This window comes from Chlamydotis macqueenii, chromosome 29 (assembly GCF_036417535.1).
Source record: "Chlamydotis macqueenii isolate bChlMac1 chromosome 29, bChlMac1.mat, whole genome shotgun sequence".
Taxonomy (NCBI): Eukaryota; Metazoa; Chordata; class Aves; order Otidiformes; family Otididae; genus Chlamydotis; species Chlamydotis macqueenii.
Window position 1 is genome coordinate 905,794 of NC_141584.1, and position 69,905 is coordinate 975,698.

Here is a 69,905-nt window from a genome sequence, read left to right on the forward strand (position 1 = left end):
CACGTCTCTGCACAGCAAGAGCTGCAGGGGGAAGACAAGCGAGGTTGGGTGTTGTTCGTGCCAAGGGTGGCCTTCTCTAACCCATCCTCTGCCTCTCCAGCGTATATCCTTAACCCTACGTCCATCCCAAAAGGGCCTGAAGGGAGAGGGCCATGTGTTGGCCCTCATATGGAGACAAGGAGATGTTTCACCCTAGTCTTGTGTCACGAATTTGCCCAATCTTCTTTTGGAGATAGTGGAGAGAAATGGGAACCTTGTAAGGGCCATCTGGCCCATCTAAGATAGCAAAATCAGAATGGGAGGAGGTTTTTTTGGAGGTACCAGCCTCTGTTGAGTAAAAAGGCTTTCATGGCTGTTGATAGATAAGATAAAGTCTTACCCAAGAAGACAAGGAGAGATTTGACCACAGTTTCTTGGTTCCTCCAGATCCTAGTCCCAGCCCAGCTCACCACTAAGCCTTCATGCCAGGAAACCTCCACATGTGGAACAAACCCTGTGAGACCCAAGCTGCCCAAACCCAAAAACTGGAACCCCAGTATCGCTGCTCCCATCAGTGCAGCCCTGAGCCTTGCTTGGTTCTTGAAAGCTGCTCTCAGGTGCCCGTAACGGAGGTCTTACAGCCCATTGGTTGGGTTCTTCCTCCTCCTTGCCATGTTGCGATGCTTTCAGGGGCTGCTTGAGACTTGGGGCGATGAGGAAGGTGCAGCTCACAAGAACTTTGTGTTTGCTCCCAGGCCAGCAGCTGCAGAGACTAAGGTGGCGCTTGGTGGCACTGGAGCTTGAGGAGATGGCAACTGGGGCATCACCTCACCCACCACCCCATGCACCATCTCCATGAACACTGGTGTTTGGATCCCACAAGAAATCTGCCTTTCTGTGTCTCGCCATGCTTGAGATGGTGACCAACGTGCTGCTGTGATGGCTGGGGAGCACGTGGTCCCCTCACGGCTTATACGGGAAGCCTGGCAAGAGCAGCTCACATGGGGACATCTCTGAAACCTTCTAATATTACATGAGATGAGTGTTCAAGGACTCAATTGGGTTGCCCACATGTAGGTGTCTGGCCTTGTTTCAGATGCCCCAGGGTGTCTGAGATGTCTCACGGAGCAGGTCTTGTGTAGATCGCCCACAACTTGTGCCGTTCAGGGCAGGCTGGGTTGGCCCATGGGCCATGATATGAAGGGACCCCAACTCCACAAGGCAGATGCCCACCCACCCATGCACGAGCCAGACCCATTCCCACCCCAGCCCTGGTCCCTGCCCAGGTAACACTGGGCTCTACGCTCTGAGAATGAGGATGCCAACGGAGGGATGGTCCCCACCCATCCTTCTCCTCCCTTCCTTTCGTGCTGCCAGGGCCACGGTGAGCAACGCCACCGTTTCCAAAGCTCATTTCTTGCTGAGAAGCTGCAGCTTTCTTCCCTGTCTCCGCCGCGTCGATCCTAACCCTGCCTGCCCTCCCTTGCCCACTTTCACGTGCAGCGACGGGCTCAGACTAGCTCCTCACCCAGCAGCAGCTACCGCGGCTTTCTGAGTCACCCTGATGTTCCCGCGTGCCCCGGAGAAGATGGGATTGCAATCGCTCAGCTCGCTGCCTTCGCCGCCTGTTTGCATCACCAAGCTCCTCTTGGAGTGGTGAATTAAGCCCGTATATCCCAGCATAACTCCAGAACAGATCTCTTCCCTGCCCCACCTCCTGCTAATTCTGAAAGCTATTTTAAAATTGTGCTGGAGTCAAACCAATGCTCTGTGGAAAAAAAAGAAAACATTAAAAAAAAAAAGAAAAGAAAAAAAAAAGGAAAAAGAAGATAAAAAGAAAAAGAAAAACTAAGAGAAGAAAAAGAAAAAGAAAAAGAAAAAGAAAAAGAAAAAGAAAAAGAAAAAGAAAAAAAAAAAAGAAAAAAATTAAAAAAATTAAAAATTAAAAATTAAAAATTAAAAATTAAAAATTAAAAATTAAAAATGGAAGCCAGATCCTCTTTGCTCCTCCAATGCCAGACTGTTGCGCGTGTTCCCACCAGCTTCCTACACGGATGCATCAAAATGGGGGGCAAACCCCCCGCCTTCCATCAGCACGAAGTGCCACCTCCGCCCATGCCATCCCACATCCAACCGCAATCCTGCGACATCGACGTCTGAGCAGGTTCCACCTGGCTCCTGACACAGGCTGCGAGGAGAAGCGCGCACACGCAGAGGACAATCCACCTGCGCTATCTCGGGTACCGATCTCCGGTGATTCACCCTCTGCAGGTGCCTCTTCCTCGCCTTTGATTCTAACGGGAACCTTTGATATCTCAGCCTTTATCGCAGACAGGTCCTACCTGCGCGGCTGCTTTTGAGCACCTCATTCAACACCGGTCTGGAGGATAAATTGGGAAAAACGCCGAGAATGATTGGAAGCCTAATAAAACCTAACCCTGCTTGTGACTTTGCAAGGACTCTGGAGAAGAGGAAGCAGAAGGAGCAGCAAGAGCTGCTTCATGTAAAAATTTGCTGCAAAGGGAAGAGTGAGCTGTCTTCTCTGTCTGGTGGAGACAAGAGAAGAATCCATGAGTTTGAGCAACCTGTAGCAAGCCAAGTCCTAGCACTGCACCCATCCGGGCTATCGGGCTGTGGAGCAGCTCATGTGCCTTGAAGAGCCCAAAACAGAGGAGGAAGGGAAATTCCAGAGTCCCAGTCAGCAGTTGGACAAAAAAAAAAATTAGTTTTGGTGAGTTTTCCTGTGATTGCCCTACTTTGTAAGACTATATCGGCATAAATATTAATCAAAGCTGAACACTAAGCTCTCTATGAGGAGTACGTCACCTGAGGTGGTCTAGAATTGGGCTACCAAAGGAGGGCCTTGGAGGTCTGATAGTCAGAAATTCTTGTTCTTCTCCTCTCTAAAAAAAAAAAAAACATGGGGCGTTAGAGACACTTTCAGTTGAACACCTCCTGAGAATGACCCAATCTCAACTACACTCGGTGTTTTGCAACATGCACCACGTAAAATGGGTTGACCATGGCCTGCTGCATTAAATTGAGGAGTATAGAAAAGGTCCACCTGAAAAACTCTGACCGTTTCCCCAAAGGGCTCGGAAACAGATTAATTATGGACAGAGGTTGGCCAATGCTGTGGTGGAGAGGAGCTGAGATGTCCTGCATCCCAAGTTTGTGGATTCATGGCAAAGTCTCCCAACTCTCGCACTGTTCTTGGCCCAAAAGTGATGTAGTTGCAGGCCCAAGTGGTGCAGGGAACCATAGACTGTATGTATTAAATTTGCTCTCTCCCATAGGCTCTTCAAAAAAAAAAAAGAAAAAAGAAAACACCCAATCCCAGAAGGCAAAAGCCAGGGAGAAAGACCTTGGGTGGCAAAACCACATGTTTATAGCCCTTAGGCTTTGACAGATCGTTGGCTTTAGAGCCTTTCTAGCTCTGGAGAAGTAGGAGGCAGCCAGCTCCCAAAAATATGTCATTGCCAGCATTTTGAGAGACACATTTTTGGCAGGCCAGCTGATGAAGACAGGCCCTCTGTCACCGCAAAGTGCTTATTGGCTTGCCCACATGTTGACGACAGCTTTAAGGTTCCCATGTCTTCTTGGAGGCTTTTCTCAGGAGGAAGGATGCCGCGCCATGGGTGCACTGCAATTTGTGGGTGGAAATGCTCCCTCTGTGCAGGGAGGAATGTGTAAAACCTGAGCCCGCAACCACATTTGGTTATTGGCCATGGCAGGCAACCGCAGGCCAAGCTGCCGCCCAAGCCCTGAGCCTCTTGCACTGGTAGGATGGTTTCCTGTCATGTTTTGGTCTCCCTCAATGGAAATCCTTGACTTGACCACCTGGTGTCAGAGGAAGGCTGTGGAGAAGTTTGGGCTTTGTCAGGGGAAAGAGGAAACATCTCCAAGGCCTCCTAGAGTCCACACATCTTGGGTGACCCAAAGGAAGAGAGATACCTACCTGGAGGGTTGGCCTTTGCATCTTCCAAGAGCAGCCACATGTGTGGGAGCCATCTCAAGACCTAGGAGCACATCTGCTCCTTGGAGCAGCTGGGAGCAGGATGTGCTTCACGTACCACGCATGTCCCCTCGCACAGCTGTGTGGGCTGCCCGTGATGTGGCCAGCGTAGGGGTTATTTGGGCTTTGAACCACCACCGGTGAAGGAACAGAATAATGATTATTTAAATCCATCCTTGCTATGTCCAACATCTCAATTTGTCCTGTGTGGGACTTCTCTTCTGCATCCCAATCCTCATTTAGATGCTGCTTACAACCCATGAGATGCAACTCAAACCCAAACCACTGCAACCTGCTGCTTTGGCTCTGCCCCAAGCACTTTCCCTCCCCGTCTCTGAAATGATGCTGAAAAAGCTCCTGTGTAGCTCCCATCTGGTTGCAAAGGAAAAGAAAAATCATCTCCAGCGGTGGCTGCAGGTATCGCGTTTGCGAAGCGGGGAGGAAAATGATGCGGATGTGCGTGTAGGCAGCAGGAAAGGGTTTTGGACGTTAAAAGCCGTTACAGGTGGGTGATGCACCAGGCTGGGATAAAATAATGTGCGAAATGGAGGGAGAACGTTGACGAAAAAGGATGAGTGGGTAGGTAGATGGATGATGAAGCCCTGAGCAACTTTGCCTGACCCCGTGGCTGACCCTACTTCCGGCAGCAGCTTGGGCTAGGGACCTCCTGAGATCCCATCCAGCCCAAATTACCCCGTCACCCAACCGAAACGTCGCCTCGCACGCCATGCCGCACCATCCCACAGCACCGTGTAAATCCACGCGCGCTCCTGCCTCGCTTTGCAGGAGCTGCTGGTTGTGCAAGCGAAGAGGTTAGCAGCACGCGAGGCACTAAATAAAAAGTGCAAAGTCCTCGGCTGGTTCCCCCCTCAGGCATTTCGGAGCCGTCCCAAGCCCGGAGGCTTGAACTCATCCCGAGGAGAGCCTGGAACAGGTCCCTGCCTTGTGGTGGTGATTGGCTGAATCAGCTCCCGGCACTTCTTATCCTGACATGTCTTAATTGATACCTTGGGTCCAAGGTGTCATTAAAACGCTTGGATAATCGCTACGGGTACAGAAAGCCGGACTGTCAGTTTAGGGAGGGTGATTAATGTTCCCGAAATCCGGCGTGGGGTGTGGGAGGTGGGATGGGGGGGGAGCGGAGGGGGTTAGGGGGCTGGAGCCGCCCCAATGGGTCCCTACAGGGAAGGACCTAGGGTGGAGGGGGTCCCTGGGGGGTCGGTCCCAGCTCCTCCGGCTCGGCCGAGCTGTGCGCGCTTGCGTTGGCACTGGTAGGCTCGGCGGGTGATTACGACCTCTCATTTAATCTTTTTTTATTAGCATCAAACACTCGTAGTCTTGTAAGTACATGTGTTCTGCTATTGACGCGAAGGAGCCTTTGATGCTGATTTACGGCGGCGAGGTGCAGCCAATCTATAATTGTACCCTAAAAAAGGGGGATATTAAGGAATTAAAGGCATTTCTGCAGAGCCAAGCCATCCAATCCCCCTTTCCGACACTGTCCCACGACGCTTCGCCGTGTCTCTCCCAAGGAAGGGAGACTGGACCCACTGGGGTAGAAGCACCCTTGGGTGACGGGGACAAGGTGATTCTCCCAAAAATTTTATCCCTGCACCTGAAAAAACAATAAAAGCTCAGGAAAATATTGTTTGGCTATCCCCGGGAAGGGAAAAAAAACTAATTAAATCCCGTATTAAGAAATGGAGAAGGAGGCGGTTGGAGGAGACCCTTAATGCATCGTCTTGTGGTGTATTGCTCCTCCAGTTCCTCGTGCCACCGCGATGGGCTGGAGGCATCGGCAGTGCGAGAAGCAGGTCACCACTGCGGAGTTCCTTGGCGGAGGAGCTTCTGCCGCTGCGCGGGTGGTATATAGGCCGCGGGAAGCGGAGCAGATTTCGTCAAAGGCATTTATTTTCTTCTTAGCGCCAAGTTCAACTCCGTGGCAAGTAGGTCATCCCTGCTTTTCGTAACAGCGATTGCACTGGGAGCTGCTGGCTACCTCGGTTCTAGGAGGGTTTTTGGCAATACCTGTCGGCACCGCGGCCCTTTCCCCTGAGCTGCGGGGACTGGATCCGGTCCCTCACCGGCTGCCAGTGATGCGCGGGGATCGGGCGTCTTGTCCCCGCTGTTGTCCCGCTCTCAACCTACAACCTCGCCTGTGCCCATGCTCCCGGCCCTCGCTCCCGGTTCCCTCGCTGTAACCCGGGGTGTCATTGCCTGGGCCCGATCTTGGTGTCCTCAGCACCCATCGGAGTGCCCCCAGCAGACAGAGGTGCCTCCGGTGGGTGGTTCTGCCTGTCCTGAGATAGGCAGCACGGAGAAGATGATGCTGCACTCTGGGTGCTGGCAAGGCCCAGACGATGAGAAACGGGGTGCAGTGGGACATCTCGGGGTGCAGGGACAGAATTGTGCCACAGACTTGAGGTGGGGCTCACCAGGATCCCTTTTCGGGCTCTTTGGCGTTCCTCTCCCACACCAAAGCCCGTTTGCCTGCTGTACCTCACTCCAGGGCTCCCCGAGCCCTATCTGAGCAAGCCATGTGCTGTTTTAGAGATGGGGAAACTGAGGCACAGCGTGCCAATAGCACTAATTTGCATCAGGGCTCTGGGATGCCTTGCAGCGAGGCTGGGTGGAAAGAGCGCCCAATGATGCCAAATCAGACAGCCAGGTTCCCAGATCTTTCTGTCTCCTTTTTTTTTTTTTTTTCTGCTTTCCACCAGAATTTTTCCCCTTCATTTCTTCCGATGGGTCATTTACTGAGTCAGAGATCCCCCGAGCGATGAGCTCATGGAGCCACCGGCGCATGGCGGACCTGGGGACAGGGGGACGTGCCCCGGCCGATCCCATCGACCCCCTCATGTCCCGTTCGCACCGGGGACCTTGGCTGGGGCGCGGGGGGCACCCTTGCAGACGGACCCCGCGGGGCCCAGCCTCACCTGGAGGCGCCGAAGCCCCGGAGACCTCGCCGTCGCGCTTCCCACCCTCGGCTCGCTGCAGACGGCTTCAGCTGGCTGCGTCCACAGGCAGCAGATTTACAACCACCCCGTCGTCATTCACTGTCAAATTAACGGCTGAGTCAAAACAGGAGAAAGAGCCAGCATGCTTCCTTGCTCCTCTTTCCCTAAATATTCCCATTTTCCCCCTAATAAAAGCCTCCTGGAGCTGCCCCTCATCTCCTTGGCCTCAAACCAAAGCTTTTGGTGGCTGGAGCATCCCGTTCGGGACGGCCCATCCATGCAGAAACCCCCCTGCCTGGGCACACCAGATTTATACCGGCTCCAAAACATAAATGTCAAGTGATGGGGCTGCGTAAATTACTTTTAATAAGAATAATGCCGCGTCTCGCTGGCACGTTAATACATATATTACCCGTGCTGAGTGCAGAGGGCTCAGCAAGACGCTGAGCGTTTAATACACTTGTTCAAAATGCTCATTGGAGGGAAATCAGGGGCTCCCGCTGGCAACCCCCAACGCGCGCCATTCGAGCGTTGAGCGGTTAATGCTCTCTAGCTGGGCCGCAGCCACGCAACCCCGCCAGCGGCCTCGCCGCCGGCGCGAAACCTCCCCGTCGAACCCAAGACGCCAGCTCTCGGCCTCCCGACGGCCGATTTTCAGCCCGATGGCCACGGGCGCGCAGGGTGGGCGGAGGTTGAGAGCAGAGGGGATAAATGCAGAAAGTTGTCTGTGTCCCAAGGGCACTCAACCAGCTCAAAGCCACGCTCAGACCTTTGTTTCCCCAAAATCCAAGTGGGAAAGGTGCTCCAGCACTAATTCCCTTAACGACCCCCCTTAATCCTCCCCTATCTAAATATGGATAATTTCCAGGGCCCCTTTTACCACCCCCCTGTGTCTGCCCACTCTGAATGAAGGGCTTTTACACTCTCAAGACTCCTTTATATTTCGGAGAGCGTTTTTCTTGCCAGAGTCGCATGCGGGCTGTGAAGCGTGAGCTCTGCCGTCGCCTCATTGCATTCACGGGCTGGAGGGCTCGGGAAAAGATTGATTTACGATTCCCTAAAAGTGATTTATGCTCTTAGCAGAGCGGAGCGGCAGAGTCGCCCCCCGCCGCCACGCACGCACACCCCTTCTCCGTTGAAAGTTTTAAGATGAATTCACAAAAAAAAAAAAAAATTAGGGGCTTCCCCCCGCAGCCCTCCAACCGCCAGTGCTGCGACTATAATTACCCAACCTGTAATCAAGGTAATTTGCATCCAGCACGAGCCAGAGTTGCACATGCCCAGCAGAATTTTTCCAGCAATCCTGCAGAGCAGGGCGAAAATTTTTTTTGTGAGGAAAATCCTGCCACGTCATCGTATTCCTGGAGGTCTTGCGCAAGCACCCGGCGCTGGGGATGGCAGTGGGAGAGGGTGCGATCTGGCTGGATTTAAGTATTAACTTAAATTTAGGTGGTGCTGAGCCATCATTCCTAGACGTGAGATTTCTCCTCCAGCTGTGAATCCCTGTTTTGCCTGGATCTGCCTGCAAAAATCCCTACTGAACGCATTGCTGAGTCTCGGCTCCTTCCCTAAGGAAATTATCACTCGTGCTCTGTGTGTGTCCGTGTGAGTTGGTGTATAAATTCTCCCCTTTCTATGTCTTTTAGACCTGTTGGCCATATTAATATCAGTGCCGAGCTAAAGGTCTCAAAGGTAATTAAATTCCTGCAGTGTTGATGTAACCGGGTGAAGGCGAGGGACGGTATTTCTATCTCGGGGAGGTCTGGGTGAGCTCCACACCAGCGTAACCTTTGGAGCCTTCTTGCCAGTGAGAGACATTAATGCTGTCTGAAGCCCAGCAGAAACTTCACCCGGAGCCCGGATCCTGCTGGCGAATGGAAAATCCATTTTTTCAGGTTGTGCTCTAGCGTTAGCGAGGCTCTGCTCAAAAGGGCGAGCTCTGAACCACTGGCGACCGTGTTTCCTCCATCCCAGGACTTGTGAAGAGCTGCTGGCTCAGACAGCACCCAAACCCTGCAGATACCACATCCTGGGGAGCTTTCACCCAACCTCAACCCACCTTCAACGCAACAGTCCCCAAGGATGGCGTAGGAAGCCATGGTGTGCCATGACCCCTTTGGGCATCCTATGGCCATGAATACAAGCAGCAGACCCCCTCCATCCTCCCTTCCCCAGTAGTCCTCTCCCAGTGGGACCAGTAGCGGGATGGTGATGCGATGCTCGTGCCCGAGCAGTGCCGGAGCCTGGGCTGTGAGGAGCGAGCCACCGGCTCCCCCTCGGCTCATAAATCACCATCCGTCCCGTGGCCCGGCATTATCATTCATCTCGGAGTCCACACAAATCAACGCGGCTGATGGCTGCTGTCTGTGAAACACCGCTTTTTGCTGGATAACGTGGCATTAGGAGCTGGAGGGAGAGGCCATTTTTAAAAGCTGCCAGTAAAGTGTTTTACAGGATGGCCAGTAATTTATTTTAAATGAATAAGTTCCGTGGAGGAATGACAGGAGGAAAGTGAACGCGCTCGTTCCCGGCTTTCCTCAAATTGAGTTATTTTGCTGAACAATAATTGTTGGTTTCTCCTTCGAACTTTCTTTCTGTGCCATTATGGGCATCTCTGCATGTGCAGGGACGGGGTCAGCCTCTGAGATTTGCTGGGGATTTCAGTCTTGGGTGGTGAGCCATCAATGCGTGCAGCTTCCTTGAATCGGAAATGAAGATTTACACGGTGATTGGGCAGGGACTTTTGGTCAGAACTGGCTGGAGTGGAAGAACCCAAGTATCTGCCAAAGAGGAAAGAAGGCATAGCCCAGGGTTGGGCTCACCCAGGTCCCCGTGGTAGGACCAAAAGCATCTGTAGTTTTGCAGGATGAGTTTGGGACTTGCTGGAGTCAATGAGAGAACTTGCAGCCTGTTTCTGATCGGTCTTACATGGGATCCGGCTTGGCCACCACCAAAGTATGCCTATAGCTAAACCATCTCCTGCACTTGGTGCTTGGCCTCTCCGGGAAGGATCAGGGCTGGTTTTTTGGCCCTGTAAAGTTGCTGTGAAGCATTCTGGGAGATACGGGGTGGACTCAGGCTGAGCAACCAGAGTCTGCTCAGTCCCATCACGTTCACCGAGGAATCGGTGTGAAGGCGCGTTGCACCATCGCAGTCTCATCCTTGCTCCAGCTGCTGCCCAAAGGCCATGCCTGAAGCAGCCATGAGTGCTGCGAGCCCTCCAAAATAAAAAGAACTTCAGCGGGGCCGAGGTTTTTGAACAGAAATGTCAATGCCCAACGTCATTGCTGCCCCAAACTTTGCAGCATCGCTCGGGCCAGGTGACACCACGGGCTCTGCACTTCCCCCATCCCTCACACCGTGCCCCAGCGCTGATGCACATCAAGGCTCAGCTTGGCCCCATGTTGAGTTGAGCCTGGTCAAACCAGCCCAGCTCGGGAAAGCTGCAAGGCCGCATTCGTGACTCCTGGCCTGGTAATCCCTCCCAGAGTCAGCAGATCTGAGCGGAGGCCACCTGGGCACCTATTTCTGCCATTCACCCCATATTTAACCTGTCCACAACCAGTGCCATTGACTCCAAAGCGTGCAGCTGAGGTGTTAGACCCCCTCTCTCCTCCTCCTCTTTCCCAATGGGTGGAGTTACGGATGCAGAGGAAAGTTATTTCCATTTCAGATGCAATTTCTGCAGGATGCCTAACGCTGCCCGCTCGCGTCTGCGCTGGTCTTCCTGTTCGTTTGCCCAGGTTGACAGGAACTGCCAAAATCTACCAGGGGAGCTGGTGTCTTTTACTTGATGAATGGATGTAAGTGGAGAAAATAGGTATATTTTCCAGCTTTTATCAGACCACCAAAGCATTTCCCAGAAGAGGCACCCCTGGCCTCCATTAGCTCATCCCCAAGTACGATCCTCCAAGCTTATAAATTTTCCTAATGCAGAATCTCTGGGGATGAGGGATGAAATACGGCCCTGGCTGTTACAAAAAGGGAGGCGTGAAAATCTCTTGCTCACGGGGAGCGTTGACTCTCAAGTGCTGGGAGAGCAACTCAGACAGATTTCCAACGGGAAAGGCTTTCTGCTCAGACCAAGATAACCAAGCAGGCGACTTGGTCCCATCCCACCTCGTTGACCGTAACTTCAGGATAACAACCGCTGGGCTCTGGTGGAAGTGAGCCTTGAGGTGAGGAGTCGTCTCCTCGTTCATGGGTTTGGTTTGCTTTTACGAGGTTCAAAACAGCTCAGTGAATGCTTGAGAGCCATGTAATTCCCAGCAACCCCAAATCTACCTGTCAGACAGTGATAAAACCATCCTCTAAGCACACCGGTTCTTAGAAACCTTTTCAGCTGGAGTTGTCTGAGCGTTTTGCCAGGGAAATCACAGCCGTTATCTCCATTTTGTAGAACAAGGAATTGGAGCACCAGGAGGGGAAATGACGTGGTCAAGGTCACCGGCGAGCTGATGGCGGAGCCAGGAATGAGCAGGCAGCAGACAAGGTGCAACAAGATGGGTGAGGGCTCCCAACCCTTTCCACAGATCAACGGAGCGAGTGGAGCCAAAAACTCAAAGCTCTCCAGAAGCTATGGCTGCTTTCAGCCCAGAAAGCAAACGTCATGCTAGGTATAACTGCTCCAAATCTGGTCGCTCGAGAAAAGATGACGTGGGGTGAGAATGGACTAAAAGATGTGGGAATTAACCTGGATTTGGGTGAAAAGATGGGGCAATGCTAGAAAATGTGTCCAGCTCACTAGGTATGGTCCTCTCCTCTTGATACACGCCTTTGCCATGCCTGGGATTTGCAGTTTGTAGGGGAAAGTAAGGAGAGGGAAAAATCCCATGGATAAACCATTCCAGGGGCTGAGTGGGACAGGTTTTGCAGGAGTGCACAGCAGAGGACGTTCTTGAAGAGGGAGCTGAGCAAACAGAGAGATTGGTGGGTCATTCCTGATTTCTGGGTTTATGGAAGGCCGTGGATAAGGTAGCACACTTTGGAATGATCCTTATCCCTGGTGTCTGCAGCAAGGTGCACTGCCTTGGCAGTAAGAAACAAGGTGCGAGCGGGTATGGCTCATCCCCAGAGCTTAGTCATGGAGTTAAAGGGTGGTACCATCAGCACACAAACAGAAAACTCCCTGGTCGGAGTTTCATCCCGACATGATGACAGGGGCAGATCAGACTGGCTTTGCCTCCCCAAGGGTGTTGCATCTCCAGAAATCCCATTTACTGCCCTTCTCCGGGCCCTGGAGAGGGAAGGAGATATTGAATGTGCATAAAACATTGCAGCAGCAACCTCGTAGGAGAAAGCTGAGACCCGCGATTGCGATCAGGGCTCATTGTGCAAGGTGCTGTGCAGAGGGACCAAAGAGGAGCTGATCGTTCCAGAGAGATTCGTTATACCCAACTTCACAGCCCACACGAAGTCTTTGCCCTGAGCTGAACGTGCAGCAGCCCAAATCCTTTCCATGTCTTCAGAAATCCCAAATCCCAGACACTCTCTGCTCGGCTGGACCGGTGCCATCAGGTGCTGCAGAACTGGTTCGTGTGTGACCGGCTGGGCAGCTCCTGCCTCTCCGGGTGGATAAAGGGGTGAGTTTCCTTTGCCATCCCCTCAACCGACTCTAGTCACCCTAATCCATGGTGATGACGCCAAGTAATGTGCATTTTGCTGGGAGGAAGCACAGCGCTTTGATACCCAAGCTCCAAAATCCCAGGGTAAAACCATGATTCCCTGGTTCGGACAGCTTCGTTGGGGATGGTGGATTTTGCTCAGATCCCAAGATCTCTTGGGGGAATGAAGCTGTCCTCGATGGGGACACTTTGGGTACACATCCCTAGGAACAGCAGGTCTGACCCTTTTAGATGCTGAAGCCAAGTGTTCAAATGTCTTGGTGCCCACACATGCAAGACCCAAAGCCATCAAAGTCTTTTCCTTCCCCCTGTCCTTCTGTCTTATTTTTAGCTCTCCAGACAGAGAGCTCAAAAGAAAATCCCTTTGCAAACAGAAAGGTAAGCCTGGCTCGTCCTGGCAGAGGTTCCTTCAAGGTGGATTTGCTGCGCGTGGGTATGAGCAGCCACCAGCCGCCGTGAATCACCGGGTTGCAAATGCTGAGTAAAGGTCCACTCCCTGGAGCTAAGTGCTGTGATTCAGGGAGCGGGAGCGTGCAGGAGGCTGTGCCTGCCCTGGAGATTTTGAGGCATACAGCCTATTCCTTACAACCAACCCCTAGGTTTGGGTGAGATCTTCCAACTTGGTGGGCATGCATCCCATTGAATCCCAACCAAGTGGGGATTGAGGGTGGGCAGTGACCTCTGGTGTGGTGCAGCTGCTGAGGTCTCCAAGGACCAGGCACCTAATTCCAACTGAGGTGAGCTGGGGCCAGGGAGAGCCTGGAGGAATTGAGTGCTGAGATCCTGAAAGAACGAGGAACTCGGCCTGGGGGATCATTTCACAGGCTTGAGGATGTGAAAGAAAGAAGGGAAAGGGAAAGAAGGGGAGAGAAGGAGAAGAGAAGAGAAGAAAAGAGAAGAGAAGAGAAGAGAAGAGAAGAGAAGAGAAGAGAAGAGAAGAGAAGAGAAGAGAAGAGAAGAGAAGAGAAGAGAAGAGAAGAGAAGAGAAGAGAAGAGAAGAGAAGAGAAGAGAAGAGAAGAGAAGAGAAGAGAAGAGAAGAGAAGAGAAGAGAAGAGAAGAGAAGAGAAGAGAAGAGAAGGGAAAAGAGAAGGGAAAATGGGGAAAGGGGAAAGGGGAAAGGGAAGGAAAGGGAAGGAAAGACGAAGAGGAATACTTCCTTTGATGCTAGTAAATTGGATGCCCTGGAGGAAAAAATACCCATGAGCTCCCTCCTCAGTGTTTGTTTTTGAAAATACTGTTGCTAAACATGAACCATGGGCCAAACGCAAATGGGCGTAAATTGGCTCTGCCCCAAACGCTTCAAAGGAGCCAGGTTTGCCTTACACCACCAACACATTTGGCCCAAGGAAGACTTTTTTTTGGCAGTTGGAGCTTCCAGCCACGCCAGGGCTCAGCTTGCCCTGGCCCGAGCAAGATGCTCTGATGAAAGCTCCCCTCGTTTGGCTCCACAGCCCAGCATCATCCCGGGCACAAGCACTGGGTGAGCCGACAAACACGCCAGCGCTCTGGTTGGGCTTACTTGGCTCCTCACATGCGGCAGGCTGAGCACTTCATGTATGGAAATTAATAAATTAATTATCCAGAAGTTAGAATAATGTCCACAGATCCAAAATGTGCCATGGATGCGTGAAAGGGAGATCACGTTTGGTTTTGGGTGTGCAGGGGGAAAGCCAAGCATTTTTGTATGTCTATGTGCGCACAAGGGTTGACTCTTGGCTCAATAAAAAAAAAAAAGAAAAACCGCAGGAGAAATCCTTCTTTTGGCTACAGCACTAACCTAAAAGATCTACTTGTGTGTTGAAGAATAAACAGCTTTAAATTGTGGGATTATGGAGGGAATTTACCTTTTATTTCTGTAGCCACTCTCATCACTGCTCGTCCCAGCTCGTGTAAATCAGAGCCCCTGCGACGAGTTGGGACTTATCTGGGCAGGCTTTTCACCACTGACGAAACTCAGCAGGAGAAGTCAATAGGAAACGTGATGGAGAGATTTGCCCCCAGACCCATGTCTCCCATTTTCCACCTGCCTCCAGCCTCCCCAAGGAGCAGTTTTCAAAGGATCCTGCTGAAATTCCGTGCCCTGAAATACAGTGGGATTGGAGGAAAGGGAGGTGATATTTTCTGCCTTCTGTCTAAGCAATTTAGGGGCCAAAGAGTTAATCCCTTCTTGGCTTGGCACTTTTGAAGCTCCTGAGATGAACAGGCTCTTCTGAAACGGTTTCCCTGGTGATTTTCCAAGCTTTCGGAAATGGCATCCTGGGTTTGAAGTCCCTTGGCCATTTGCTTCCATTTTTCTCCCTACTGACTCGGAAAGTTTTGCTCTAGCAATGGAAATAAATAAGACAAAAATGTCCAAGAGAAGGGGAAAAAAATGCAGATTTGAGGGAGGGGAAAAAGGTCTGGGAGAGGAATATTTCCAGAGGCAGCAAGTCATGGGAAAAATCCTTTGTTTGACTGGAAAACAGATTTTTAACCATGCGAGACATGGCTGAGTGAGGAGGTTTCTTCAGCTTGGCCAACCGAAGGCATATTTAGTCGTGGGTGTGTGTGAGTGGGTTTTTTTTAAGCTTTTGTTAATCAGTTCACATAACCACAGCCAATCCCGTTACCCTCTGCGTTCGCATCCGGCCGAACCTCTCCAACGGCTCCCAGGGCATTTTCATCCTTTCAGCCATCCCTCCATCCCGCTTGCTTCTCTCTGCTGCTTCCAACCCTGGCACCCTGCTTTTCCAACTCTCCTCTCAGACTTTCTTTTCCTTTTTTTTTCCCCAAGAACAGTCCTGTTGACTGCAATATTTTGTTAATAATATGAGGTCGTCTCCAGCCACCAACTTTTAAGCATAACCCCAGTCTGAATCAAGAGGGAACTTTGTTTAAGCTCAGTAAAAGTACCATTTTCCTACTGAGAAGGCTATTTCTTAGAAGTGTGAGTTGTTTCTCTTCTTGTTGACATGTTTTATTTGTCGAATTTACGCCTGACAAATCTAGAAGGCAAAAAAATGAGCCTGAACATCTCGTAAGGGCGGCAATTTTTCATAAAGGGCTGTTGTGCGAGGAAGACATTTGAGGCAGAATAAATCTCCCCTTGCACAGGGAAGCGCATGGAGGGGGGAAAAAAAAAAAACAAACTACTCTATAAGGTAGCAAATTGTGAAGTTGTTTTTTAAAAAGCCCTCAAAAGTCCCCAAGCTGCAGCCGTTGTTTAGGAAATCAGGTTTTTTGGCTGCTGGGCAAGAAGAAAGGGGAAAAAAGAACAACAACAAAAAGTCAAGTGAAATCTTCCCACCAAGAAATAATTTATCCAAGATTTCATCTGCAGGCACATCCAAAAGCAATTACAGGCGCCTCATTACCATTATTTATTGAACCACCCCCTCTAGCTAGAGGAAAAGCAAAATACATAACTGAAATGAGAGGAAAAGACCTCTTATTAAAATAGTTAAAAGTCCATAAAAGCTGCCGGACAATGTAAAGGAAAACCAACAAAGAAACCGCACTGGAAAGCAAATGAAATCCTTGTGTAGTGCCTTGGAGGCAAGGGGGAACCAAGAGGGTCAAGCTCGGTTGCGTGTCCAGGAGGTCCTGGCTGCGTTCAGATGCCTTCAGACCTCCTCCTCCTCGCAGAGAGTGGGAGGAAGGGTTGGCTCTGCTTGTGCAGTGCCAGCTCCTCAGCTCCCAGACGAGAAAGACAAAATGTCCTGGAAACTTAATCTACAACCTGGAAAATACACTGGGAAAATATTCCAGAGAATAGATACAGGGTGCTATCGTAGGGCCAGGACATCGCCGTCCCCTTTCTCTGACCACGTACGTGTTGGAGGTGGTGGAGAATGTCAAGAGCATCCAAGGTTGACATTCGCATATAGTGCACACTGTGATGGATGGATGGATGGATGGCTGGATGGATGGATGGACAGATGGATGGATGGGTGAGTGGATGGACGGATGGATGGATGGATGGATGGATAGACAGATGGACAGATGGACGGACGGACAAGCAGCCCTAAGTGGCCCTTCCCTTTCTTTTCATTTCCATTGACAATTTTCTTTGGAGACTCTTGGATGTGTAAAGAACATCCAAGATTTAAAAAGACCAACGACTTTGCACTGAAGAGGAATTAAATATTTTCAGTAAAAATGAATGTTTATGCCAAAAATATCATCTAGGGATGAAACCCCTGTGTGCAATGACCCAGCTCATGGGGAATAGATGTGTGTATTCATTTCCGCATTGAATATCACCTCAACACTGGCCCCTGCAACCCAATGTCCTTGGAGGGCACGTCTTTCTGATGATCCTGGGAACAACAGGTCACCACAGGTGACCACCTATGAAACTGCAGAGAGGACCAGGTCTTTCAGAAGAAGCAGTATTTCTCACCCCGCATGTCCCACTATGGGAAAGGGAGCCCCTCCTCCTGTGTCTCTTCTCCCCGTGCCTCCTCCCCATCTCCTACTTCTAGCACACCTGTGCATTGAGAAGGAAAAAGAGGGTTTCCCAAAGACAACAAAACTCCCCAACACCTTTGAAGTCATTCTTAGAATGGATACATTTGTACAACAGATCTGGTCTTGGACATATTTGGTCCCCTCCTCCTATACATTGTCCTCCTCTGGGCCCTTCTCCCATAGCTTTAAGCATAAATCAAGTAATTTCTCCTCAAAATCAGTCATGGACTGGGCTACCTGGTGTTTCAGGCATGTCCCAATGGTCTCTGGAGCTGGAGATTGCAACCTCAACTGGAGTCGCACGTACCTAGGAAGGGAAATAAAGCCTCGTTTTTCACTAGAATTGCTCCACCTTGATGCAGACAATGCGTTTGAATAGTGTGATGGGGACATCAGAAGAGGAGAAAGGCCAGGAATGCAACGAGAACATGAAGAGACAGGCAGCGGGTGGGACACATCCATCTCCCAGGGACACTGGAACCAACGCTGCCTCGATCCGAAGAGGGAATGCACCCAGACATCATTTCCACACCCCAAAAAAAAATTCCCCCAGAGAGCTACAGAGACAAGCGCGTGTCACAGAGGTGACAAACTCAACTTGGCTTTGCATCAGCCTGAGCCCAGACAGGCACCAGCCCCGCCAGGGCAGAGTCACGTCTGGGTTAGAAGTTAGAATTTTGATATTATGAAAAATACCTGATAGCCAGGAAAGAGAGGAAAAAGTGATGTGAGAATGGAAGAAGTGAGATTGTGCTTTCTTTCCTCTTCTAAAAAAAAAAATAAAATAAATAAAAATAAAAACTCTTCTTCTACATTTTTATTTATAAGGGTGGAGGGGAAACAGGAAAGAGCAGTGCGCTTTGCTTAGGGAAAAAAAAAAAGGGGAATTGGGGCCGTACAAACCCTGCACGGGGAGAGGGGTGGAGAATCCGCAGCCTGGCGCGGAGAGGTGCCCGTGCGCGCCTGCGCAGGTCCGCCAATGCGCTATTTCCGCAGTCACGGAAGCCGAAGATGCGCGACTTTTGTGGCCCCCCCCAACAAAAAAAAAAAAAAGCGATTTTTAAATTTTTTTTTCTTCTTCTTCTTCTTGTTCCGGGGGAAAAAAAAAAAAATAAAATAAGGATGCTCGGCAGCAGGGGGTGCTCGGCGCTGCAGGTGCCGGGGGGGCAGAGCCACCGACCCCCGCCCCGCCGCCAGCTGAGCCTGGAAGCGCTCATCGCATTAGTCATAGGTCACCGGGAAGGCTCCGAGTTAAGACATGCACAGATCATCATGGAAATCTCTCCCCATTCCCACGGGAGCGAGCTGGCACCGAACCACCCGTGCAGGGCTGCTTTCCTGGGTTTTTATTATTATTATCTTTATTTTTTTCTCTTTTTTTTTTTTTCCTCCTAGGAAAGCCCCAAGCAGATCCATCATTCCCCGCCCCTCCTTGAAAATAGCCCATCGGTGGGTTTTTTAAGCACCCTCCTGCCTGGAGGGGTGAAAGGAAAGACCTGAGCACTTAAAGGGAAGAAAAAAAAAAAAAATAAAGCCCGAAGAGACGATTTCCTTCCTTAAATAAATTATTACCAGTTCAAAGACCGGCGCTGCGGTTTCGCGCCTGATAATGATCGAATTTTTTTCTATCAGTGCTTTGCTTTCCTAAATTAATAAGTATTTCAATTAAAGGGGGGGGGGCGGACTGAGTAGGAAGGCGTGTGTTCACGCAGGAGTACATGTTTCCAAGGTTGGATCCTAAATTGAAAATCCCGAAGGAAGAACGTACATAAATATACCCTGAAAAAAAAAAAAAAAAAAAAGAGTTGGTGCGTTTTGTGTCCTTACAGAAAACCGCAACTGTAAACCTCGAGGACCTTTTCAATAAACTATTTTTGCTCTTTTAAAAACAAGAGTTTCTTATTTTCGGTGCTTTTTCCCTTCAATACTTGCAATCTTTGCCCGTCAGGTAACTTATCTAGAAATTTAAAAGGCAGCTTTTTGGAAGGGAAAAGGGTGAAATTTGCTAAAAAATCGGGTATTTTAGGGCTTGTTCCCTTTTTTAGTATTATCTCTGAGAAAGTGATGTAACTGGTTTATGCAATTTTTTAACATCAAGCCTGCAGAAACGACCCGCACAGAGCACGGAATGGAAAAAAGCCTCCAGGACACGGCGTGGTCGGGCATCGGAGCTTGATGGCTTCCCATTTTTTGCCCATTTTCATCCATTTTTGTGCAAATCCTGAGCCCAAAGTAGCGTCAAACGCTGGTACCAGGGCGCTTATTTTTTCAGAGCATCAGTTCCCCAAGATATTCCGCATTTTGTCCCGCAGCTCGGGATTTAAAAAGCAAAACAAAACAAAATTTGATTTGGATTAAAAGGAAAAAAAAAAGTAAGGAAAAAAAGATAAAAAGAAAAAGAAATAAGAAGAGGAAAAATCTGCTAATTAACAACTCAGTTTAAAAATTGGAAGGAAAAACCTTGGGAGGGGGATGAGGCGTGGGGAGGGGACTGGAGCGGGCTCCCCGGCTTTGGGGGATGCTGTGAGGGAAAATCCAATAAAATGGAGCAGCAGAGGGATTTGGGGGAGCCCGATAGGGCAGGAAACATGGGGAAAAAATAGGCCTTTGCTAGGGGAAAAAAAAAAAAAAAAAGTCGCAAAAAAAACCCAAAAACCCAAGTTGAGAAAACTGGGATAAAATGAAGTGGGGAAGGTGCGTGGCGGTGCCTCCCCATAACTCATCATCTCTGGTCGGGTGGGAGGCGGATTTGCAGGGTTTAAGCCCAGACACATAATTATTTTAATTTTTTTTTTTTTTTAATGAGGAGGGGCGGTATGGGGGGAACAGCGCGAATCGTTGCTCAAGTCATCCGGGACTGCCCGGCCCCGTGTAATTATTCTCTGACAGTCGCTGTTTTCGTTTCTTTGGGCATTTCAGAGCGTCTGGGTTTCGGTGCCGGTTTAAAAGCGTCGCCCAGAGCGTCTCTCCCGTTAATTAAAGTGCAAAATCTACGCCAGACACCCAAGAGCACGGCTCCCCCCCTCCCTGTACCCCAAGTCCATTAGCACGCACACTGCTCAATTAATGTGTTCATTACACTTAATTAGAGCCAGGAGGATCTACCGAGCCTCCTGCCGACTCCCCGAAATCCTGGGGGTCCCTCTTGGTGCCTCTCAGCTTGCGGCTCCGCTCAAACCCCAAAGCAAGGAGAGGCCAAAAGTTGGCTGGACCCCACCATGGGGACATGGGATGGATGGTGCTGAGTCCCAGTAAGGGCAGGATCTGGCCCGGAGATGCACCAAATTTTGGCAAAAAGAGCCTCCTGGAAGAAATGCTGCTTTTCGTTGGCCAAGTCTGACCCGTCCCATTGCAGACACAGCTGGGTGATTATCCCATCAGGCATCTGTATGGACCACGTGTGTTTCTGCACATGTGTGTTTGCATGTGGAAATGTACATGCATGTGTATCTGTGGGCATATGCGAGTGTGTTGCAGAGGTGGGTGGATGGATGGACGGATACGCAGATGGATAGGAGGATGGACACACATACATGTTCCTATGGGGTTATTGCTAAAAAAAAAAAAAAAAAAGAAGATTTGGGGTTAGGCTGTGTCGGGTCTGGAAGTGGAGGGAGGTTGCCACCATGCAGCATGTCATGGTCCTGTACCAGGAGGGACCTGGGAGGGTGTGTCATGGTCAGGGCTCGATCCCAAACTGTCCCCTTGGTCTGCTCTTCCTGGAGGTGACACTTTCCTGGTGACATCTTGCCTGGTGTCTGCTGGGATTTCATCCAGGGCAAAGGCAGACAGCAGAGGAGAGGGGAAACACATTCTTCATCAGAAATGCACAGGTAGATGCAGCTGGATGCAGTGGAGAACTTTTTTTGGGGGGGGGGTGATCTCTGTATTCTGGTGTCCCAGAGAAAAATGGATCAACCAAGACAACACAGGCAGAAGGTGTCACTCAAGGCTAGTGCCAGGTGGTGACCAAGGGGACAACAAAAAGGGGGATTTGGGAGGCTCCCTGCATCCTGGATCAGCCCTGATGGACCCGTACCCCAAATACCACAAGGGGAGTACGGAAGACGCATGTCCCAGGCATGGAAAAGGCCAGATGTAGCAAGGCCCTGGATAACAGCTGCTCCTATTTTTTGGGGGAGAGTGGAGATGTCCCCATTGTTCCTCTGGGGTACAGGAGGGGACCTCCGTTGCTCTGACTGGTTGCTCGGTGGCTACTGTCACTTCTCCATCGTCTGGGGACCATGAGCAACCCCATGTTGTCCCCCACGGGGGACAGTGCGGACAGCTTCATTATCCCAGGGGAACAGGGTAGGCTGCTGAGACTTAAGCAAATTTGGGTCTAAAAGGGGACAAAGAGGACCATCTGTCCTCTTTGGGGTCAGGGCAGGAAGAGAAGAGACAAGAGCTCTCTTTAGGGACTGTTAACTCTGGAACCTACAGCCCGTCCCTGACGGTGGGAGAAACTGAGATGAGGGGACAGGGGCAGAGGGGAACCACAGCAACAAGAGATGCGGTTCCTGCTCAGCACTATCCGGGCAGAGGAGACCAAAAATGTGGGAGCTGGAAGAGGTTTCCAGGAGCAGGACAAGTTCTGTGGAGGCACAAGGCGCCCACAGTGGGGACTGGGGTTGGTGGATCTGAGGCTGGATGCGTGGGATGCACTGAGCACCCGCTGAGACTCTGGGGTGAAACTCTCCTCTCGGCTCTGTAACGACCCCTCCGCAGCCCCGTGATTTGCTGCTTCGCTCTGCAGATCCCTGGACAAAATTTGGCTCAGTATGGGCAAACAATAAAACAAATCACTGGGAAGCGATGGACAAGGAACAGCAAAAAACAACCGCTGTTGGGGAGAGAAGAACAGTTGCAATTACACAAAGCTGGAGTTTTGCCAGCAAAATTTTTCCTCTTGTTTCTCTTGGCTTCGCTTGATCTCAATTGCCTTTACAAAAAAAAAAAAAGATTGAAATCACAGATTCTCTTTCTCTTCTCCTCTTCTCTTCTCCTCTCTTCTCTTCTCTTCTCTTCTCTTCTCTTCTCTTCTCTTCTCTTCTCTTCTCTTCTCTTCTCCTCTCTTCTCTTCTCCTCTTCTCTCTTCTCCTCTTCTCTTCTCTTCTCTTCTCTTCTCTTCTCTTCTCTTCTCTTCTCTTCTCTTCTCTTCTCTTCTCTTCTCTTCTCTTCTCTTCTCTTCTCTTCTCTTCTCTTCTCTTCTCTTCTCTTCTCTTCTCCCTTTCCCCTTTCCCCTTTCCCCTTTCCCCTTTCCCCTTTCCCCTTTCCCCTTTCCCCTTTCCCCTTTCCCCTTTCCCCTTTCCTCACACTCACTGCCTCTTTCTCCCCTTTCTCCCTTTTTCCTTTTCTCCTCCAAAAAGGCCACAACGCCCCACAGGATTTGCAAGGGGACCGTTGAGTTTTTCACCCTCAGTGGCCTCTGCCAGCCTGAAAAACCGCCTCCCAATTCCCAAATTCACCCCAAAACCCAAGGCGAGTCTTCCCCAAACTCCCAGCACTGCTCCAGTTAACCAAGAGCAGCCAATTAAACCAGGTTGATAACTCTTAATTAAATTCCCCCGACCATATCTGCATGCAAATATTCGTGTGTACATCCATCACCACAGGCGCAGCCGTGAATATATACACGCATCTGTGCGGGCATCGATCCTTTTATCCCGAAATCTCTGGCTGCGAGTATATGAGCAGAAAAAGAGAAACAAATCGTCTTTCAATCGCTTAACTTCCCCTGCACGGGAATTATTTCTGTCACGGAATGAAGAGCGATCAGGGTGACCTCTGTGCTTGTTCACCATTAAACGCACGGGAGATGCGGGATTTGGGTCTTTTTTGGCGGTGTTTGTGTGCCGAGGGGTGTTTGGGGGGTGAAGGACCCTTCCTGAGCCAGGCTGGGGGTGGAGGAGGCAGAAGAACCCCGGGCTTGAGCTCAGAGCATCCTGCACCCCTGGTCCACGCTCTTTATTTAATTTTTTTTTTTTTTTTTTTTTTTTTTTCAGGGAGAAATGGCAGATTTGCAGATTTTATCTCCTCAGTGCCAGTAATTCCCCTCCTTTGCCGTGGGGCGAAAGATAGGTGCAAAGGCCCTGGGCTGGTGGCCGCTGTGGGGTGTCCGTGGGCCAGCAAAGGCAAGGAAAAAAAATAAAACTTTTTTTTTTTAATTTAAAAGCACACTTTTTTTTTTTTTTTTGTCACCGTTTGGTTTGGGACCGTGCTAACCCGTGGGAGCGCCTACCAGGGCAAAATGGGGATTTATCAAAATGAACCTCGCATTTTTCTTACCTCAAACCCCTCCGACTGTAACAATTAATTCGGGTGAAAAATTAATTAATGTATTTGGCCTCCTAAATTCGCACTCATTACATAAAAGGGGGGCTTTAATCTTATGTTATTATTATTATTAACCACTAAATTTGCGTTCAAATCGCCCAGCTCTCAAGAACTCCGATTTTTTTTTCATTGAAAACCTCAAATTCTCCCCAAATCGCGGTGCTTTTCCCGGGTGCACATCCCTGGAGCCTTTGCAGAGTTGCATGAGCAAAAATCTCTTTGCAAGGAGGAACAACGTCAGGAGTTTGCAATAACCTGAAAGCACGGCTGGAAAAAAAAATAACGCGGAAATATTTAGGGATTTGGAGGGGGAAAAAAAGCTATTTTCCCGGTAAATATTTGAAGTCGAGAAGATTGATACAGGCCGGTAACGGGGATTTCTGTATTTGGCAACCAGCAATGTGAATGGGGCTGCTGCAAGAGCAGCTCGGTGGGGAATAAATGCCCACGGGCAGCTCGAAAAATGTCCAATTTCGGGGAAAAAAAAAATAATAAATCAACCCACAAATGCAGAAGGGACCTGGTTGGGACATTGCCCTTCACACCCCGGCTCTGCCTGAGAGTGGGGAAAGGAGCAGGCTTTGAAAGAGCTTTGCAAACTGCCAATGGAAATGTTTTTTGTCCACTATTTTAAAATATATATATTGGGAAAAAAATCTTTTTTTATCCCCGTTATTTTTCACTACTTCTCAAGGTGCGGAAGGAAATTCAGGAATGTATTTAAGGAAGATGCCAAAGCAACAGCAGGGATGACATCCAGGGAAAATCGCTTTCTTCCTCAAAACTTCTCTTCATTTTTTATTTAAACACCCAAGAACAGGTTCTTTGTCTTTTTCTTTTTCTGTTCTTTCTTTTTTTTTTTTTTTTTTTAGACAATTAATCTACCTATCTGCCTACATAACATGAGTTTTATACCTGGGATTTTTCCAAAAGTCGATCATTTTACCCTCAGTTCCTCAGGTACCAGAAGTTGGGAGAGGATGAAGGGAGAGAAGAAAAGGGAGGAGATTGGTCCTCAACAGAAATTTTCCTCTTTTTTTTTCTTGTTTTCCCCGTAAATAGCTCCGGGAGGTCTCCAACTCACCAGATGCGTTTACATATCATAATATGATATCAAGCGAGGTGAATTTAACACGGAAAATCCATGCAGAAGCCACCAAAACGCTTCTCCCATCACCAACGCGCTCCCCAGAGCCCCCACGCGCCCCGTGGTCCTGAAATATCCGGTAAATTCCCCGTTCCTCTCCCCCTCGTTTCTCACCTGGTGAATATTTCTGATTAAATCCTTCGACAGCGGGTTGGGAACGCTTCGGTTCTCCACTCCATCTGCAAGAGATTGAAAATAAATAAACAAAGAGTTGAGGAGCCCAAGTGTCCCCACGCGAGTCGCCAGGCGTGATTTACAGGACAAAATTCTATATTTCTGGCCGGAAAGGCACAAAGAAGGCGAAATACAGAGCAAAACCCGGGTTTTCTGCCATTATGTTGCAGAAAGATTTGAGAAGTTCACTCTTTCGGGGGTTGGTTTGTTTCGGATTTTCTTTTTAGCAAAAGGAGTAAAGCTGAATTAAGTGGAAAGTAACGAAAACATGAAATATCTTCGAGGGCTTCAGCATCTCTCCCACGCAGCGCTGGAAAAAATATTTTTATTTTCGGGGTAGATGTGTAGGGACGGACAGAACCACGGTGGGGAAGATGTGCTGCAGGAAAAAAAAAATATATATATATTTATGGTATAGAAATGGTATAGGATGTATAATAACTGCGTCGATGGGGGATGCGTGGGTAGGCGGAGGGATGTGTCGCACAGATTTTTCTTGCCCCCCTCCTCCCGTTTTACCCTCCCCGCCAGAACCCCTCTGCCCCGAGTGGGGAGGGGGCAGCATCCCAGGGAGGACCCTCACCTGAGCCACCCCCTGCGTGGGATCCCATTCGGGTCTGGCAGCCCCAAGGCGGGAGGGAGTCTGGGGGTTGTGCCTAGGGGGGCTGCGTCACCCACACACACCCCACCCCTGCCTTTGCTGAAGTTGGACTGAATCAGGCAAACGGGGCTTACAGCTGAACGCCAAGCCCCTTACAACCCCCAAAATTAGTATAAAAGATTTAAAATATTTTTTTTTTCACTGCATTTTCCCCTCCAGCCCCCCATCCTGCAGAGCAGGATGAATCCCTGTATAGGAAAATGGAGTCAATATATGGGAAAAAAAACCGACACAATTTCTATAGAAGATTTTTTAAGGTAAACTTCCTTATTCAGAGGTCCCTAAAAGCAAAATTCTCGCCATTTAATTAATTTAAGGGGGGGGGGGGGTTTCCCCATTTAACTTTTTTTTTTTCCCCCAGCTCAGGAGACACAAGCCCACCCCCAGGAGGGAAAAAAAAAATAAAAATAAAAAGCACGTGTGTGAGGAGTGTGAAAAGCACCGAGGAGCTGTGGCATGCCGGAGCCTGAGAAAGCCTTGGAGAACAAGGGGGGAAATCACTTCTTTTTTTTTTTTTTTGCAAATGATGAAGCAAAATCCTTTTTTTCACCCCTTTTTAGCCGAATGCTGAATGAAAATGTATTTTGCTGGTGTTAACGTTTTTGCTGGTGCCTTCGATGCGCTGGGAGCAGCTTAGGGAGAGGGGGAAAGGCAGCAGCCCTGCGTCCTGCCAGGGCTCTCTGAGCCCAGCTTTGAGCTCAAAACCCCTGTTTGGGGCTTTATCTCGGGAAAGAGGAATTTCGTCAGGTTCTTGGCGCTTAGGATAGGCTCTGAGCGTTAAAATGTTATTAATTGCGGTGGAGGATAAACAGCCATACCTGAGGTGGAAGCACAGTCCCACTCCTGGGTGAAAATCCAGATTGTTCCCATCCAGGCGGATAAAGATCCTGTGAAAAGCAAAGCGGCCCCATCCTACAGGCACATGTTTTTGGGAAAAACACAGCAATTTCAGCCTCTCTCTGCCAAGGTGGAGTCACGTATCGCTTCCCTAAGCATTTCTTCTTTAAAATTCAGCCCAGAAAATAATTTTTGGAACAGGCTGGGATCTCTCAATTTCCCAAAAATGTTTTTCGAAGAGAAACATCGGGTTTGGGTTTTCGGGTTTGGGTTTGTTTTTTTTTTTTTCACTTTCTTGCTTCTTTGCTTATTGCATACATATTTTCCCTAGCTAATGCCTAATAAATCCCAGGTTTTCCATAGAGAACTACACTTCTCCCATCATGATGTTTCTTGGAAATGGAGATCGCATTGCACTTTTACGCTCAGTGTGTACCGGTCTCCGCTATCCATCATTTATATTCCTTTATTTAATACAGATTAAACCCCGGTTTGGCCAATATCGTTCATTTAAGTCCAACTTCTACCCCTGGAAATGAAACTGTGATGTTTTGCTTTTGAAAATGTGAATAAACTTGGCAAAGAGCTCCCACTCTTCCCTTTCAATCCCTCCAAGCAGCTCCGAGGAATGAAATATTTGGATATCAAGTGGAGCAAGAAATAAATAATTTGGGTGGGAGAAGGGTAAACAGCCCTCGACACACAGCTCTCGTATAAACCGGTTCTGAGAAATCTTTGGCAAAAAGAAAGGAGGTTTCTTACGTTGGCCTGGTGCTAGGCTCCGTCCTTCCAAATGCATCCTGAGTTAATTCGGTACCAGGAGATGGGGGAGAAAATAACCCCACGTGGCTGCGATCCCACGGTTAAAGAAAAAAAAGAAGAAAGAAGGGTAGAATGAAAGAAAGGAAGAAAGGAAGAAAGAAAGGAAGGAAGGAAGAAAGGAAGAAATCAAGGAAGAAAGGAAGAAATAAAGAAAGAAAAAGGGGTACAAAAAGACAAAAAAAAAAGAAGGAAAAAATTTAAAGAGCCTCTATATTTTAAAGCACTGAGAAATAAAATTACTTTTAGGGGGGAAAATTAAAGCCCCATCCCAGCGCACAGGGCCATAAAGCACCTGAGCATCCCCGGCTCCTCGCCCTCTTCCTCTCCCCCGGAATATGAAGGCAAAAAATGATGCCAAGCGCTAATTACCCTGGTCAAATCCCACTTTTGTTGACACCAGCCGGACCAAATGGCCCCCTTTTCTTTTGTCAGCGCTTCAGGCGACCTCCTGTTTTAACTTGGAATTGAACTTGGACTTCCGACCAGACAGGGGCCCTAAATTGAGGCAGATTTTTTATTTGTCTGTCTTTCAATCGCAGAGTCAAGAAGCCCCGATTGCACCGGGCCAGCGTGGAAATAATAATGATAATTAACAGGGGGGTGGGAGGAGTGGAGGGGGGGGGTTGCCGAGAGCTGGGACATTCCGCAGTGACTGTAAAAAAAAAAAAAAGAGAGAGAGAGAAAAAAAAAAAGCCTTTTTTTTTGTCTCAAAATATGGTGTCGCCGTGCGAAGAGGCGGTGGGATGGAGGTGGGGGAAAAGGGGCTGCTGGATTTTGGGAACCCCCTGACAATCAGCCACGTCCCCACGCTGTCACCCCGGGGTGAATGGCCAGATGAGTGGGACCCAGAGGTGTTTATCCCTTGCTTCTCCAATTTAGCACGGTTTGGGCTGGGTTTTGGGGTTTGGGTTGGGTTTGTTTTTTTTTTTTTTAGGGAAAACAAGGGATAAAACACGGTAATAAAGCCACGGGGCTGGAGACAGCGAGGTCTGGCTTTGCAAACCCACCTCTGGCTCTGCCCTGGGGAGAGGGGGAAGGATTTTTTATAGATATATTGAATTTTTTTTCCCTTTCTAGGTTGAAAATGCAGGGCAACCAAAGCAAAATGCACAGAGAACATCCTCGGGATTTAGCCATGAGCTGGTTGCGGGGTCTGGGCTGGCAGCGCCTTGTTGATAGCAGGAAAAAAAAAAAAAAAAAAAAAAAAAAAAGATTGCTGAAAAAAAAAAAAGCCTCGGGGTGGATCTGCTGCAAACAGGTTGCAGGAATCGGGCAGGTTGGGAAGGTCCGGGCCGGGGAGGGGGCGGCGGGGGAGGAACCCGATGTTGTGTTTGGGTGCATCTTTCCTCCTCCCTCCCTCTCTCTTTACAAAATTAAAGGTTAAGTAGGGGTTTTGTATTTTATTTTATTTTTAGCTGTATGAGCAGCTTCAGTGCAAGAGCGGGATGAGGAACGGTTGATAAACCCAACGACCAGGACAAATGTACGTCTGATGTAAAACTCTCTTTTTTTTTTTTTTTTTTTTTTTTTCCTTTTTTGGGTGGTTGTTGTTTGTCGGGGGTTTTTGGTCCCTTTTTGGGTGCAATGCGTCAAGGCAGAGAAGACCGTATTTAATCTTATTTCCTGCTCTATTTCGAGCACTGCTTTTTCAAGAATGCAACTAAGGCTTGGCCACAGCCTCCAGCCTCCTCGTTTGTGTTAATGCAGAGATGAGCTGAACCAGGGATGTTAGGATGTATTTTTCTCTGAGACAAAAAAAAAAAAAAAGAAAGAAAAGAAAAGAAAAAGAAAAAGGAAAAGGAAAAGAAAAAGAAAGAAAAAAAAAAGAGACTCAAAGTTTGGGAAAATAAGTCGTCTTTGGCTTTTATTTATCCAAAGCACATTTTGGACAAAGCCTGGGAAAGCTTTCCTTGGACTCCTCTGCAATAATCTGAGATTGAGTGGAATAGTTTCTTCACTAAATTGGTACTCCAGTGGGAAAATTGTATGTTGAGCTCAGATTTTCTCATAGCACGGGCTCTAATTTCCCCGAGGGCTCAAAAGCTAAAATTCCATCCTTAAAAAAAAAAAAAAAGTATGGAAAAGCTACTTTTCTTTCCAAATCTAGGTAGGGATTTTTCTGTGCGGGTGCATCGCGGTTTAGAGGCACTGAGAGCGGCTGGAGCCGATTTTGCTTCAATAAATCTCCTACCTTGGCCATTTTCCTCTACGCGAGATGTCTGGAGGTGGGAAGAACCATAAATGCGGTTTTTCCTCCAGAAAGTGGTGTATCGAGGGGGGATTTAAAAGTGGTGTATCGAGGGGGGATTTAAAACCTTTCAGACAAGAATGAGGGGAGAAGGGGGAGGAATACGATTTAAAAAAAGGAAAATTAAAAATCTTCACCTCTCTGCTAACTGAAATAAAGGATTTGCTGGGTTTTTTTATTGTCATACATTTTTTTCCTCTCTCTTTTTTTTTTTTTTCTCTAGGATATGTGGATGATTAAAAGGGATTTCATAATAAAGTTCCACAGCTGAGGAATTTTATTTTGGGTGAGATTTCCCTGGCCTGGAGAGGTAGCCCTTGACTTCGAGCCACGTTGGGTGGGCGGAGGTGTGCTCCGGGGGTGTTTGGCCCCGGACACAGTGGTATTTTCAGGGCAGCAGCTCCCTTCACAATTTTTGGGCAGAAATCCCTGGTTTTGAGAGTTTGCCTTGAATAGCTACACGTCAAATAATCTTTTTAACAAACGCGATATGTTGGAAAACTTGCTATCTCCATCTGCAAACATGCATTCACCTGCAAAACTGTGTCCAATCCTAAATTTCCGTGATTTATTTTTCAAAGGGGAGAGTGGCAATAAAGAAAATGGCTAATTTAAAGGCGAGAAGGTAGAAAAATACCTTAAAACCCAGTAGCTAAAGTGCTGGAGGTAAGGTAACGAGGAAAACTTGCTGTTTTGCAAAGCAGAATGGAGCTGGACACCGCAAGAAGAGATGTATATATTATTTTTTTTTTTCCCCATGGATTCATCTGTTTCTCTCTTCCTTTCCAGCAGGAATAAAAATAAATAAATAAATACACTGAACTTCCCCCAAAATTTGTCTTCAAGGCAGCAGAGAAAGGGAAGGGGAACCAGGCAAACCCATACTTGTCTTCAGAAAGAAGAAAATTCAACTTCTTTCTTCTCGGAGCCCACTGGTAGAGGGAGAGGGAACCGCTCCCCGCAGAAATATCCCTATAAAACCTTTACCAGAGGAATCTGCAAGCCTAGCGCTGGCAGGAGGATGAGGAGGAGGAATTTATAAGTCAATAGGATTTGGTATTGGTCCATTTTCCCTCTTATTTCCCTAATATAAATATATATATATATAAAATCCTGAAAATGGGATGCTGGGGGGATGGCATGTGAGCGATGTGGAGTCTTCCAGTTTTGGGTTTTTTTTCTGTAAATGCACAAGCAGAGGAATATTATACCTTAGAAAGAGCTTAGGAAAAAAAAACGCAATGGAAAAAATACTATTAAAAAATATATATTAAAAAAAAAAGGCTAAAAAACCCACCCCAAGCTAACCAAGGGGTCTCACATCTGCTCTTATTTCTAATTGCTCCTTCCCCTCTTCCTATTTTTTATTTATGGGTCCCGCTCTCCTAAGCGGTTCCACATTTTGGTAAATGTAAACAGCCCTGAGCTGCTTCGGGTTCATTAACCCACTCGCCGTCGTGGGGAAAGTCGTCCTCAAAACCTGAGTGAAAAAAAAAAAATTATTATAAAAAAAAAAAAAATCCTCGATTTCGGAGATGAGGGTTGTTTTGCACATCGACCCTCCTCCTCCCTACTCAGCCACGGACCCTTCCCCAGGAAACCACTGATTTAAATGACTTTTTTTTCTTCTGTTACCTCTAGAAAAAGACCTTTTTCTCTTTTTCTCTTGTTTTCTTCTCTTTTTTTTTTCTTTTTTTTCCCTTCTTTCTCTTGTTTTCTTCCTTTTGATCTTTAAAAAAAATGTTTATCATTTTTTTTTCTCTTGTTTTCTTCTCCTTTTCCCCCCGTTTCCACCCTCTCCCGTGATTTTCGGCGTGCAACCCACGCTAAACCACCGAATTACAAAACCCCGCGGCTCATTAAACCGCTGTTTCCCCAGGATATGGAGTGGAAATGCCCTTCCCTAAACCTGCCAGCGCAATTTGCTGTTATTTTTTTTTCCATTTATCCTGGCGTTCGCCTGCCTCAGCTCCCTCCTCGCCACCGCTCTGCTCCGCGCATCCCCCGTTCCGCCTCTACCACCCTTACCATAAATCATCACATTTTTAACATTTAATCCCCTTCCCACGCCGCGCGGGTAGGACATACGCCACAAAATGTTAACTACTTCATAAAAATTAAAGAAGGGGGAAAAAAAAATAAAAGAAGGTTGCTGGGGGAGAGAAGGGTTGGCTTGGGTTGTGGGTTGTTTTGTTTTTTTTTTTTTTGTTCTGCTCCCCCCATCCCTTCCCCCCGACGTGGCAGACACCCGGCTTTAATTTAGGTATCATTTCTTGCTCGGCTCCTTCCATCACCTCTCCGAGCCATGTGGTTCTGGGGATGGGGAGGGGGGATTCTCCTGGGTGAGTTCTGGATGAACTCACAGCACTTGGCGGAATTCAAAGGATGGAGGCATGGCTTTTTTTTTTTTTTTACTTTTATTTTAACATTTTATTTTCATTTTAACATTTTTATTAATTTTCCATTTTCAATTTTAATTTTAATAATTTAAATTTTGATTTTTTATTTCCTTTTTAATTTGAAAATTTAAAAAAATATTTCTTTTTATTCTCTTTTTATCTTTTTATTTTCACTCTTTTTATTATTCTTATTTTATTTCAGCTCCTTTAATTTCATCTGGTTTTATTATTTTCCCTCGCTCTTTTATTTTATTATTTTTCTTCTCCCCGACCCCTGCCCCTCGCAACATTTCTCCGTTCTGTTTTAGACCCCGGGCGAAGCCCTCTGAAGGGATCCCCGAAGCTCAGGGGGACCCATTTGGGCTCCTTCACCTTGAACTTGGACTTCGACGGCACCTGAGGACACCGAAAATCCCTCCCCGACGGCTCAGAGCGGGGTGGGTTAATTGAGAGTTCCCCCTCGCCCTTTCAGGGGCTCCCTTCGCAGGGTGGGCTCTCCCCACCTCCAGGATTTGGGGGGGTTTCTTGTTTATTTTAATTTTTTTTCTTCCACCTTTTTTTTTTTTTTTTTTTTTTTGCAATTGGCAAGAATTGGAAGAGGCCTGGGAGCGGGGTACAACCCCCAAACCCAGCAGCACCGAGAGATGGTTTAGGATTCAAGGGGCCACATGCAGCACGGAGCAGTGTCCTGCGTGGCTACCCTCCCCAGGGGGGGTGACAGGGACAGGCGGGGCCTTTCTGGGGGTTCCCTCACAGGACTCTGCTCCCCACACTCCCCTCCCTGGAAAATTTGGAGGGGCAAATGCAGCGCAGGCACCATAGGCACTAAATTCCTAAAAAAAAAAAAAAACCCAAAAATTCCCACTTTTTCCTCTATTTCTGTTTTTTGGGGTGCTGAGGACTTCTGAGCCCCCTCCCTTAATAACTCCTCCCCCGGGGGTTCCCCAAGGGCTGCGAGCCCCCCCGCCCCCCCTCCTCCATCCCCATCCCTCCCCGCCAGCGCCAGCAACCTGTTATTTTCCCTTTTCTTTTTTTTTTTTTTTTTTTTTACTCCAATTCCGTGTCAGCCCGGCCCTGGTGTGTGAAAAAATTCCCCTTTTTTTACAAACCCTCAGGAAGCAACAGACGCCCCCAGTCCGCCTCTCCCGCTTTATCCCTGACCGCTATCTCCACTGAAATATTTTTCACTGAACTGTTAAATATCAAAACTCTACCCCCTCGAGTGCTGAACGGGAGAAAATTAAATCATTTCGGAGTCTGGCAGGAAAATTGAGGGGGTGAGAGATTTTGAGTAGAGTTTTGGGGAGTTTTTTTGGTTTTTTTTTCGGGGGAGGGAAGCACCTAGCAAATGAAAACAGTCAACAGGTTCCACCCGGGGGAAAAAAAAAAAAAAAAAAAAAAAAAAAAAAGGAGTGGAATGCTTTGTGGTCTCCCCCTCGAAGGATCGTGGAGTGATTGTCTGGTGATTGTCCGACGTTGTCCCTTGAATTATCGCGGGTGGGTGGTTATCCTTGTGTGTCCCCAGCCATATATGGCTTAGAGCATCCTTCCTTCACGCAGAAACACGAGGTGGGGGGGCATCCTTCAAGCCTCTGTGTCCTGTGTCCCCCCACGTGGTGTTTCGGTGGGTGCGCGCGGAAAAGGGGGGCACGTGGGGACAAGGGGGGCGCGCAGGGACACGGGCGCTTCGTCCCGCCGCAGCCGTCACGCGTGGGAAGGGAGCCGCCACCCCTCTTCCCCCCACACGCGGGTCTCTGTGCCGGCTCCCCCCTGCCACCCACCACCACCTCGACGGGGCGGGCGCGGGCGGCACCGCCGCCTTGAATGAAAGGGGCGTGGGAAGCAGCCGACCAATGAGCGCTGCGACGGGGTCACGCGGGCGGGGACACGCCGGGGCGCGCGCGCGCGCGCGGTGGGGAGGTTGCGGGGTGGGGGGGGGGGGAGGTGGTGGGCGTGGCCGCGGCGGTTTTTTTTCCTTAATAGAGCGGCCGCGGCGGCGCATGCGCAGGCGGCGCCGATATGTTGGGGGGGTCGCGGGGCGGCGGGGTGCGGCGCGGAGCTTCCCCCGACGGCGGCCGAGGAGGAGGAGGAGGAGGAGGAGGAAGGAGAAGCAGCAGGAGCAGCGCGGCATGACATGACGGCACCGCTCGGCCTCCCCCCGCGCTGGCCCGACGGCCTCGCCTGCCGCTGCGAGGACCCCCCACGGGAGAAAAACCGCATGGAAGGGCTGGGACACTGCCGGGAGATGATGCCCCACGCGGGACTCGCCGTACCCACCGCCCCACCGCCTCCACCACCACCGCAGGGAGCTGCCTACGCCGAGCTGGCAGCTGCCGACCCCCCCCGGCAATGCCCGTCGGGGGCGGCTTCCAGCGCGGCGCTGGGCTACGGTTACCCCTTCGGGGGGGGGTACTACGGCTGCAGGTTGTCCCACTCCCACGGAGTCAATTTGCAGCAAAAACCTTGCGCTTACCACCCCGGGGAGAAGTACCCCGAGGCCGGCGGTCCCCTTCCCGGCGAGGAGCTGCCGTCGAGGGCCAAAGAATTCGCTTTTTATCCCGGTTTTCCCAGCTCCTACCAGGCGGTTCCTGGCTATTTGGACGTGTCGGTGGTCCCGGGGCTCGGTGGTCACCCGGAACCGAGACACGACGCTTTGCTTCCCATGGAAGGTTACCAGCACTGGGCTCTTCCCAACGGCTGGGATGGGCAAATGTACTGCTCCAAAGAGCAATCCCAGTCCGCGCATCTCTGGAAATCACCTTTCCCAGGTAGGCTGCTGCTCCGGCAACCGACGGGGGCTCCCCCGCTTCCCCAACCGCAGGTGCGGGTGTGCGCGGAGAGAAGGCGGGGGGAGCGCGCTCACGTCCACCCGTCCACGGATGGATCGTGTGCGCCCGTGGATGTAATTAAAGGGAAAGGACTGGCTCTGGAATGCCTCCCGTGCGAGGCAATGTGTACGAACATGCATGGCGGAGAAGGTGAAGCAATCGTTTCTGAATCAAAATACACGCCGTGAGCTCGCTTGGAAAGTAACTTCGCTGTTTAATTCTTCCCTTTCTTCTCTCCTCCCTCTTCTTGCCTCACCTAAGAGCGTCTCTCGGCGCCTTTCTCTTCGTCTTCCCCCCTCTGCTTTCCCCTTCTCTACGTGCAGAAAGCTTAAAAAGGAAAAAAAAAAAATCTCTCCAGTGGTTCAGTCGAATGAGAAGTGTCGGGGGCTGGGATAGTAAATCATATCGCAATTACACACAATTATAGGAATCGGTGTCAAGTGACAAATGAATCTGGAGGGGAAGAGGGGAGGCGGGGGGAGACCGGCGAGGTGCGGGGTGGGGGGGTCAGGCGGGCGTCCTGCCTGGCCGACAGCCCGCAGGCACCCAGGAAGGAGAAAAAAAAAAAAAAAAGAAAAGAAAAAAAAAAAAGAAAAAAGAAAAAAAAAACAGAAACCCACCCTTGGAGCATCTTTTACCTTCTCCCACCGGGCCCCGCCGGCTCCGCACCCCAACAGCAGCGGGGAGAGGAAGGTGATGGTGGGGGCTTCCTCCCACTCCCTCTCCCCAGGCTCCTTCCAGCCCCCCCTTCCCGCCCCGGTCCCTGCTTTGGATGGGGAAGGACACAGGAACCTGCGGGGGGGGGGGGGGGGCGCGCAATACCACAATAAATTGAGGGGGGGGGCACCCTACAGCATCTTGAACTGAGAGAAGGGACGGATGGCGTTAGTCCCGGGGGGGCAATGCGGGGTCACACATCGCTTTATTGATTTTCCTTCTTCGGTACAAAGAGGGAGCGAGGGATGGGCTTTATCGGTTTTTTTTCTTTTGGGGTGGGGGGCAATTCGGCGATGTATTATGGGCTGCATGATGGGTGTGGGTTTTTTTGGGGGGAGGTCCCTCCATTCGAGCTGTATTTGGGGGAGCTTTCCCTCCCGGTCGCCTGTGGCTCTGATTAACCCCCCTGAAGGAGATTCCTGACCACCCTCCCCCCGGCCTTTGCGGCACCCTCAGCACCCCAGTTCCCCGCCTCGATGGCCCCCAAATCTTCCCCGGGGGCTCCCCGGTTCCCTTCTGTCAGCCCTGACTGGGGCTGCGCTGCCAGCTGAGGAGCCTTCGCCTCCATCTTCCTCTTCCAACCCGGGTCTCATCTTCGCAGCGAGGAGCTTCGCTCCCCCCCCGCCCCCCCCCCGCCGAACCCCGGCAAGGGACTGGGGCTGCCCCAAAGCTTGGGGGGACCTTTGCCCCTCCCTCCCAATACCGACAGAGCAGGGGGCAGGATGCTCCTCGCGTCCCTGCCGAACACAGAGCATCTCCCCCTCCTCCTCCTTCCCCCCGCAAAAACCGCTGGGGAAGCGGGGGACACACACACACACACTGGGATTATTCTTGCTGGGTTTACCCCCCACCCCTCCAAGGGGCTGCGCAAACCGACGGGAGGGGGTGGGGGACGGTGGCGGGGAAGGATGCACTTGTCTTCGCCCCGCGCTGGGTGTTGGGGGCTCACGTCTGTGGGGATCCCCGAGAAGACTCCCTGCTGGGAGGGGAGAATAAAGTGGGGAGGGAGGGGGAGAATGAAACAGGGGAGAAGCTCAGGTTTTGCCCCAAATCCGTCCCTTGGAAGGTCGCTTTGATTGTCCCTGCACAGGGCTGCCCTGATGCTCCTCGTGTATCAGCGTGGACAGTCTCACCAAGAAAAACAGGCTTTCCCCGCGTGAAGGATTAATATCACGTTATTATTGCCATTATCGGAGCATTCCTCCCCTTGCTGCCTGCATTTGCTGCCTGCCTTGGTTTTTTTTTTCTTTTTCCCCTCTCTTTTCTCGCATCCCTCTGCTCTTTTTTCCCTTCTTTATTTCTCTCCCTGACGTGCAGAAATCCCCACCCCACGCCCCGCCATGCATAACTCTCTTCTTCCTTATATATATATTTAATTTTAATTTTTTTTTTTTTTTTTAATCCAGACGTGGTCCCCTTACAACCCGAAGTCAGCAGCTACCGGCGAGGCCGGAAAAAAAGAGTCCCTTACACCAAAATCCAACTGAAGGAGTTGGAAAAGGAGTACGCGGCCAGCAAATTCATCACCAAAGAGAAGAGAAGGAGGATTTCGGCCACCACCAACTTGTCCGAGCGCCAAGTGACAATCTGGTTCCAGAACCGGAGGGTCAAGGAGAAGAAAGTGGTGAGCAAAGCCAAGACAGCACATCTCCACGCCACCTGATGGAAGGATGGCTTCGGAGGAGAAGGGGCGAGGAGGAGGAAGAGAAAAGCGTAAATATTTATCTGGTAGTTTGTGTGGTAACATCGTCGGGAACTCTGCTGATTCCAAGTCATTATTTAAAAATAATAATAATAATAATAGACATTCACACATGTGCATCCCTAACCCTAAAAGCACCGAGCGTGTCTTTTGATTTATCCCTCTGCCCCGCTCCGACTGTGAAAACCCCGGGTTTTGCTCTTGAGAAATCCATCGGGAAGGTTTCCAACCCTGTTTTTAAAAAGAAAATAATCATAAGCTAGGAGCGTGGTCGCGTTAAAGGAGAGACGGACTCCCAGTGCCGCCCCATATATTCCGAGCCGCTCGCCGGCCTCGCATCTCTCGGGCCGTGTCACCCACCGGGGTATAAATGTATGGAGAACCTATGGCAAAGTTGCATCAGCTTCGTGTTTTCTCGGCGCTAGGAACCGAGAATAAGAAATAAAGCTGCTACCATGGGGAGAAACCCATCGCTGGTGTCGCTGAGACCCCCAACCGCCGATTTTTAGGTTCCAGATGGAAGCGAGCTGCTGTCCGAAAAGATTTTGGGGTTCTTCTGAGGGTTTCTGTATCTCTGCCGTAGAACTGGAATGCCTGTTCTCCGCTGCCGAGGTGGAAAATGCACAATATTGTCTCTGGGGTTTGTTTCTTTCCCTCTTTAAACCGGCTTAATTATCGACAGTGTTCTTTGGATATGTAAAAGCATTTTTTTTTAATGTCTTGTATATGTATATAATATTGTGGTGTCCAGATGATATGTACCGACTGCAGATGACATTTCTTAACAATAAATACCTTTTTTGTTGTTGTTTTGCCTGGAGGAGAGGCTCTTTGTGTATCTCTGTAGTCCCGTGCCTCTCCCACCACCCCTCCACCACCACCTCCAGCCGCCGCCTCTCCCCGGGCGGGAACCTCCGCAAGAGCGGGGACGAGGGGGGAAAAAAAAAAAGAAAGAAAAAAAAAAAAAAGTGGGGAAACCCGGAAAATTTGGGCAAAAAACGCTCCCTGCAAAATGCGAGGGGCAGATGCGTATCCCCAAGGAAGGTTGTTCCCAGAGGGGGTGAAAAGCAGGGAAAATAAATCTAGCCAGCGGAGGGGTTTTAAATTTTTTTTTTCTTTTTTTTTTTTGTCCTTATTTTCCTCCCCCCGCAGTCACCCCGGGTGAAAAGGCGATGACTTTCCGGAGACGCTCCCAATCTCTCCCTCTCCCTCCCGCTAAACCTGTTTGACTCCTGTCGGATCAAAACCTTTCCAGCTCCGCGCCCGCGAAACTTGCGCGGCCCCGAACCGGGCAGCTCGGAAAGAAATACGAGAGAGGAAATTGTTTCCATCGGCGGATTACAATCTGCTTTAATATCTGCTGGATTTAATCACCTCGTTAAATGATGGAAAGGGGAGGGGAAGGGGGGAGAAAAGGCTTTTAAAGGGATGTAACCTAAACCAATGTTATTGCGGGTTAAATTTGCGGTGAGTGCGCGCGTGTGAGCGGGGAGACAGAGCTGGCACAGGCGAGATAGGGGAGAAAAAAAAAAAAAAAAAAAAGCATTGGTGGCCGCGGAAATGTGGGGATAGATACGTGGGGTGTTCAAGCTGATACGCATAAATGCGTATATATAAATAAATATATATACACATTTATATGTACATTATATAGATTATATACACGTTTATACAAGGCTGTATAACGGCACGTGCCTATAACCGTGCATGGCCGCTTCTTTTTATGATCTGGGTGTCGGTATATATATATATTTTACATATATATATATATATATGTTAAGTGTATGCATGCGGGGCTTGACGGTGTGCGCGTAATTTATCTAAGTCTGGGTATCAAGGCGACCTGTGTGTCTCTGTCTATAGGTCTGGCATATATAATATACTGCATATAACAACGCATCTATACTATATATAAATTTATTGCAAGTGCAATCCTCTACATTACTATATGGAATAGTGAGTAGATAATACGTACGTTGTATAAATTAATTTATAGATAGATAAGCAGGCGCAACCCTCTACATTATTATATTAAATGATGGGTAGATAGTTAATATGTACATTATACATATATAAATTTGTATACAGGTATGCAAGTGCAACCGTCCACGTCATTATATGAAACGGTGGGTAGATAATAAGTACGTTATATACATATAAATATATATATACAAGTGCAACCCTCTATGTTATCATATGAAATGATAATACGCATGTTATCTATATGAACTTTTATATATGTGTTTAGATATGCAAGTGTAACCCTCCACATCATTACATGAAATGGTGGGTAGATAACACGTATGTGATACATACATTTATCTAGAGAGATGCAGGTGCCCCCCTCTGTTATCACGGGAGAGAGTGTGTAGATCTCATTTGTGGTCTGTGCCAGGGTGTGCGTATGGCTGTAGGTACGTAAGGCTGTACATATTGTTGTAGGTATGGCTGTAGGTACGTAAGGCTGTACATGTTGTAGGTATGGCTGTATGTATGGGTGTAGGTACATAAGACTGTACACATTGTTGTAGGTATGGCTGTAGGTATGTATTGCTGTACATATGACTATACATGGCTGTAGATACAGCTTTAGCTGTAGGTATGGCTGTGCGTGTGGTTCTACATATGGCTGTGGGTATGTAAGGTGTGTAAGGCTGCACGTATGGCTGTAGGTATGGCTATACTTATGGATGTAGGTATGGCTGTAGGTATGTGTTGCTGTACAGATGACTGTATATGGCTGTAGGTATAGCTGTAGGTATGGCTGTACGTATGGCTGCACATGTGGCCGTAGGCATAGCTGTACGCATGGCTCTGTAAAGGCACCTAAAGGCTGGATGCACGGGGGTCTAGGAGTCTATCGGCCATGCCCTATGGAGTCCATACCGCCCCCAGGATCGCCGGCAGAGTCCCAGACGGACCGGCAGCTTCCCCACACCTCGGGAAGGATGGAGTGGGACGGCACCTGACCCCGGGAACTGGGGGGAGCGGGGCTAGATCCCCCACTCCCAGCTCCCCATCCCCTCGCAGGGGTGGAAAAGGGGGTCTCTGCTTTGCCCCTGCCGGACCCTGATTTCTCCGAGTGTGCAGCTGAGGAGTGGAGAAACCCAACGGTGTTCACCGCATTTCTTCTGGAGAGCTTTGGTACTTTGAAAGCACCGGAGGAGCGTCCATTCTTCTTATTTTAATCATTTAAAAAAGACGCTCAGCTAGGAAACACCGCAGTACCTCGAGGAACTCGTCGCCGCTGCTATAGCGGGGTTAAATCTGGGGTAAAACCTGCCCTAACGCACGAAAGCCACGAGAATATGGGGTTTGGGTGTAAAAAAAAAAAAAAAAACACAACCACACTCTTACTCTCACAAAAAAAAAAAAAAAGCAAGCTTACTGTGTTTGCAGACACTGCAATGCCTGAGAGCAACTCCAGACAAGCCCAAATCCGACATCCCCAGAGCGAGCGTGTTGCTCTCTCTCTTCTTCCTCATTGTACTTGAATTTCACCAGTTCTGGGAAGAAAAAAAAAAAAATTATGGAACTGAGGTTATTGGGTCGAGGGTTATTGGAGGGAGCGAGGGGATGTGGCTAAATACATTTTTGTTTCTTTACGGGTGTGAGTAATCGAGTCCCAAGTTATTCACAGAGTTTCCAGTTCTGGAAGTTTTTGTCAATTGTGGTTTTTGTCGGAGGGGGAGAGGACTGGCTGTGTGTCGGTTTGTGCGTCGGTCGCTCTTTCAAATCGCGTGGGAGGAATTAAAAATTGAAACAAAAAAAAAAAAGAAAAGAAAACAAACGCAAAGCAAAAAAAAAAAAAAAAGAGAAGAAACAAGAAATTCATTCATTGCGCTGCAGGGTGTTTGATGTTCTTGGTTGGCAGATATTGGCCAGCCCGTGAAACCAGGCGCTCTCCTGCCGTTGCCCGCATTTCCCACGATATTTAAAAATATTCTGATCTTTTCCCTGTGTCGCTCGACCCTTCCATTCTCCCCCCGAGGCTGTACCCCGGCCCAAGGCGCAGGGATGCTGAGGGGTCGGCTGGGATTTATTTTTTATTTTTTAAATTTTTTTTTTAGGGAGGATTTAGACCCCAAAGGAGGGGGAACCGGTCCCCGACGTGCTCAAGGACCTCGGGGTTCAGCTTCCCCGAGCTGGGACTGGTTGAAGTCGGCTCAGGATCGGGCCCTCGGGGGCAGGGATGGAGCCCGGGATACCGGACGGACAAATCTCCCCTTCACCCCCGCGCACACCCGTGGACACTCCGTCCTCCCTTTAATCCCGACAGTTCGGGTGAGAAAAAAACCCACGTTTTCGGGACTGCTCGAGAAAAATAATACCCTCGCTTAATTTTTGAGCTAAATCCTTGCAGACACGGTCGCTTTGGGTTGTTTTTCCCACAAGAAAGGAAAACAAAAACAATCTACGACTCAGGTTATTCGGTCATCCTCTTCCAAGAGCTTTGGAGACCAAGATATGAAAATAAAAATTGCGCGCACAGAGGCAAACCCCCAGGAACAGCTCGTTCTTTCACTGCAGAAGTTCCGCGGGCGAGGAAGCCGAACTCTCCCTGCTGTCACTTCCCAAGAAACACAAATCCGATTAATTTCTACCTTTTTTTTTTTTTCCCCCTCCGCTTATTTATTCGCACCCCCGTTAGAAAATGGCATTGGAAATGTTTCTTTTTTTTTTTTTTTTAATTGTTTCTCTTTTCCTTGCTTATTCACCCAGTGACGCCCTGCCCGGAGCGCGCTGGGTATTAGGTCAGCAGGCCGTGACGTCACTCCCGCACTACCCTTGACCGTGACTGGGCGTTCTTTGACCTTGACATCACGAGCTGCGGGGAGAGCAGGCGCGGGGACCCTCACCCTTGATCTTCTCCCCTCGGGCCAGCCCCAGGCAGCCCCCGCTCCTGTTTACAGATAAACAAGGTGTTATTCCCAGTCTAGACAGGCGGGCTAATGGCCAACAATAAAGCCCTGAAAAGGAAGTTTCCCAAGTTTAGCCTTTTCTTTCCTTTGTACCGAAGACTTTGAATACCTTCCCCACCGCAGCCTTTATGGCAAAATCCCGGACGAGGGATTTCCCTTGCCCTTCTTTTTTTTTTTTTCCCTGTCATTTTATTTTTTCTTTATTTTCTTCCTTTTTTTTTCTTTTATCTTTTCTTCTACTTTTCCCTTTTTTTTTCTTTTCTTTTTCCTTTTATTTTCTTTCTTCCTTTTAATTTTTCTTCTATTTTTATTTGTTATTTAATTTTTTTTTTTTCTTTTATATTTTCTTCTCTTTTTCTTTTTTATTTTTCTCTTTTCTTTTTATTTTATGTTTCTTTTTTCTTTTCTATTTTCTTTTAAAAAATTTCTCTATTCTTTTATCTTTTCTTTCTTATTTTATTTCCTCTTTTATTTTCTTTATTCTTTTATCTTTTATGTACTCTTTCCTTTTCTCTTCCTTTTAGCTCGCTCGCCCTTCCTTATTTTTTTTTTCCCTCTAATGCATGTGTGAATAACTTCCTAATCTGGAGGGCGAATTCTGCTCTTGCAGCCCTATGCTCAGTGCAGAGGTGAGTATAAGTCTTGCTGGTTAACTTCCTAGTTGTTATGGAAGACCCTGGTCTTCCAAACAGACGTGTTGGGGTGGGGATTATTTTGTTTCTTGACTTTTCTTTTCCTTTTTTTTTTTTTTCTGTTAGAGGAGAGCCTTCCAAAGGCTTTGCCAAGAAATTATTTCTTAAGCCACTGACAGCCAACACGAAATTCCTACGGCACCGCCGGTTCCCCGCGTACAAACCGCCCTGCCTACGCGGTTCAGCCCGTTTCGGGACAGCCTCGCGTTTCTGGGTGGTGAAGAATTCCACCCAGCAAAACGCCGTGGCTCCCGCCGCCTCCCCTCCGGGGGAAGCTGCAGCCTGGCAGGGAGCTGAGCCCAGCTGAGCTGGGTTTAACCAACTCCCTTCCCTCCCCACCATTTTATCTTCCTTTACAAGGAATGAATAAATAAGTTCGATCACGCTTTTCAAGCCCCTCAGTTGCGATTTGCTCAAGAGTGGCGAATTCTAGACCCCGAACTGGTTTGTTGTTACAGTTGCACGGGTTTTTCAGCCTGCGAGGGAATGACAGCACGAAACGCCAACTTCTCCCAAACCAGAGCTGGTGGACAAAGCCAGCTTCCCCAAAGCCGGGGACTAAACCTCTGCCTCACGAAGGATGCAGGATGCTCCAGTTTCCATCAATCTGACGGGAGGTGAAGATCCTCTGCTGGCAAAGCTGTGGGGAAAAAAAAAAAAAAAATCCTGATATTCCAGGCATTTGACTATTCCCTGCCCCGAGACTGGGACCTGCCTGCCTTAAAACCGAAAGCTGCCCCGGATGATTTGTACGCGGGATGAGCCGAAGTGTCGTAGACGGTTTTATTCACATCCACGTACCACTTCTCCGCGTGAATTTGTGGTGGTGTTTTGCCCAGCTCCTGCCCATTCCATTTTCCTGCCCTCTTACACAGCTGTATATCAGGTGCCCTGCACACGGATTTATCTGTGATTTGTCCATAACCACGCATTTTCCGCATCAGAAAAAGAAGCCGGAGCAGGTTTCGGTGATATACAGCTACCCCGAAGTAAGAGTTATTTGGGCTTTCCTAAGCCTGTCTCTATTTTATTCCCCGTGTCATGTATCTCTATATTTATTCTAAATACTTCCTTTCCGACACTGACAGCTAACTGCTTCTTCGAGTCATCGTTACTCCTCACAGTTCCCACCCAAATTTGGGGCGAACTAGGGCTAAGCCATGACGGGATCTGGTTTTCCAACCTGCAGAAGCACAGGGAGACCTTTTAGTTTGCTTCCCCCCCCCCCCCCCCCTTTTTTTTTTTTTCCGGGCGAAAGACGGTGGAGATATGTTGCAGGCTGGTTTTGCCCTGTGAGAGTTAAGTTTAATGTCATTTTCTGGGAGAAAACCGAAAGCGGGGCTAAGTCCTTCCCTTCTGAAACGTCAATATTGTGCTGTGGCCGTTAGGCTGGAGTTATTTTAACTGTTTTATTTATTTATTTTTATTTTTAATTTCTTGAGGAAAGGAGGTGAGGGAGAAAGCGTCTGCTCCAGCGGGAGCCACCAGCCGAGCTCAGCCCCGCGGATGAAACACGGGAGGAGGGGAAGGGGAAATTTTGATTTCTCAGGCTTGGTAGCGAGGGGGTTGTGATGGGGCAAAAAGGGAAGACAAGGAAGGCAGGAGTCCAGGGACAAATCGCTCAAACAGGGTGGGAGAAAAAAGGGCAAAGCGCGAAAAAGTCAGCCCTAAACTCGGGGTTGTTTTCCCCGTGCAGCAAGTGATGCTCTCCCCAGTCATTAGCATAAGATGTCGCTGGTATTTACTACACTAGACAGTGACCTTGAACTGGGACGTTGCAATCTTCCTTTTCCAGCGCCTTTTTCACTCCCTCTTTCTTTTCGAGAGCTGTTTTGTTTTTCCCCCACTCCCGTGGACAGGGAGCTTCTCCTTGCTTCTACCCACCAGCGTTTCCCCCAAGCTGCCCGTCTAACTTGTTCAAATGGGGAAAAAAATTAATCAACCTTCCCCGAGGATTATGAAATATCGGCGTCGAAAAGGTCCTGGGATTCCTGCAAGTCAGGAGAGGCCGAAAGATTTTTTTTTTTTGCTGGGCTGGGCAACTTTTTGGGGAGAGGATCAGCGCGGGGGGTGGGGGGGACCGAGGGTTGCTCAAAGAAATCAGAGGTTGAAACTGGGATTTATTTATTTTTTGGAGAGCGGGTGCTCGAGGTGGGCTGTGCTCGGAGAAGCTGCTTAAACAGGCGCTGCCCTTGCCCCACGCAGGACTCCGCTCAGGCTCTCGATTTTAAGCACTGCTCAGCCCGCGCTAAGCAGCAGAAAAACCTCAGAGCGCTCAGCCTGAACTAGGAAATGCAATTTTAATGGGGAAGAAATTCCCGGGTGGAATTTCACGCGGCAGCTTTGCTCAAGGGTCTTTAGGATTTTTTTTTTTTTTCATTTTTATTTCCCTCCCCCCTCCCTCGGACCTGCTGTCTGCCTGCGGCAGGAGCAGCGCTGAGCCCTGCTCAAGGCCACCGAGGGCAGGGGGCTTCTCTCCACGCTGTGCATCGCTTAATATATTTCTGAGCACGGCTGTAGCCTTTCCCAGCTAAAAAAAAAAAAAGAAAAAAAAAAAAAAGAAAAAAAAAAAGAAGAAACCGGGAGTGCTTCTCTCCCTTGCTGTGGTGCCCACGCTGAGATTATCCATCCACGCAGGACTTGAGTGCGCAGTTTATGATTTCAGGGCTCAGCAGCCCTGAAATGTTTCCTTGGAGGTAAACGTGACTTTTTTTTTTTTTCTTTTCACTCTGAAAAAAAAAAGTCAAATTTAATAAAGAGGAAAAGCCCCAAATACCCAGAGACTAAAGCAAAATTGTATTTTTCCAAGGTCCGGTGGAGAACAAAGCCGTGTAGCACCCGGGCATGACTTCTATGGGGAATTTTGTAAAGAAAAGAGAGAGGTAGAGGAAGGGTTTTCTTAAAAAAAAAAAAAAAGCAAACAAAGCCAATTCATATGGCAACCTCCGGGGATCACGTGCTCATTTTTATATAAACTATTCCTCTCCATGCTTGCCCGGCGTTGTGCTGCTTCTGCGGGGAGAAGACACTGCTGGAGAAATTGCAAGCAGCTTTTTCACTTATACCTGGAGGGAGAAAAATTCCTTGGCAGGGTTTAAAAAAAAAAAAAGAAAAAAAAATTAAAAAAAAAAGCTGCTAAACTTTCATTCTAGCAAAATATTTCTAGTAGTCGTATTTCTTGCTTCGCAGGCAAAGCTGCAGGAAGGTATGCACGTGTCTCTGCAAGGTATGTACGTAGGGCATCCATAGGTGTGCCAGGGAGAAAGAGGGATGGGAAATATGGAGAAAAAAAAAAAAACAAAAAACAAAAAAAGGAATTCCACCTTCAGGAGCTGTCCCCGGAAGAAAGAAAGAAAGAAAGAAAGAAAAAGCATCTAAATGAGTTATTTTAATGGCACCTGGGTTTTCTTGCAGGGCTGGGTGAGGGGTTAGAGGAAGCCCCAGCGTTTTGCTAGATAAGGAAAAAAAATATTTGATGCATGATAAATTTGTAAAAAATTAGTGGGTTGTCGGCTGGAAGGGCAGCAGTCGGGGAGGTGCGGCCGGACCCGCCCGGCTCAGCCCCCGCGGAGCCGCCTCCGCCCCCGCGCAGCGGTTTTTACCTCTACAGGAATATTTACGGTACTTTGCAGAGTCAACCTGGCAAAAAGGGAGCGCTTGGGAGTTGCTTAAGGCAGGGAGGAATGCAGAGCCATGCAAAAAAATCCGGTGAACGGGGTGGCTACTTTGGTTTCTTAAAAAAAAAAAAAAAAAAAAAAAAAAAAAAGAAACAGAGGAGGGAAGGAGCGAGGGGAAAAAAAAAGAGAGGGAAAAACTACCCCAGGGGAAAAAAAATTAAAATTAACATAAAAGACTCTCAAATGTCTTGGCGTGTTCCCGATTTCCATCCAAGGCACCTTTTCCAGTATTTTTTCTTTACCTAGCATATTTATTTTGCACTGAAATAAGCCAATATTGATTTTTGTTTCCTCCATCCCTTGTATTCCTTTGCAGAAGCTCCTTTCAGGATGAACAGGGGAAGACGATGGGTGGGAGGGAAGCAGAGCTCTGTGGTGTTAGGAGGGCAGAAAATAATCGCTGTAAGGTGGTGAGGAACCAGCTCCGCCTGTGTCTTCACCTCTGTGTCCAGGGGTAGGGACCGAAAAATGGGGGGGAGAGCTAGAATTTTTATTCTTTCCTAGAAACGAGGAGAAAAAAAAAAAAAAGATTTGAACACTTATTCTGTATATGTGTGCATATGCAATATATACCGGGTAAATGAAGGCTATATGTAGTCTTGTTCTTTTGGCTGCTTTATTCGACACAGATCATTAATAAAAGCAATTGAGGATTGTTAAAAAAAAAAAAAATAAAAGAAAAAAAAATCTTCCATCCTTTCTTGAAAGAGTGGCAAGAGCCTGGGAAGAGGCTACATTTCCCCAGCCCGCGACAAAGCCGCCTAGTTCTAGAAGAGAGGGAGGGGAAAATGATAATAATAACAATAAAAAAGAGCGGAAAAGGTCGCAAATAGCCTCCAACTCCGCCATCCCACCGCGCGTAAATATGAGCCTGTTGCGGGCACCACCATTCGTCTCCTTAAAAAGCCCGTAAACTTTATATGACACAATATCTAATAGTAATTTATTGGAGAGATACTGTAAATTCGAACTGTTTTAGTTAATAAAGGAGCTAATTAATGAGGACCGGCCTCGCTCTTGCAGATGGTGGGGGGCCGCGCAGCGCTGTCGGGGGAGGGGCGAGCAGCGGTTTTGGGGCAAAACCCTCGCCTATCGATTATTTTATGCTAAATAAGGCATTTTAGGGCGCTCCGCCGTTCTCCAGCCAGCACTGGGAGCTGTTGCTTTTTTTTTTTTTTTAAATAATAAAACGTTTTACGGGATTTTTTTTTTATGATGGGGGGGGTGATGGAGGCCGGGGGGGGGGTGGTGGGGGGAAAGAAAAGGCGTAAAAAGGCGGAACTTGCCGTTGTGTTTTGTCTCGGCTGCCAGGGGAGGGGAGGGTCGTGTGCCCCCCCCCGTCTCCCAGCGCAATTTGGGGCTCACGTGACCCCCCCGGACCAATGGGGCCGAGCCGTGGGTTTAACTATGTTTAATGTCAGATAAGCAATAAAGTAGAAGCTTTCGGTCGGGCCCGCGGAAATGGGCGAGCACAACCTCCTTAATCCCGGCTTTGTGGGACCTCTGGTGAACATCCACACGGGAGACACCTTCTACTTCCCAAATTTCCGTGCTTCCGGAGGGCAGCTGCCCGGTTTGCCGTCCCTCTCCTACCCCCGTCGGGATAACGTCTGTTCCCTGCCCTGGGCATCCTCGGAACCCTGCAACGGGTACCCCCAGCCCTACCTGGGCAGCCCCGTCTCCATTAACCCTTCCTTCGGCAGAGCCTGCGACCTCGCCCGGGTGGAAGAAAGCAAATGTTATTACCGGGAAACCTGCGTGGAAAATCCCGGGCTGAAAAGGGAGGAGAGGGGCAGGGACAGTGCCTTGCTGCCCCTCGAATCCAGCCTCCCCGCTGGGATGGGGGGCAATTTCGGCAAATATGACTATCCGAGCGGCGAGGCCGTGCCCCACGACCCTCCGTCCTGCCAGTCCCTGGAGTCGGATTCCGGCTCCTCCTTGCTCAATGAAGGGAATAAAGGCACGGCCGGAGAAGCGGGGGGTTTGGTGTCCCCCCTGAACCAAGGCAGCACTTTAGGCACCGGTGGTAAGACCCGGGGGAAAGGAGGTTGGGGGTGTTGGGGCATGTGGTCGTTTTTAGGGAGAAGGTGTGGGATTCTGTGGGGTTTTTGTGTGTGTGTTGGTGTTCTTTTTTTTTTCTTTTTTTTTTTTATCCCTCTTGGAAATTCGCCGGCTTGGGGCTGTTTCGTGGTGGAATTTCGTGGGCTCAAGGGCTGGAAAGCGCCTATGTGTGCTGAGACCACTAGGGGTAGCACCGAAATCCCGAATGTTTTATTAGGTGGTGCTTCTTTTAAAAGAAAAGGCTATAAACATGTAAATATCCCATTAAAAAAAAAAAAAGAAAGAAAGAAAGAAAGAAGAGAGAGAGAGACGCAGAGGAGGGCGGTGGTTGCGCATCCCTGCTCGGCGCGGAGGGTTGGCGAAGGGTCCCGGCATTTTGGGGGGCCATGGCAGAGGTGGGTCTGCCCGAGGGAAGGGGGGGGAAGGGGGGATGTTTAAAAAAAAAAAAAACGAACCCCAAAACCAACCCCGTAGCCTTCAAAGCTGGCATTGGGGTGGAGGTTTCTCGCTGTTAGGGGAGCCGGAGCCCTTCCCGGGGGGGATCCCAGGTTCCCTGCCCGTCCTTTGCTCCGTGACTCGGTTATAACGCTCTTCCACCTCTCCCTTCCTCTACCCGCCCCACGCGTCACCCGTGGCCCTGGGAAGCAGCTGGGAGCATCCCTAAGCACCCACGGCGGGAACAGCAGGGACCCTGGGGACAGAGAGGCCGCCAGGAAGGTGCAGAAAGGGATACTGGGGATGCCCTTTTTTAAAGCAGTTGTTTTTTTTTTTATTTTTCTTGCCAAGTGCTCAACTCTCACTCCCCCTTTTGCCAGGTGCTCCTTGGTACCCGATGCACACACGGTCCCGGAAAAAACGAAAACCCTATTCCAAGCTGCAGCTGGCAGAGCTGGAAGGGGAATTTATGGTCAATGAATTCATTACTCGCCAAAGAAGGAGGGAGCTCTCAGACCGATTAAACCTGAGCGATCAGCAGGTGAAGATCTGGTTCCAGAACCGGCGGATGAAAAAGAAAAGACTCCTCCTGAGAGAGCAAGCCCTTTCTTTCTTCTAAAGTTTGAACAGCGTCGGGTATTAAAAAGGAAAAAAAAAAAAAAAAAGGCGCCACAAACCCCCTCCCCACCATAGACTCTAGCGTTCACCCGAGCTCCCGGGACTTTACCTGCTCACTCTTGATCCCCCCACCTCTCCCTACTCAAAAAATAATGAATAAAGAAGTAATATTAATAAATAACCAGTTTCCCCTAAAATATGAAACCCGACAGTGAGGGGGTAAAAAAAAAAAAAAAAAAAAAAGCATATTCTCCGCCGGGACGGCGGGGGGACAGACGGCTTCCAGGGATGCTCGGGAGGTTTTGAGCTCGACTTTACCGGCTTTGCCTTTGCCAGCAGCTCAGGTAGGGTCTCCGTGTAGCGCCGGGCACCGTCGGTCCCATGTCCCCCCCTTTCCCCGTCCACCCCCCCCCCCAGCTTCGGTTGGCGGCGAGACCGGTGTTGAACGTGATGAGGGAGGGTCCTGGATCCTCTCCTGGCCTCCAGGCAGGGGTTAGGGCTGGGTTGGTGGGAAGGCAGGAGAGAAAAAGAGCAAAAATAAAGGTAGAGGGAGGAAAAACAAACAAAGAAACAGGGGATGAGGTACGTTGTCTTAAAGGACCGACCCCCCCCCCCCATCTTTATGGAAGAGACTTTTTTCCAGTGCACGGTGTGCCCCAATATGTGTTTTTCTCAGCTTAAATTGAGGGTTTGCGGCTAATCAGGATCTCTGGGCTTAATTAAGACCTTTAGACTTAACGAAGGTCTCTAGGCTTGATCAGGATCTCTGGGTTTAAGATCTCTCGGTTTAAGTAGGATCTCTAGGTTTGACCAGGGTCTGCAGGCAGAGGAGAGAGACAAAGGCGGTGTATATATCCGGTGTGTATGGTATGTATCTATATAATATATGAGCTATGCATATCGCGCCATGTCCCTGTAGATAGGAGGCTTTGATGCAGGTGCTGGTCTTGTCCCCAACGCCAAAATATCACAAGGAGAAGGAAGACGCGCACACACTCTCCTAGAAAACCCTCCCAGGAAAAAAAAAAAAAAAAAAGTCCGAATTTCCTTCCGCCTAAACTGAGCCTTTTGGAGATTCTTTTCTCTCCCCGGATTCATAGCTTTTCTCTGCACTACGCCCAAATTCTATCCTTCCTCTTAAAACAAAACAAAACAAGATGTTTCTTTGCAACAGCTTTGCTGACGGAGTATGTGTTCTGTTTTGCTGTGTTTATTGACGACAACATAGGAAAATAGGTAGAAACCATTGATGGTTGGACTTGATGATCCTGGAGGTCTTTTCCAATCTTAAAAGTTCTCGGATTCTATTAAAAAATGGCCCTTTTTTTTTTTTTTTTTGTACCCGTCGCTGATAACAGCCTGTTGGAGTCTGAGCGAGGCGCATCTCTGCTTTCCTGGGATAACGCGGATGATGCGCTTTGTCGCCTGGGTGCTATATTCTCAATAGAAATAAGAGACAGAGAGAGAGAGAGAGATTGTGGGGTTTTAGGAGGAAATATATCTCATTCAGCTATATCTGCCTTTCCCATCTCCCTATCATGTTAAAAAACTGTAAGTTTTCAGCAAGAGCAATGTTTTCTTTAGCTCCTTAAAAAATCCTGCAAGCTGCAAACAGAGACAGTCACATATTTAAGAATGTATTTCATTGGGGGGGGTAGTGGGGGGGTGGCTCCCTAAAACCCTGCCTGGCTTTTTCCCATTCAGGGAATGGGAATAGATAGAGGCCTGGTAGGATGCGACGCATTTTCTTTGTACGAGTGCTTGGATTTCCTGGAGAAAAAAAAAAAAAAAACACCAATTTTCGCAATTCCCTGGTAGTTCTGTGTCCGAGGTGCTTTGGGGTTGGGGGGAAGGGAGATGGAGGGGAGCAGCAGGTTTTGGGCCCTGGGGAGCTTTGCCTGCTTGAGAAAATGTAAATCAGGATAAAAAAGGGGATAAAATAGGAATTTTAAATTCGGAGTGAAGGGGAGAGTTGCAGCCCGGTGCTTTGCTGCGCCACGCTTTGCTCCGGTCGTTTTATATCAGAGGAGGGGGATTAATTTTATGGCAAAGCAGCGTTTTCTGGGAAGGCTGGATGCTCACCACGTGCTCCTGCTTCCCCGCGTTCATGGTCATGACCAGCAGCGCCGAGGAATGCTCTTATTTACGAGCTGCAAAGGATGGAGCCGACCCCTAAAAAAAAAAAAAGGAAAAAAAAATCCCACCCTGGGCTGAAAGGAGCCTTTTCCTTCAGTTTTATTTCTGCAGCAGCACCCAGCAGACCCCTCTCTCCCTTCACCCCAATCCCTTCCCCGGCTGCTTCTCCTTATTTTCCACCTTTTTTCTTATTAAAAAAAAAAAAAAATCTCAACTCGGAAAATGTTACAGCTTTATTTGCTTCCTCTTGTTTTGGCAAAGAAAGCCCCCTCCCCATCTCCTTCTTCAATGCTGGTTTCTGCGCGAGGGTCCCCTTTTGCCCCCTCCTCCCAGACAAAGGAGCCGCCGCGGAGGGTATCGCCTGTCGCAACAGAGTGCAATAGAGCCCAGAATGGGTTAAAACGCACAAATATAAAGATTTAGCTCTCGATGCTCCAGCTCAACCGTGTGCGATGAGAAGAGGAAGGCAGTGTGGAGGAATGTAATGTAATGGAGATTTTGGCGGGGGGACTGGGGGGGATTTTTTTGGGGGGGGGGGGGGGGGTGGTGGCTTTGATTGCTCTCAGAGCTCCGTGTCGCAGGGTTGAGCTGAGGGCTGTGCGGTGTCCTGGGCACCTGGGAGGGGTTTGTAATTCCATGGTGGAGGCGGGGGGGGAAAGACCAGATACACCCAGTTTTTACCGAACTGGGCTCCCAAACACCCTCCTCCCCCCCCCTCCCCCGCAATGAGGCAGGGGCCTGAGGAAGGTGAGCGTGGGTTATGGTAGGAGGTCGGAACTGCTGTGTTGGGTTTCATGGGTTTCAAGCCCACCATCCCCAAAAAGCAAATCATTCCGCCTCGTTATTCTTCCCCCACTCAAAAAAAAAAAAAAAAACAAACCAAAACAAAACAAAAAACCACCACCTCACCGTGCTCCCCAACACAAAGGCCAAGCCACCAGCAGCAACCCCTGGAGAAAACGCCAGAGAAAATGGAAATATATGCAATATTCTCTTCCCGATTGCTTTAAAATAGGCGGCTCAGTGGGCTTGCTGGTTGTTCCGTGTTTGTTCTCCGTGTCCGTGGAATGTTGTTTGTTTTTTGTTTTTTTTTTTCCCGCTTGTGTCCCCTAGTTTAGATCATCGCGGCTGTGAATACGCACCCCTCGCGGTAGAGTCCCCGTGTGATGGTTTTTGCCCTCTTCTCTGTAGGGTCTATGCAAATGTCTGTTACAGCACGCTCTGGCTTTATCTGATCATGTAAAAAGTTGCTTCTATAATAATAATAATTAAAAATAATGTATTATTATGTGATTTCTTGATAATAAATAAAATTGCCCAAACATCTACTCAGTGTTCTCCTGTCTACTATTTAAAATCATTATTAATTTGCAAGGTTAATAAAAGAGTAAGAAAAAAAATTTACATATATGGGCCAGCCTTGCCTTCTGCGGCTCGTAGATCATCTTTTGGTCAAAAAAAAAAAAAAAAAAAAAAGAAGAAGAAAAAAAAGGTAATTAAATTAATGTGTAAAATGCGTTGTAAAAGGAGAGAAATATCGCTTGCTGCATCGCTCTAAATATAATTAGAAAAATCCCGGGGAAACAAGAAGCATAAGTTGATGTCCAAATTGCTGGTTTAATGAGAGTTAGACTCGTGCGCATAGCGTTAATTAGAAGCAAAATTCACCCGAGATGATATTAAAAAAAAAAAAAAAGAAGAAGAAGAAGGTTGAATATGGGGTAATTGGGATTCTTTTGTCTCCAGTGGAGGGTGCGTCCCTATGGCCATATGGAAATGCTATATGGATGAGTTTCCTATAGATATAGGGACCAGAGGAACGTCGAAGAAATCCTGAGTATGACTTTGAGATGGGAACGAGACGGGAAAGCGCGGCTCTGAAATTGGAAATATATTAGTCTGAGTCTAGAGTGGGGCATGTTGATGCTTATTGTTATGGTTATGGTTATTAGGATCAGTATTATTGCATTTCTTCGGCGTAAATTCGCAGCAAATTCATTTAACAAGAGGAAAAAAATAACCCCGTCAGGGCAATTTAAATAAATTAGATTATGATTTCCTCAATGTCTCTCCAAGTGGATATTTATATGTAATGGATTCTCTGCTTTTTCCTTGTGAAGAGATGCCGTGCACTTCTCAGAGGCAGGGGGAAAAATAGTTTAAAAAATTAAAAAAAAAAAGCGCTTTTAGAAGATCGAGAAGGGATTTTTGTGGAAGAAACCATGGTGGGGTCTGAGGCAAAAGAATCGATCCTGCCCCCAGTCCTAGCCCAGTGGCCCAGCAGCTCAGCCCACCCTCCAGTCTGGGCAGACTGGGAGCCACTGACCTGAGCCTCAGCCGAACGGAGTTGAGCTTTTTCTGCCAAAAACACAAGATGAAGAGAAATTCATACCTTTTTTCCCTGCTTCCTCAGGCAGGATTCCCCAACACAGGGTGGGTGCGCTTGGGATCTTCCAAAATTCCAAGAGGATTTATCCAGACCTGAGCAGTTTCTTTTTTTTTTTTTTTTTTTTTTCCCCCCAGGAACGGCTTGGTTTGCAGAGGAGGAAAGAGGAAGGCAAATATTTTAATACGAATGGGCCCCAATTCTGCCTCTTCCAGCGGCAAACCCCAACCACCCCTCCAGAGAGATTTCAGTTTGGGGAGATGAAGAAGCAGCAGTTGGGAAAATCTGCGGGGCTTGAGTTTCTTACAGAGTGAAAATTCGCTTTTTTCCTGCAATAGTCACTTTTTACATTTAATTTTTTTTTTTTTTTGACTTGGGTGCACACCCTTTCCCCCTGTTTCTCCCGCTCCAGGAGAGTATATGCGCGCATATACTGTACAAGCAAACCCAACTTTGACTTTTATCCACTTTTATTTCCTTCTTTCCATGTCCCTGCGTCAATCTGGCAGGAAAAATGGGCAGGAGGAGGAATCATGCTGAACAGGTCTGAGTGCTATAGGGTGACATAAATTGAATATATTGTAAGTCGGCTCACCTTGAACAGGAATAGTTGGATTTCAAAGACATTCAAACACTCAGGAAAACAGATAAAACTTATTTATTACCAGCGAGCGGATAGAACAAATTGTTGCTTCGCCATAAAATCTGTATTATTTCTGGGGTGGTTTCTTTTATTCAGCAGCGTATTTCATTGCTTCGGCTTTCCAATGAATTCGTTAGCGAGGGGAGAAAACCCTCGGTTCTTTAATTGCGAGGAATATTTCTACCGTTAATGACAAGGGCCCCAGAAATCGTAGAAAATAATAATGCGAGAGGGTAATTTTTAGGGATTTATTCCCGTTTCGGTACTTCCAGAGTACACTCAATGTGGGAAATATAATGTGCAAAGCAGGAATACGATTTTTTTTTTCCCTGAGCCAGGAGATATACTCTTGACACCTTTGTGTCTGATTTCTTTGAATTCCCCCTGCAAAACCTGGCCCGACTTAGCGCTGAGCTCGTTTCAAAGCCATTAAGAGCCGCTTTAAGCGGAGTTTAATCAGGCGACACCGAAAATCCGAGGCAGAAAGCCAAATTTCTTCTTCTCCGCTCCTCACTTTCTCACAACCTCCTTTTCCTGAGCCAAATCGGGGATTTTTACACCCAGATCTCGGCGGCCCCAGAGGTGGTTGAGCAGAAGGAAAAATAGGAAGAATTAAAAGAGTGGGGGACAAAAAAAATCACGCTGCTGACACCCAGGTTGGTGCTTTTGACTGGAAGGGAGCGACCTGGAAACTCTCTTTTTTTTTTTTTTTTTTTAATTATTTTAAAATTTTTTCCTCCCCCTCCCCCCCCTTTTTTTTTTTCCTCCTATACACCCCCAAAAAATGAAGAGCGAAAGCGCAGCCGATGCGGTGCTAGGGCCTGGGGGTGCACAGAGGTGTCCCCACGTGAGCGTGGGCTTTGGGTGCGCTCCAGCCCTGCCGACCTGCCCGAAAAGGAGCGTGGGTGCCGGGAGGAGACGAGGGCGGTGTTTGGAGAGTTGAGGGGGGCACCTTGGATCCGTGGGCACTGCCGAGAGGGTGTGGGGTGGGTGTCACACACGGGTGGGGTGGGAATAACAGGCGAGTGGGGGGAAGAGCGATTTAGGCTCCGAGACAGCATCTTAGAGACGCCCATGTTCACGTGTGGAAATAGTTTGCATTCCCCCGCACTCAAGCCACCCCCCTGAGCTCCCCAAAACCAGACAAAAGCAAAACAGCCCCCTGGCAGCTGCCTTTTACAGGGCTGCAACTTAAGCTACAATTAACAATAAATAGAATAATTCCCATTAAAAAGAGCAGAACGCCTGGATTCCCTTCGCCCGTCCTTTGGCTAATTCCACGACAAATACACGATAAATTATTTGCTTTCCTCCCCCGTGCTGTTACAGGGGCTGTTTTCAGGCACAACACCCCCCCCCCATCATCATCATCAATAACTCGGTGCCTTATTCCCCCAAAACGCCTTGGTTTGGTTCCGAGTGGGGGGTTCAGCAATATAAAATAAACACAGAGTGGGAATAATTAGCAGCATTTATCAGCATACGGCCACCCACCCCACATTGAAACCTTCCAGACCCTGCGAGGGGAAAATGAAGTGCGTTGCAAGTAATTAGTTTTAAGCAAATCATTCCGAATGGAAAACTTGTAGGTAAAGCCTAATGAAGTGCAGAGGGGGAGGAAAAAAAAAAAAAAAAGCCTTTTTTATTGCTTGGTAGGTAGCAAGTAGACACAGCAATATTTTACTGTTGAGCGAATAAATTAATTAATATATCTGTAGCTAGCAACTCCAATGGCTCCATGGATGACTGCATTTAAAGGAGATATATGTATCCAGTCTCGTTGGTGTTGTTAACAAGAGTGATAATAAAGATGAAAAGGATAAGAAAGATAAAAAGATCAGCCGGCTTGTACTCCTTACTGCGGCTAAATTGCGCAGATTTTCTGATGGCTGCGTCTTGTTGACTCTCCTCAAACTCCTTTTTTTTTTTTTTTTTTTTTTTTAGAGTCAGACTTCATTAAGTGACTTTATTTTCTTGTTGCTTAAATAGGAAATAAAGATACGCGCCCCTCGGCCCCCAATAAATCTCGAATTAATTATCCTTCTCTGAGGCTTAAGGGGAGGGGGGCTCCCCCTCTCCCCATTTCAGATTTTTAAAAAAGACTATTTTTTGAAAATAAAGTGTTTCGCCTGCCTTTGTCGGTGCTGAAATCTAAATATCCCTTTTCTCTGTGCTTTTCTAGTACCAGAAAAACGCAGAAATCTTACATTTCTCCCAGCCAGAATAAATCACATTTAGCCCATGTTTTGGTCTGGCTGGAATATGAGAGCCTGTGCCTCAAATCCGCGTTAAAAATCTACCTGTAATTTTTTAAGAGAGTTTATGCTTTAATTTTAGGCTTGGGTTAGCCGAACACCGCCACAGAGAACATATAAACCATCAGGATATCTCATTATAAAAACGTTTGCCAAAATTAATTTATTTCAAAGGGAAAGTGTATTAATATTCATTTTTGCAGCCAGTGCACTCCTGTGCCTCCCAAACCTACGCGTCGGGTGGAGAAGTGTCGATAATTACAGAGAGTGTGGAAATTCATTTTATTTTTATGATTAACCAGTAAACTATTATGAGGTGAGACGAGACGCTGCTAAAGGAGAAAGCATTTTTAAAAAATTAGGTATGGAAAAGTACAGTGGGAGACCCAAGGTAGCAATGAGGAATGTCGGACAGCCTTCAGGTCCTGTAAAATGAGGGGAAAAAAAAGAAAAGGGAGGGAAAAAAAGAAAAGGGAGGGAAAAAAAGGCCGTACAGACCTCAAATAAAAATATTTCCAGGTAGAATTTACACAAAATATTGTATTTTAATAGATGGTGTGAGCCAGAGTTTTTTTTTCTTTTTTCTTTCTAACTGAAAAATAAATCCCGTGGGGTTTGGAGGATCTGCGGGGGTAAATGCGTGGGAGGGGGGTGTACGTGAACACCCCGAGGGGTGGAAATATCCGCACAGAGCTGGAGCGGAACAGCGGAGAGAGGGACGAGGGCAGGCCAGGCAAGGACCGACCAACTCATCGCACCCGCGGGCACCCCCAGCTAAAGCAATGCTGAGATTTTTTTTTTTTTTTTTTTTTTTTACCCAGTCGAGCTTATTGGGGTGGGGGTGGGAGGGCGCTGCCGGGACCACAGGGCTTTTCCTCTGGATTTTCCCCCTCTGTGGTTCTTTACACCTCATTCTCCTCTTAAAATAAAAAAATATAAAATAAAATAAAAAATAAATTCCCTCATTTCCAACTTCCAGCCAGAGCCCAAACACTGACTTTATGGGTATTTAAACCAGCCATCTTCATCTGTAATTGTGGATGAAGAGTATTTATTGCTCCAGTGGATAACTAGATATATAATTATCTCTTTATAGAGAGACTGTGAAATAAAGCATCTGTCTCCCCCCCCAGACACAGACAAAGGCGGTGAATACCGACAAAGTCACACATCTGCACAAGCACTTCTTTTTTTTTCCTTTTTTTCCTTATTTTTTTTCTTTTTTTCTTTTTTATTTTTTTTCCCACCCAAAATATATTCATCAAAGTCCGAGGAAACTCTCCTCAAACTTAAAAAAAAAAAAATCCCCCTAACCCAATGAAATGGCTCTGCCATTGGACTTTTTTTTTTTTTAATTCCCTAAATGGGGCTAAAGAAAATACTTATTTGCAAAGAGGAGCCGCTCGGGCTGCCCTGGGTCCGCGTTGTCCTTTTTTATAGGGGAAAAAGGATTTGGGGGGGGGGTGAGGGGGTTGGGGAAGGTGATCGGAGGAAAAAATGTGCTGCGGGATTCTTCGGTGCCTTTTTAGAGGCTGGAGGTGAGGGTCATGGGGAAGGGGACGTGATGGGAGGAAAGGGGACTTTTCGGGGAAGATGGAGGGAGACGAAAGGGTCTGCTCCACTCTAGTGGAGATTTCTTTTTTTTTTTTTTTTTTCAGGCAACGGATAAAACTTCTCTTTACTCTCCCTTGCCTTCCAAAATTGCAAATGTATTTTGCAAAATTTTATTTTGGGGGCTCTGGGGCAGGAGCTGCCCCTCACGTACCCTCACCCTTTTCCATCTCTATTTTATTTTATTTTATTTTATTTTATTTTATTTTATTTTATTTTATTTTATTTTATTTTATTTCACTTCATTTCATTTCATTATTTCACTTTATCTCATTTCACGTCGTTGTCCTTTCTCTCCGTCTCCGCGGCCGCGGCGGGCTACCGGCCCTGCCCTGCCCGCGGGAGGAGCCGTCCGGGCCGCCCGTCTGGGTGGGCGGGGGCCGCCCTCGCAAAGTGAAGGTCAAGTTAAGGCTCCAGCCTCCCTTCCGCGGCCCCTCCGCGCCGCTCCGCCGCGGCCCCGCGGGCAATGCCATTGCCGCTCCATACCGCAACCCTTATTTTTATTAAAAATCGCTCTTTCCCCCCACCTCCTCCAGCCGGTGAGAGGCTGAGAGATGAGCTAAGTGCTGAAATTTTTTTTTTTTTTTTATGGAGCCTTTTTCTCAAAATCCTGATTTTTTTTTTCATCTTTTCTCCCCCTCCCCGAGCTGGACTGCAGACTTCAAACAAGGTCTTTTCCCCCCTTCTCCTTTTTCTTCGTTTTTTTTTCCTCTCCTCCTCTTTTCCCAGCAAGATGCAAACCCGTCTGCCGTGGAGGAAATTAAACATCATAAAGAAAAGCCCAATTAAGGTTTAATGTCTGAACATTACCATTTCCTCCAGAAAACAATGAAGTTCGCTCGGTAAGGAGAGAAGCAGAAAGAAAGAAAAAAGGGGGTGGAGGGAGGGAAAGGGGCAGTTTGGTTGTTTTGTTTTGGTTGGTTGGTCTGTGTTGGTTTTTTTGTCTCAAATAGGGGAAAAATTGGCATAGAGGGATAAATATTAAGTTAAAAGGGGGAGTAGGTGGGTGTAGGAGGTATTTGGGGTTGAGACAAGTTCGTCTGCTGTCTGTGCTCTGAGACGGGGATAAATGAAATAAAATAATGTGATTTTACAGGGTGGGCAAAGCTGCTTTCGGCTCCTATTTGGCTCCTGGGAAAGGCCTGAGCAGGGCTGACCCCGGGGGGAAGAAGGGGTTAATAATAAATAAGTAATAACCAGGGGAAATGGGTGAAAAGAAGGGGAGTGGAGTGGAAGGGGCGGGTAAAAACCCCTGCGTCCCTTCCCTCTCTCCCTTCTCCTCACCCCACTCCGAGCTGATTTCACCCTGTGCCTTCGCACTTCGGAAAAAGAGGGGAAAAACCAACAAAAAAACCCCAACAAACAACCCCAACAACAACAAAAAAAAGACAACAAAATGGGGAGGGGGGGACCCTGAAAAAAAAAAACAAATAAAGATGAGGAGAAGCCAACCCAGCACACCCGAGACGGCAAAATCCCCAAAACCCCCGGGAGGAGAGGAAGAGGCCCCACTTTTCTTCATTTTTCCCCTTCCGCGAGAAAAATAGCATTAAATATTCCCCCGATTTGCATTAGGGTCTGCTCAAAGGGTAAAAAAAAAAAAAAAAAAAAAAAAAAAAGTGCTGAGTACCCAGCACTGGAAATCGGTGGAATGGAGAAGCCAATTTTGCATATATTTGCCTTCATTTCATATGGAGAGATAATTACCCAGTTATTTAGACAAATCTGTGCTCTACGGGATGGAAATCCGTGGTAACAGCCAAGCGAATGCATACGCGGGTGTGATAGAGCCATGAATAAAGATCTGTGCGTATCTGTGGTGTAAGGGCAAATAACTTCCCGTTTCTGCACTGTTACTCCTCCTGCAGACTCACAATTTTATAAGAAAGAAAGAAAGAAAGAGGAAGAGAGAAAGGAAGGAAGGGAGAAATAAAGAAAGACCAAAAGAAAGAAAAATAATTTGGGAGGGACCAGAAGGAGGGATTAGATAGGAGTCAGATTATTGGACCGATTTTTAATTCGTGGTTAGTCTGCTCTCACTACACGAGGTATTTTAAAGTCAGAATCCTAGTAGAGGAGAACTCCGGCAACATTAATTTGTACATAAATTCATTTCAACTGAATATGGGGCCAACAAAATACTCAACCTTAATCCCCAACGAAGAAAAATACGCGAATATAACTTAAAAAAATATCTTAAATTTATTTCTTTTGCAGGGGAATAAAGGAGCCGCGCTGTTGACAGAGTAAATCAACTTCTTTGAAAGAGATTTTTGGTGCCCCGATCCCTCTGCTTCCTCAGCTGAAAATAAGAGATGGGGGGTGACTATTCTATGCTATTTACATTAAACCCGTAGGTAGAGAGGTGGACAGAGGCGTTTTCCACCTCCCACCCCTCCGCCGCCAGCATCTCTCTTCTAAAAGCTGGGCTATACATTTGGAAAATGTCACCCCGTGAAGCAGCTGAAGGATTTTATTTCATTTTGTTCTGATTAATGCGGGGATGGAAGAGAAAGCCCAGCACCGTCGCGCCCTCCGTTGCGAATTATTGAAGTTTATCCCCATAAACTGCGGAGATTCGCTTTTGATCAATGATTATTGGGGGAAAGCACATCCAGGGGCTAGCTGCTGGGGGGGGGGGGGGAGTATAAAAAAAAAGAAATTAAAAAAAAAAAAAGGAGATGCGGGAGCCAAAGTCTTAAAGTGCAATACTTGGAAATGATTTCCTGAGTATTTAAGGATTAAACACCACGCATGCTAACGTGTGTGCGGTTTTAATAAGGCTGGGGGGGATTAGCCGCCCGCCTTCTGTTCTGAACTTCACATTTCGGGGCTATTTTGCTAATAAATGGGTTACCCAACAGAAAACACATTTTTCCCTGCCACAATTTCCGACTTTTTACACGGTTTTGCACATTTTAGTGTCGCTGCTAAAGTTATCAAGAGGGAATGTCTGGCGAATAAAGGATTTTTTTTTTTCCTTAAGGTTTGGGTGTGTTTTACATGTCTTCCTTTGTGTTTAAATAAGTATTTTTAGGTGTTTGGAGTGGGGGAAAAGAGAGGGAGGCTGTGGAATGGAAATAGGTGTTGCTTAACGAGCTCCTCTGGGTTTCCTGTCTCCTCTGAGCCGAATTTCTCCGCTGCTCCAGGAGCCAGTTTAGCACGCTGTGAAGTTTTACTTGAATTCCCTAAACCTCGCTTTCTCGCATGCTTCAGCAGCTCCCTGCAACCGAGCCGGGCAGGGGAAAATAAAGTAAATAAATAGATAGAAACACACAGGCATTGATGTTCCCCCGGCCTCAGCTCTCCCCGTGGGGAAGGACCCGCGGCTGACGAGAAAATAAAAATAAGTGGGGAGGCCGGTTGGTAGAGCGTTATACCGGTTGTTATTAAGCCCGACTCTCCTTAACGCCTCCTCGGCATCACTTCTATGTGAATCCGCACATTTTCATCCCAGACAATCCCAGCCTTGCCTGCGGTTGGGAAGCATAGTTCAATCTGCTTTTATCTTGATTAAGTCCACATGATTTTGAACTTGCAACTCAGGTCTAGAGAGATCTAAGTCCTTTTTTTTTTTCTTTATTTCTTTTTTTTTTCTTTCTTCCCCCTTTGAATTGTTCACAGCTTATATAGTTTTCTTTCACAGCCTGGCCTCCATCCAATTAAATTTATCTTTGCCATTTGGGGACAATAATATTTTCCAAGCGCTTCCCACTTGTAGCTGTTGTCTCTCCCTTCAGATTTCCTGTACACACACGCGGTGTCTAGTAATCTGTTTACTGGCCTGAATTTCCTCTCTCTTTTTATTATTTTTTTTTTTCTGAAGTCCATCTGAGGAAATAGCTGTAGTACCGTCGTGAAAGGGAGGGAAAAAATCACTTCGAGAACATCTGATAGGCCAAAGTCATTAGACATCAGGAGCCGGAGCCTATTTAGCAAAGGCAAAGCCCCATCTCTGCAGGGCTGGGAGATGCAACTGCCAAGTAAACGCTTGCTTTTTTTTTTTTTTTTTTTTTTCACCCACTCGCCATGCATCCGCGGCCCCGAGTGAGCACAGGTTAGCAGCGCAGGTTGGAAAAACTCCTTTCTTTCTACCCCCAAAGCAGGAGGCAAAGCACACTCTGAGCAACTGATTGAAATAGTGAAAGATTCAGGGTCTAAAAAAAATGCATCAGATATCTTGAGAGCGCAGTAAGTAGCAGTGAGTAACGTGGTAAGCCAGGTTGGTACAACATCTATTCTCTTTTTTCCATCTTTTTTTTTCCTTTTCCTCTCCCTTTTTTTCCCCTCCCAGTCAATAATTTCCCTACTGTACCCTTTTGGACAAAGACTTCTTTATGGCAATACTTAAAAAAAAAACAGGTTTTGACCGAAGTTGGGAGGTTGCTAATGAATTTACATTGTGTTCAGATAGCTCCAGCTTTTGCGGGGGGAGTAGGAAAAAAAAAAAAAATATTCTCTCCCCAATGGGAGAAAAAACCAGAGACTTTGATTTATTGAGAAGAGTTCAAGTACAGGATTAACCTAAATCAAAATATAACTTCTGATGTTTGCACAGATCAGCTAAAGCCAACTTTCACAACAATTTTTTTTTTTATTTTGGTGCAACTGCTAGGATGGGGTATTTTTTGGTCACGAAATGCCTCTAACATCCCCTTAAAATTAATGTTAGTGACGCAAAACACATCTTCCAAGCCTGGAGCCTCTTTGCCCGCTGAAAACGCTGTTAAATGTGTTAAGTGTTCGCGTTATATCAGGCAAATGAGAGCGGAGTCCGCAGCAAGGCGGGGTGGGTTTCATTTGCCCCCCCGCCCCCCCTCTTTACACTTCGCTGATTTTGCTGGGGCGACTTGGGTAGAGAGAAGGCTCCGGCTGAGGTGCCAGGACAAAGATGGGTATGTGTGTTTATAATTGCAGAAGAGGCACCAGGAGCTCGGAGCTGCTGCCTCCTTTCTCTTCCCTCTTGCTGAGAAATATTTGAAGAAAGGGGGAAAAAAAATCTTATAGACGGGGCAGTTTCATCTTATACCCACAGATATAAAAATCAACAGATTCAGATGTTTCCTCCTCCCTTCTCAAGTTCCCCTAGATATTTTTTTCCCTTCAAAGAGCACAAACACAGCTCTTTTTTTTTTTTTTTTTAATTTCCTCCTCCACGCTCTAACATTTCCCATTCGCTAGGAAATTAAGTAGGTTTAAAAAAATGAAGAGCTTGAAATGCTCTGGATGCTTTAAGCCTGCGCCTTAACGTTAGTTATTCGCTTTTTTTTTTTTTTTTTTTTTTTTGAGGGCAACCAAAAGGAATGCGAGCTGCCAGCCCCCACTCCGTTTTATGGTGGTCACTTTGGTGGTCAAATTCAAGTGCTGTGACTCCACAGCTGCCTCCTCTCTGCTTCCTCGCAGGAAGCAGGCAAATCCTATCCTTTAAACCCGGTTTAAAAACCAAAACGACACCAGGGCTGGGTTTAGATGTATTTACCTACGAAGAGCAATAAATTATTCACGCACCTAGAGGGGAGACGGCCGGTTTTGTGCCACACGTATTTTTGTTGTTTGTTCTTATGTTAGAGATTTTCTTTTGGAGGGATGTACGTGCTTTGTTTGGGGTTTAAAAAGCTATTGGGATATTGTTTTGTTTTTTTTTTTTTCAACGACACTCTCTAATTCCTTCTCTGGATGCACAGCTTCACGCCTACAGCCTTCCTATGGAATCCAGATTGGAACAGATATAACAAAAAATGTGATATTTTAGAGCCTTTCCCCTTTTAATCTGAGGGAGAAGATCCTCCACGCAGGTTGCAAACAGGAGGGAACTGGAGCAAAAAAAAAGTAATTACGCTCATAAACAATAGCTTAACATTATTAGTTTGTAGTTAGTATTAATATCGGTCCATAAAAAGCCAAGTTAAAAGATCGGTGACACTTTAATTAAAAGTTTTGCGCAATACGACGTCCGAGTGATAAAATAGGGCAGATTACAAACCTGGAGAAATCCATCTCTGCAGCCAGAGTTCTTGCCCCTACATATAAATATAAATATATATATTCATCAGCCAAACGGCGCATTAGAGAGGAAAGCCCAGCTCCTTTTGGAATTACAGACACATTCATACGTGTGCACATCTCCAGCTCCACACAGACGCGTTCAGGGAGGCTCACACGCCCCGGTCCCTTATAAAAAGGATTTTATGAGAACGGCTCTTTAAATCGAAAATACAAAGCTGGAGAAGGGGGGAGAAATACAGAAATTAATGACAATAAATGATCAGGAGTGCATCGCTGCATCAGGAGGATGAGGAAGGCTCCAAGTGAGGAAGAGGATACAACCTTAGCATGTGAAGCCGCCATGTTTCCTTTAAAGATTTCCTAATAAATACATAAAAATCCGGGCACAGCGCCCGATGAGCACTGTAGTTTGGAAAGCCCTCCTGAAATACCCACTGTAATTTTTCTCTCAGGCTTCTTGAAATCCTTTGCTCTCTGCTCGGCTGCAAGGTACGGACTTGCGAGGCTGTTTTTTTTTTGTTTTTTTTTTTTCATTAAAAACAACTTTTCCCTTCTCTCCCCCCCCCTGCATTGTTGCAGAATTGCAGAATATTTATATTTTGAGCAGAGGCTGCAACCTCCGCCCGGTTGCTCGAGGTGCGTTTTCCTCCCCATTTCTCTCCAGCTCCCCTGTGAATTAAGCAAACCCCCCCTTGGTTAAAAAGCAAACAGCAGGTTGGGTGCTAGCAAATTAAAGAAAATTAAACAGAGGAGAGTGAAGTGGAAAAGGAGCTGCCCAGCTCTAAGGGGGACGAGACCTTCTGATATTCCTTCTTGCTTAATTGGTTGTTTTCGGGTGAGTTGATTAATTTTTTAGAATTTTTTTTTTTTTCCCGAGGAGCAAAGAGAAAACACGGCAGCCGCCGAGGCTTTTCCTGGGTTCCAGAGGCTCAGGGCTCTAGGGCTGAGATTTACCTTTTTTTTTTGTCTTCCTTCTTGCTGTTTGAAATTACCTCAACTCGAGTTGACAAGATCCCGTCTGCAGAAGCGCCTCACCCTCTCCTGGTGCGTTAGTTTTACTCGGAATATTCAGCCCAGCACCAAATAGATCGGGTTTATGTGTGGACAACTCAATATTTTATTTTCTTCTTCCTTTTACTGGACATTTAAAAAGGGATAATTGAAGGGGAAAAAATGCCTAAGTGGCATCCTGTAAAGAAAAAGTATTTTAAAATAAATATAAAAGAGGGGGGGTGTGCAGCAATATTTTCCTATCTGGTCGAAAGCAGCCACCTCTGCTCGGTAGAGAGATGTTCTCCGCCCCGGGCAGATGATTTCTAATCCAGGTGAAAACCCGATTAACAGCCAATTGTTGCAGGCGATTTTGTCCCTTCAAGAGTACGTAAAGGCAGCAGGATAAACCCCTCCGAGCCCGGTACCGCGGAAGTTACGCGTCCTTCAGGTGCACCTTTCCAGAGGGTTTGCAGAATATATTTTTTCTCCCCCTCCTCAGACGATTTTTAATAATTATTCGCAAAACTGGGAAATTATCTGGCAGCACTGGTTTTTGGGGTTTTGTTTGTTTGATTGTTTGTTTTTGTATGAAAATAGAGAAGGAGAGAGAAAGAGGAGGCTCCCGGGACACGGGATAGAAGACAAATGACTTTAATAAGAATATCTTTTTTAATTCAGCTGGAAGAATAAATGATGAGAGTATTGCTGAAAGTACATTCATTGATTGACAATAAACAATTGCATTAAATATTCAATATGCCTCTCTTACGTAATAAATATTTAACCAAACGCTAAAGGAGGTTTTCGAATATTTATTAGCCATCGCCCTAATTCATTTGCTCTATTCCGTGCTATATCACTAATTCGATATCAAAAGGCATTAAGCCAGGCCCGCTTTCAGTTTAAAGTTGGGAACTTTAAGCATGGCAGAGATGCTATATTCTCCATCCCGCGTGCCAACTTGCTTGATGTATAGCGGGTGTGCGTCCAGAGATCGACATAATTAGCGTATGTTAGAAGCTTGTTAATTAGCACCAGCCCCCCTGGCTCCCAGATAGAGAGAGAGAGAGAGAGAGAGAGAAGCAGAGATTTCCTCAGCGCTCAGCAGCAGGAAAAGCCTGCAGCAAGGTTTGGAGAAATGTTGGAAAACTTACTTCTGCATCTCCAGCCATTTTATTGAGCTACCTAAAGTCTGCGCAGGAACACTGCTAAGGATAGAAATAGCCATAATAATAAATTATAAGCATCAGCGTAATTAAAATATTAAATAAAGGGTGGAAAAACACCGTTCGAGCTCCCTAAGACCCTCCCTCTCCCCCCTCCACCCCCGCCCTCCCCTTCCCCAGCCCAAATCGCCCCCACCCCGTCTCCAAACCCCTCTGAAAAGCAGCAAGCAGAATCCGAGTAGGAAGGAGAGGAGGGGGAAAAGGAAGAAAAAAAAAAAAAAAGGGCGAGGAAAAAAAAAAAAGCTGCAACTTCCCCAGCCGCCCCTTGTACTTGTTCTGCTGCGAGGGGTGTGCCTTCGGGAAAATGAATACAAATCTGCGATTGATTTTCATAATGTTTCTGCGGTGTTTGCAAACCAATCGTTTGAACCTCTGAGATCTTACCTAAGTGAACCACTCCTACGCATCTAAGTGCTCCAAACTGATATATGACAATATCTACTTTGGATCACGTGCCCGCCGGAGCGACTAAGACGGATAGCGCGTCATCTCGCCTTCCCAAATTTTTTCCCCTCCGCACATCGGATCCCAAACCTCCAGCCCCGGGAGCCAGGCGAGGGCGAAAGATGTTTAACTCGGTCAACCTGGGCAACTTCTGCTCCCAGTCGCGCAAGGAGAGGAGCGCTGAGTTTGGAGAGAGGGCAGGGTGCGCTTCCAACCTCTACCTCCCTAGCTGCACCTATTACGTCCCCGAATTTTCCACTGTGTCCTCCTTCTTGCCACAGGCCCCCTCTCGCCAAATCTCCTACCCTTACTCCGCCAACCTCTCGCAAGTGCAGCCCGTGCGAGAGGTCTCCTATGGTCTAGACCCCTCCAGTAAATGGCACCACCGAAGCAATTACGCCTCGTGCTATTCCGCGGAAGATCTGATGCATAGAGAGTGCATCCCGCCTTCCACCATGACCGAAATGCTAATGAAAAACGAGAGCGTGTACAGCCACCACCACCACCCCAGCTCCAACCACCCGCCGTCAACGGGATTCTACACCAGCATGAACAAAAACACCGTCCTGCCCCAAGGTTTCGACCGCTTCTTCGAAAACGCCTATTGCGGGGGGGAAAACCCCGGCGAGAGCTGCCTGCAGAAAGGCGAGGGCAAAGTGGAGGCAGAGTCCCAAGCCCACGCGTTGTCATCCCGCGGAGAGCAAGGTCTGGACCCGGAAGATGAGGAGGAAAACACGAACCCAGGCTCTTCAGCCTCGTCCTCTTCTGTCACCAAGGAAGGGAGCAAAAGCAGCAATTCGAGTAGGTAGAGCAGTAAACGGAAAGGTTAAGGGACTAGCCCGTGTGTTTTGTCGGTCAAATTTTATGTGGAGTTTTATAAGCATTCAAAGGATTTTATTATAACCTACAAAGCTCTTTCTTCCAACGAGAAGAATTTTTACGATGGGAAAAGCTCTTTGAAAAAAATGGAGATGTTAGGCGCAGACACAGTATCTTAGAGTCTGTGAAATTTTAAAAGCACGCCATCGTGACAAATATTAACTTTGATCATGAACTTACATGAGCATTTTAAAAGGATTTGGTCCCGGGTTGCTAAGGGTAAAAGGCAATTGGGCAGAACACTACTTGAGCTGCCTGTGCTTTCTTTTAGGCATTAAGATGCATGCAAAATGTTTGGGGCTTTTTTTTTTTTATTTTTAATTAAAACTGTATGTCGAGTCTTTTCTCTTGGTGGGGATGCGGTGCTGAGGGGGAAAGCTGCCGAATTTGCAGGAAGGGCTGAGCATTTTCTTCGAGTTTTCTGTTGAAAGTGGCGTTTATCCTCCTCCAAGCCTGACGGAGCGTCCAGCTTTTGTCAGGCAGGGCGTTTACTTACGTGGGGTTTTGTTGGGTGTTTTTGTGTTTGGTTTTTCGCTTGCATCTTCTGGGTTGTGTGGGATTTTTTTTTGTTTGGTTTTTTTTTTTTTTTTTTGCATGCACCCACATTTTCTAGACAGTCTTAGAGGAGCTTTCTGAAAGACTGAATCCAGGCAACTTTGCAAGTTATCGTTCAGCGAGGGGCTCTTTGGGAAGGGGGGGGGCACTTCTTTTCCTGCTTGCTTTCGTGATGCAAGCCCCCTTTTGCAGCTCACATGCAAAGTTCTCCTTTACTTTGATTCCTCCTTGCGTGTGTGGCGAGGACTGGAGTTAATCAAAAACTTATGCGGAACATAATATCTAGTTCCTCTAATTCCAACCTTGCTCATGCTGTTTCTCTACAGATAACAGATTTGCAGCTGAGGGTGGGTTTTCTTTTCTTTTTTTTTTTTTTCCTCCTCTCCCCCCTCCCAGCCTCTCTAAACCCTGCGCCAGCAGCCTGCTGTCCCCAGTCCCAGGCTGTTCTTTATTTTTAAAAATAACCTGTCTGCAAGGGAAAGAAAAAAAAAAATTGCCTGACTTCAGCCCCGTGCACTGGGGAAAATAATCACACCGCGGTCCTTAAGACCCTGTGTAACCTCACCTCCTCTGTCCCTAACAATGGGAAGGAAAAGCTCTCCCCCCACATTAATAACAGGAGTTATTAAGCTGCTCCCATCTATCTGCTCAGCTGTGAGGATGAGTCTGTGTCTTGTGTTTCCTCGGGATATTTACTCTGCCTTCTGGTTCTTTTAAGGTGCTCCCAGAACGAGGAAGAAGAGATGCCCCTATTCGAAATTCCAGATCAGAGAGCTAGAGAGAGAATTTTTCTTCAATGTCTATATAAACAAAGAAAAAAGGCTCCAGTTGTCTAGGATGCTAAACCTCACTGACCGACAGGTTAAAATTTGGTTTCAGAACAGAAGAATGAAAGAAAAAAAATTAAGCAGAGACCGCCTGCAGTATTTCTCTGGAAATCCCTTGTTGTGAACAGCTTTCGAATCCCCTCTGCCGGCGACGGGCACCGGGGAGGAACAGTTGCGAGCATGGGTTTGCCCCTCGAGTCGACAAAGCAACCTCAAAGTTTAAACCTTTTCGTTACTTGTGTTTGTATGTCTGGGACAGTGCTGAGTAACAAAAGGAGTGAGATTTTCTTTCCGTTCCCGCTTCAAGGACTTGAATTCCATGAACATTTAATTTAATTTTTTTTTTTTCCTGGACAGTTTGGGATTCCCCTTTTTTATTATTATTTTTATTGTTATTATTACTTACGCACCCTGTCCAGTTGAATAAATCGCAGGGCTGTGTGTTACCACCGCGGTGAGCTCAGTCTGCAGCTATGTTATCACGGGAGCGGCCCAAGTCTCCCTGTGGGATCAAATAACTTCATCTGGGGTGAGTGTGCGTGCGTGGGTGAGTGTGTGAGAACGCACACGCAGCCGCGTGTGTCCTCCTCCCCGCGTGTGTGTGTGCACATTCACACCCACCCCTCTCATCCCTGCTGTGGGG

General features: G+C 47.7%; 3 protein-coding genes across 3 annotated transcripts; all 3 read left to right on the forward strand.

Annotated features, from left to right (window-relative positions):
* The first annotated feature begins 33,783 nt into the window (after positions 1–33,783).
* On the forward strand, positions 33,784–36,857 carry HOXC13 (homeobox C13). The gene is made up of 2 exons (XM_086768872.1): positions 33,784–34,417; positions 36,601–36,857. The coding sequence occupies exons 1-2, from the start codon at positions 33,784–33,786 to the stop codon at positions 36,855–36,857; spliced, it is 891 nt and encodes a 296-aa protein (XP_086624998.1).
* A 10,791-nt stretch (positions 36,858–47,648) lies between these two features.
* Positions 47,649–49,302, forward strand: HOXC12 (homeobox C12). Its single transcript, XM_010125799.2, has 2 exons — positions 47,649–48,213; positions 49,064–49,302. Exons 1-2 carry the CDS (start codon positions 47,649–47,651, stop codon positions 49,300–49,302), a joined length of 804 nt encoding a protein of 267 aa, XP_010124101.2.
* A 17,821-nt stretch (positions 49,303–67,123) lies between these two features.
* Positions 67,124–69,708, forward strand: HOXC11 (homeobox C11). Its single transcript, XM_010129846.2, has 2 exons — positions 67,124–67,802; positions 69,154–69,708. The coding sequence occupies exons 1-2, from the start codon at positions 67,124–67,126 to the stop codon at positions 69,384–69,386; spliced, it is 912 nt and encodes a 303-aa protein (XP_010128148.1). The 3' UTR covers positions 69,387–69,708.
* The last annotated feature ends 197 nt before the right edge of the window (positions 69,709–69,905 follow it).

Excerpts from the sequence above, each read along its gene's own strand:
- HOXC13 (XM_086768872.1), top strand. The coding sequence starts at position 33,784 with ATGACGGCACCGCTCGGCCTCCCCCCGCGCTGGCCCGACGGCCTCGCC. Across the intron at positions 34,418-36,600 it reads CTGGAAATCACCTTTCCCAG|ACGTGGTCCCCTTACAACCC; the intron begins GTAGGCTGCTGC and ends TTTTTAATCCAG.
- HOXC12 (XM_010125799.2), top strand. The coding sequence starts at position 47,649 with ATGGGCGAGCACAACCTCCTTAATCCCGGCTTTGTGGGACCTCTGGTG. Across the intron at positions 48,214-49,063 it reads CAGCACTTTAGGCACCGGTG|GTGCTCCTTGGTACCCGATG; the intron begins GTAAGACCCGGG and ends CCCTTTTGCCAG.
- HOXC11 (XM_010129846.2), top strand. The coding sequence starts at position 67,124 with ATGTTTAACTCGGTCAACCTGGGCAACTTCTGCTCCCAGTCGCGCAAG. Across the intron at positions 67,803-69,153 it reads GAGCAAAAGCAGCAATTCGA|GTGCTCCCAGAACGAGGAAG; the intron begins GTAGGTAGAGCA and ends GGTTCTTTTAAG.